This window comes from Pinus tabuliformis, chromosome 6 (genome assembly GCF_031772625.1).
Source record: "Pinus tabuliformis cultivar Carrire ecotype Pingquan chromosome 6, CPIR1, whole genome shotgun sequence".
Taxonomy (NCBI): domain Eukaryota; kingdom Viridiplantae; phylum Streptophyta; class Pinopsida; order Pinales; family Pinaceae; genus Pinus; species Pinus tabuliformis.
Window position 1 is genome coordinate 1,232,608,551 of NC_142292.1, and position 72,089 is coordinate 1,232,680,639.

The following is a 72,089-nucleotide window of genomic DNA, read 5'->3' on the forward strand; positions in this document are numbered from 1 at the left end:
AAATTTTTTGCATTTTTGAAAAACAATTCTCAAATGATGTAAATGATCTTCATCAGACTTGGAAAAAAATGAGATCATCTAAATATATAACCAAAAATACATCCTTTTCATTAGCGAAAGCTATGTCCATAGCCCGCTGAAAAGTCGCTCCTGCATTCTTTAATCCAAATGGCATCTTGGCGTACATGAATGTACCCCATGGTGTTGTGAAGGTTGTTTTCAGCTGATCATCTTTATGCACCAAAATCTTATTGTACCCAGAATATCCATCTAGCAATGACATCCTGGAAGACCCAACTACCCTCTGAAGTATATGATCCATCTTTGGCAGGGGATAATTATCTTTCAGGGACACTTTGTTTAAATTTATGAAATCAATGCAAAGACGAATCTCCCCGGTCTTCTTTCTTACTGGCACTAGATTAGACATCCATTCAGAAAATCGAATAGGAACTATGATACCAGACTTATAAAGCCTATTTACCTCTTTTTCAATTGATGGTAGTAGCTTAGGATTAATCCTTCTCAGTTTCTAGTGAAATGGATTTTGATCAGGCTTGACCAGAATAGTGTGATGAATGATATTCTTGTCATAAACCTCCAGATCTGAATAGTCCCAATAAAATACATGAGAAAATTCTGTCATTAAAGCTATGTACTTACTTTTCCTTTCACAAGATAAAGACTTTGACAGTTTGACCATCTTAGGCTTGTCAGTTGCACCAATGTTTACATATTCAACACCTTTCTCTATGGGGACCATGGTGGGATTTTTGGCAACATCGTCACAATCAAACAACTCTTCCAAAGGTACAAGACCTCTTGGAATGTTGTTTTCCTTTAGCTGTAATATTTCAATCTCATCTGATTGAATCTGTGGATCATTCATATTGGATGTATCATCAATGCGGGAATTTTGGAATTCACCTTCCATTTGCATAAAATTGTTGATTTGTTTGTCATCCCAAAACACCTTCCAAAATCTCATATTATCAGGAATAGTTGGGCAATGTTTAACATGGATAGAATACTTCTAATTGGAGTGAATGGGAATCTTCACCATACTAGCTGCAGTAGCAAGAGAGTCAGCTATAACATTCTGAGTTCTAGGAATAAGAGACAAAGTATATTCTGCAAAAGTTTTGAGGATGTCAAGTACAACATTGCAATAAGTTCTCACTCTTGGATTCTTGCCCTGGTATTCCCCTTTTACTTGTTTGATTACCAACTCAGAGTCGCCATAAACAGAAATTTTCTTTGCTCCCAACTTCTTCAAAATCCTGAGGTCAACAATCAATGCCTCATACTCTGCCTCGTTCTTTGAGCAGTCAAAAGCTAACTTGTAAGAACTCATTCTTACATTGCATGGAATTTTACATGAATCATGTAATGGACCATGAATCCAAACACCAACCCCAACTCCTTCTTTTCCCAATGAACCATCAAACTCCATGGTCTAAAGACCATTTTCTTCATCCAAAAAAAACAATTTCTAAAGGCTCAACTGTTTGATCTTTTGGAAGATGGCTGGTTGTCTCAAGAAACTTTGTTTTCTACACTATCTCATCAATCTTTTCAAGAGGATTTATTGGCTACAAACACTCTTCATTCATCTCTTTTCCTTCAGCAATCATAACTTTCTGCACACTGGTTATAACATCTAAAACTTCTAAAATTTCTACAAGTTGACTTTCATCATCGACTGAATTCATATCACTATACAAAATGAAAGAATCAAGATCAGTATGTACAGCATGTATAGGGTGATTTATTGGTTTTTCCTTGCTACTGATCATGAATTTCATCTTCTTTTCCTGATAGAGTTTTCTGAGTTTCCCAAATACTGGGATAGTAGCATATGAAAAGTCAAGCTGTAAAGTGCCTTTTAATTTTTCTCCCCAAGACCTTGAAAGCAACATACCAAATCGAGGAGGAATATCAGTGACCACTACATCCATCAGCACATTCTTGGCCAGAATTTGGTCCAAGGACACTACTAAATATTTAATGAGGCCAAGACATTTCACTCTACCCGAATCAAAAGAGTAGAGGTCATGATAAGGTCGAGTGATACTCAGTCCTAGTTTGTCCATGATGACTTTGGGCATAAGATTATGTGAGGCACCGAAGTCTAGCATGGCATTATGGAGGATAAAGTCATGAAGTTTGAGACTAAGATAAAAAGGTGGGATTTCACTATCTTCAGGACTTCCTTCTAAGGCTAGACCAAAAAGAATTGTTGGCTCATCATCGGCCACATTTACTGTATCTGACATTTGGTCAACCTTAAGCATTTTTTCAATCTAAAACTTATACTTATCATTCTTCACTAATTCAGTGAGAGGAATTGAAACTTTCAACTTAGAAATTTCATTTTCCAAACTAAAAAAATTAGATTTCTTTTCTACCTCTTTTGCAGTGATGTCCTTCTTTTCAATCTGCCCTTTAGCTTGAGATTCCTTCTTATGAATTTCACTTTGAAACTCCTTATCTTTTCTCACATTGCTGGTAGAGGCCTCATTGGTTTTATCCCGACTCAATATGACAATCTCTTTTTCTTTATTCTAATTTTTTGGAGCTGCTTCTTTGCTTTGTGTGTCTTTCTGTGCATTTTTCCTCTTCTGGTTCAATGTGATAGGTACATTTATGTTCCTTAAGTTGTATTGTTTTTGCAAATGACTAAGAACATTCTAATATCCTCTTCGGTATTCTTCAGTTTGCACATCCCATAGATCATCACTTGTAAGTACAAGCTGTTGATCACTTGGTATAAAAGATTCTTCAGAAAACTGATCTTATTCTATTAAAAGGTAGGTAGCTCATATTCTTCAAAGAAATGATTAGCTTCTACAATATCTTCTTCATCTTCTTCCTGCCCTTCGGTATAATTTTGCTGAAATGGAGCTCTTACTTGTCCTTGAGGATCTTGATTTCGCTGCTCTTTTTGTCTATTTCTGAATTGTTGTTGTTGTTGGCCACGAAAGTTCGGATTCCTTACTGAAGGCTCCACTTGTCGATCTATTATGGACATTTTGTCCATCATTATTTCCATGGTTTTGATCAGAGTGTCAAGCTTTACATCTGAAGATGATGAGGGATCTTCTTTAAAAACAACTTTCTTCTCAGACCTCTCAGGTTTTGATTTAGATTTCTTGATGAGCAGATTAGCTTTGACACTTACTGCATTTCACTGCATTTCTTCAAGAGTTGCAGGGTCCCTCTCCCTAAGCTGATATGCCATGTCTGGGTCAAAAGCATTAGGATAGTGGAGAAGTGCCAAACCAAGAGGAGGTTTCATATCATCAGGGATGGAATTATACACCATATTGAACCTTGTTGTGAACTCTTGGACTGTCTCATTTTGATTCCTTTTCATAGAATTGTACTCAGCCAAAATCTGTAGTGGATTTTTCTTTTCTTAAAAACGTGTTAAGAACAATTCTATGAGTCTCTGAGAATTATTGATAGAATTAGCAACCAAATTGCGAAACCATTTCTTCACATCTTTGAAAAAACTCTGACATATTATTCTCATCTTAGCATCATCTTCATCAATTTCTTCTAGATCGATAAAATCTATCAATTTATCAACATGATGTTGGGTTGTGATTTTTGAGCTTCCATCAAATAGAGGGAGTCTTTGACCATAGTTCTGAGGTAGAGAAGCAGGTTGAGCAGGTAGCATAAGAGGCGCAAATTGTGCCATGATTGTTGGAGGTGGTGGAGGTACTACAATGGGCTATGTAGGTAAAGATGATGACACTAATGGAGGTGGTGGAAGAATGGATGAGGTAGCTGAGGTATTTGGAGATGTAGTAGATGTATTTGGAGGTGTAGTAGAGGATGAAACAACAGTTAAGTATTCAAGCTGATATTGGATATAGGATTTTTCAGTAGTGATTTGGAGCTGGTCAGCAAGACTTTGAAGTTTGTCAAAATTCAACCACAACTCATGATCAACTCTAGCAGATAGAGATTCTGAAGAATGGGAATGAGATTTAAATTGAAGAGGTTCATATATCACTTCAAAAATGCAAGACTCAGATTTTGACCTTGAAAGAGACAATTCTAACTGAATATCAAAAGGAAGTTGCTCAAAAGCAAATAGATTTTTAGGCAAAGAATTTGTCCTTTTTATTTTTCGAACTGCACTTTTAGAGATGGGTAACTTGAGTTTTCTAAGCAGTTTTTCTAGGTCTTCAACAATAAAAGGTGGATTTGGGTCAGGATTTGACCTAGTAAGTCTTTTAGGAACCAGAATTGTTTTTTCCCACCTTAAACTTGATGAAATTTGTAAAATTAGCCTATCTTTAGATACTAGAAATTGTCACCTACAGAACCAGTTTTCTTGAAAGCTCTAAAACAACTCGCAGGAATGATTTATCAGCCATTTTTCCATGAGCTCTTTGATTTTAGAATCCTTCTCTTTGATAATATGTTGCATGTTTGAAGGTCCATTTGCTGCTTCCAAATCCACCAATTCAAAATCATGCTCATTAGGTTCTCTTAAACTCACAAATCTATACTACATTGACAAACACTCTAAGTGCACTGTAACACATTGATATATAGATCCTTTTTATACTTGTCACTACATACTTTAAGCCTAGACCTAATTAGCTGCTCTAAACCCTAGTCCAGCAAACAAAAAACCCTAAATTCACAAATACTCAAAACAAAACTTGCATATCTAGCCTAAAACCTTTTTCTTTACAATTATTCATTGAAAAATCCTTAGAGAGATCCCTCTCTGGTTCAGTAAGGCTAGCTATTGAGATGAAAGTGGTTCGAGGTTACCTCTTTCGATCTCCTCCTTATTCTAGGAAATTATAGAGGATAATACCTCCAATAGTCCAAGAGCGTCCAATACAAAATTCCTCTCCTATGACCTCTCATCCTCTAGCATCCAACCATTAACAAGAGTTCATATGCAACTCACTATTGTTGTCCCCTTGCCTTGGGATCTGTGCATCCTGAGCACTCATTAGGGCACACCAATAGACCTAAACCTTGCTCAAACTCTATGGCTATCATTTTCAAATCTGCTACCTCCTTTTTTTTGTCTCCAACCATCACTAACAGTTGTTATATGCCTTGGGCACCTCCACAAGGCTCTTTATAATTGATGATTTCTACAGCAAGGGAAAATTTCCATCCAATAAGGGTATACACCATCTATTCCACTTCACTACTCATTATACAACTGCATCTTACCTCAGAAAGACTGCGGCTAGAGAAGAGGGCTCTCACACTGGGCCTTTTGACCCTCAATCAATCCTCAAAAGTTCTTATTTTAAATTTCTACAGCAAGTGACTATGGCCCTTAAATAGAGGTAAACAACATACAAAATAGTACATAAAACCCTTCCTTTCCTCATCTCAGATCTGCAATTGTGATCTACCTGAAATCCGCACCCAAACAGAGATTATCCTCTTCAAAAGCACATTCCCTAACTCCTTGCATCCTGCCTTAGTCTCATTGTCCAAATCATAGGTCTTTCCTTGATGGATAATACACTTGGATGTGTAGAAATGCCTCTCACAATTGTTGGCTAGTTGAATTGTCTATTGATTAAACATTCAAGTACCACATTAATTGTCAACCTGGGAAAGTCTTTTTATTCCAAAGGCTACCGCGTACTGTATGTACTTACTCCTAAAAGCATTAAAAAGTTGTAGTATACGTAATCCTTACGTTAAGTTGTCACTGTACTGATAAAATGAAAGTAATTAATTAAGATTACAAATCTGAAAAGCGAAATGATGGATGCTCTGTTGGCAGAGGATCAGGACCCTATCCTCCAGGTGAGGACGTTCAACACCTGCCTCTGTAACCAGATTGCTAACACACACTGCACTCTAATTCACCGGTGAAATATCCTTGCACAACTTCAAGCAATGAATGAAACAGAGTACTAGCAAAGCAGAAATACCAGAGGTAATGCTACAGAATCCAAACAGAGTACCAGCGGAAAGAAACTATCACACACTTACACACTTTAACAGAAAAGTAAATGGGTGAATCTTGTGAGGAAGGTGGGCCCAGTCCCTCTCACAAGATTCCCCGGAACACAAAGACTTGATTAAGTGCTCAGAACAATTTTCTATTCATCTGCCAAAAGATTCAAGTACAATAAAGTTCAGACTTGCTGATGTCTCTCAAAATCTCACTTACAGATTACACATTCCAACCCCCCTTCTAATGTAGATGTCTCCTCTTTATAGAGGAGACATCTATTACAATAGATGTTTACAGTTCATTCAGTTAACCCATTCTATCAAAAATAAGAATTACAGACCGTTGTTACAACAGTATAACAACATATTCTTTCTTAGGTTCTGGCTGTTACACAGCTGGTAGCTGTCTTTGACCGTCTTCTCGGGATCTTCGCATTCCTTTGCCATTTCCCCATGCTGTTCCTGATTTAAGCAATGGTAACTGTGTTCTACCCGCTTTAGATAGCTGCAGATCGTGCCGCGTCAGCGTTCTTCAGATAGTTGCCGGTTGTTATTTCCAGCTGTTGCAAAATAGCCTGCTTTAGATGATTTGCTGTTGCTGACTGTAGCAACTGCGTAGTTGCTGCTTCTGGTGTTGCAGCAACTGCGTAGTTGCTGTTTCTGGTGTTGCAGCAACTATAAATTATAATTCCTGCAGGCTTAAGACAATTACTTGGCAACTTAGTCAGCTTTTCAAAGATAAATATAAAGATACTCACGAATATGCAATGAACAATTAAACATATAGATATGCGGAAAGTTACTTCGTACCTTGGGGTGATTAAGTCTTTATACAATCAAAACCTTTCAACCTATGACTGAAAAGGATAATATTATGGCAAAAATATAAGGTCAAAATAGGTCAATTTTGAGTCCTAACATCCCCCCCAACTGAAGATATTGCATGTCCCCATGCAATGCCTACTCTGAGTCTGAGTCGGAGTACTGGGATGAACAATGTAGATTACTGAGACAATAGTTATAGGAAGTGGCATCAAATTTGTTTCTGAATCCACAGGCAGTCTGTATTTGCCTCCATGCTGCTGCTTCTTCCCTGCTGGACAATCCAAACTGTCCTTTATATTGTTCACCAGACAGCCATAAAAGTGGAAATCTAAATCTGTAACCCATCCAATTTTCAGCACAGTGCTGCATGCAATTAACATAATGAGGTACCCTTGAGAGTGCCACCTGCAAATTAGGTGGATTATAAGGGTGATATTCCTGTCTCTCTTTGGGGCAGTTTTCCCAAAACAGTTTGTTTGCCTTGACAGCCAAGGATGCCTTAGTCTTTACATAATGCTGACAGTCTTTCAGGACCATTGCTTGCAGTTGCTTAACATGGTCCTTCATTTCAGGATCACTTACCATTCTCAGGTGTTGTGCAATAAAGGTGGCTGCGTTCTGCGGTTCAGCTCTAATCCACAGAAGACAATTCTGTTCATTATGCTGAGCTGAAGCAAAGGCGTTCTGCCATGTAAGTTGATTAGCTAAAAAGGAGATAAAGGCTCTCAGCTGTATGTCGCCGACTACAGGTATCATATTCATATTTCTTTCTTCGGACATGGCTTCATTATGGAGATAGAGCTCGCATAACAAATGCTGATCATTTTTAGGTGCCTCTGCAAAGGTTTGCATAAACTGCTCTGACGTAACTACCTGATGAGGTCTACCTTCTTTGACAGCCTTTATCTGCAAAAATGTGAGTCTTTCCCTCAGAAATGTTGCATAATTAAAAGAAGGTTGCCTTGTGGCAAGTAGTCTTTGGAACAATTCAAACATCTGGGTCAATCTGGCTTTTAGTTCTTTGATCTCCTTGTACTGGGCTCTGCACTGTTCCAGTGCTTCCCAGTTCTTGTATGCGTGACTAAACCAGATCCCTTTTTGCTGCTGGAATGCCTTGCCTTGCGACTGCTCATATTCCCTCCACCACTGTCCCTTTAATGCTTCAAAACTATCTGTTTCTGTGCATACATCAGTAACGGAGGGAAGCTCTGTCTGTGTAAAGGCATCCACAAGGATAACCTGCTCTGTAGGAATAGTCTGGGATGATCCAACATCTTTTTCTTCATTTCTGGCTAGTGTCTCTTCTTCCTGTTGTACTGATTCATTTTGTTCCATGGTGATTTGGGTGGGCCGGGGTGAGTCTGTGCCTTTTTCCTCATTTCCTTCTTCTTCTTCTTTTTCCTGATTTTCTTCTTCTTTTTCTTTTTCCTGATTTTCCTCTTCTTCTTCTTTTTCCTGATTTTCTTCTTCTTTTTCTTTCTCCTGATTTTGTTCTTCTTTTTCTGCTTCCTTGGCAATTTGAATAGAGTTGGGTGAATCCAATTTTTCTTCATTTTCTCCTGAAACTATTTCTTTTTCCTCCATAACAGTTTGGGTAGGCCGGGGTGAGTCTATACCTTTTTCCTGATTTTCTTCTATTTCTTCCTCTCGTTCCATGACACTTTGAGTGGGCCGCGATGAGTCTGTGTTTTCTTCTGCATTTCCTGATTCTTGTGCAACTACTTCTTCCATAGTAATTTGGGTAGGCCGGGGTGAATCTGTATTCTCCTCTTTCTCATTCCTTGTTTCTTCCTGCATAGTTTCTGGGGAACTCGCTGGTTCTTGTGTGTCAGCAAGCTCTTCTGCTTGTTCTTGCGCAATCTCTGGAGAACTTACTGGTTCTTGTGTATCAGTAAGTTCTTCTGTTCGGACTTGTCCAGTTTCTGGGGAACTTACTGGTTCTTGTGTGTCAGTAAGATCTTCAGTTTGGTCTTGTACAGTTTCTGGGGAACTTACTGGTTCTTGTGTGTCAGTAAGCTCTTCAGTTTGGTCCTGCATCTTCTCTGGAGAGCCTGTTGGTTCTTGTGTGACAACAGGTTCTTCTGTCTGCACTTTTTCTGGAGAGCCTGTTGGTTCTTGTGTGACAACAGGTTCTTTTATTTCAGCAGGCTCTTTTGTTTCATCTACAACATCAGATGCTTCCTTCATTGGCTCTGCCACTACCTTATATCCTGCCTGAGTATATATTTCACCACAATTGGTACACACATATTCATTATCTTTACTCTTCTCTGCTGCAGACGCTACCCGTGCTAAAACATGCAGGCTCAATTCATTCTGATATGCTTCCTTAACCCTTATTATTTCCTCCTGATAGTCCTGAATCTGAGATTTCAGGAATTCAACTTCTTCCTGTAGGGCAGGTATGGTAGGCTGGTCCTGAGGAGAAGTAGATTCCAATGGGGGCAGAGGTTGTGTTTCATCATTTTGATCAGTATTCCCCACAGGTGGTTCTTATGTGTCACCTGGGGTAGTGGCTGTTTCTTGTGTTACAGCCACTTGGTCACTATTACCTTGGGTGTCGGTAGCTGGTTCTTGTGTGTCAACTGCCTTAAAGTATGATGTCACGAAGCTATGAACGCTCTGCATCTCAGCTTCCGAGGGTGAGGGAGAGGAGTTTTGAGGACTGGTGGGAGTGCGGATCCTTATAGTGATGGGCGGTGAACTGGGGGAATCGGGAAATTTAGCTGCTACTAATGACCGAGTTCTTCGCTTTGGTAGAGAAGCAGGGAATTCAGGTGTTTTCCTCTTTAGGCTAGCTTTCTTTAAGATGGGGACAGTAGCCGGAGTAGCAGGTGCCTTAGCTGAAACCCTAGTTCTTCTTCTTTTCGATGGGGCTTTCTTTTCCTGCTGCCTTTTTCATTTAAGCAAGGTATTAGGGATATTGTCATCGGAGTCATCAGTAGAAATACCAAGTATGGGAATGGAAGGATTGGTTCCTTTTGGAGATGGGGTTGTTTTTGTGGCATTCTCAGCAACTTGCGGGGGTGTTTGCTGGATCTTTTCAGGAATGTGCTCTGCTTGCTGAGGGTTTTCTAGAGGGATTTGTTTAGGCATGTCCTCTGTTTGCTGAGGAAGTTCTTCATCTTGCTGAGGTGTGTCCTCAGCTTAGTGAAGGATTTCCTCTTCTTGATGAGGAATTTCATGCTCCGGCTGTGGAATTTCTGCCTCCTAATGGGGATTAATGGGGGGTGGAGGGTTATTTAGAGCGAGGGCTCTGTTATTCAGCAATTGGGCTAAGCGGTGGTGTTTTAAGGAAACTAGTGGATGCTTCGCTTTCACAGCATAACGTGACATATTTTGGAGACAACCCAATAGATAATATGGCATGTTTATTAACTGACCATTTCTCAAATGATTTAACAGGACGAAATCGTGCTGGTAAATTACCTGGTAGCAGCCTTCGCACGTCAGATATTGCTTGACAAATTCAGCGACTTTCGGCCACGGTTGAGGTAACGACCGAAGTGCTACGCCTCTGCCTTTGGGCTCTACCTGCTCGCCTGGTCGGAGAAAATCCTGTTGCGCATTAAGAATCAGGTGCTTTCTGCTGAACCACCGTGTGCCATTAGCTGGTAGCCCGGTAACTTCAGCTATGATTTCCTCCGTGACTGGAACTTGAATTCCCTGGACGACAGAGAATCCTTCTGTTAAATTGCATGCGAATTCGAGGACTTGCTGCTCGTCAAAGTCCGGAAGTCTCCTGAAGTACTCTATCCATCCCGCTTGCAAGAAAATTTGATAAATCTCCAGAAAGAGTTCAAGGACTGCTGTCGAGCCAGGCTCATGTGTAATGAGGGGTCCTCCCATAGCTGTTGTTTCAGTAACTTTCAGAGTTCAGAGCCGAGCTTCCAATTTCAGTTCAGAGTAGAACGTCGCAAATGGTAACATGTTGTGATAGGGTGGCTTTTACATATTACCAGGAGAGTTAAGGGTGACGGTAGTTGGCGTGGTATGTCATTATGAGAGTTGCTTTGGTAATCCCCCCCCCTACGTGTCAATGATATGATTGGAAGTACAATGATTTGATAGTCCTATCAACTTCTCCGCATTATCTATTATTTAATGTCCATACATAATCATGCGTACCTTCGTATTTTACCTTTTTGATTGCTGCGTCAAAAAGTCTTGTCTTGTCTTGTGCTGGATCATAATGATTACCGCGGATCTCCAAGCATGGGAATACCGGTGATTTGTAATGATAATGACGGGAAGTGATAGTAGGATGCTGTAATCATCACAAGAAGTGGTATATTTTATCAAAATTTGTTCTTTTGGGCTGAAGTGGTAAGACTGGCGTTTTCGTACATGAAGGAATCTGCTGGGAAAGATATTCCGTGATCACGAAGTGATGTTGTAGTGCTGGGATTAGTGTTGCAGCCACGGAAAATTGCTGATGTGGCAACAAGGAATGATGTGAGATGTTTGTAAAAACGGGAATTGTGTTAGGGGCAATAGGAGTGGTTTTGCAGCAACAGAGAATGGTGTTGCAGCAACGGGAGTGGTGTTGCAGCAACAGGGGATGGTGTTGCAGCAACGGAAGTGGTGTTGTAGCAACAGGGAAATGGTGTTGCGGCAACAGGGAAATGGTGTTGCAGCAACAGGAGTTCCGAGTCCGCAAAGTATTTCCTTTGAAACTTTTGTTCTCAGCTACTTCCCAGGCTAAAATCTGCAAAATACTGAAATGTAATATCGCAATCCTTGGCAGGATTTATTAGTTTCTTAAGAAAAAAAAAGAATATCTAACCTAAAAAAAAAATTACATAAATAATAGAAACTCAAGTGCTTTGAGGGACAGCAAGTTCCCCTGGAAAAGAATATTGTTTTATTGCCATGCAAGTGGCTTTAAAATCCTCCTTGGAAACCGGCCGCTGATATAACCGAAGTCGGTAGCCATTCACTAACAGTGGTGTTCTGCTTCCATCAATTGTTAAAAGTCTGACTGTTCCATTTGGAAAAACAGCATCCACTTCATACGGCCCTAACCATCTTGTTCTTAGCTTCCCTTGAAAATTCTCGAAACGGGAATCATAAAGTAAAGCCCAGTTACCTTTCTGGAACTGCTTTTGCTTGATGGTTCTGTCATGCCATATGCTTCTTTGTTGTTGTATCATAGTTGTTTGATGGATGGCATCCAGTCTTTTCTCATCCAATTCCTGAAGCTACTGCAACCTGGCTGTCTGTGCATCAGTTAAATCAAGGTTAACAGCTAAGGCAGTTCTTAAGGTTTTAATCTCAAACTCTACAGGGAAAATGGCATTCTTTCCAAAAACTAATTCGTAGGGTGAAAAGCCTGTTGTATTTCTCCAAGTGGTTCTATAGGCCCATGGAGGCTCAGGCAACCTCTGAAACCAGTCCCTTCTATTCTCCTTTATCGTTTTTGTTAAGATGGCTTCTATGACCTTGTTGGTACTTTCCACCTGCCCATTTGCTTGGGGGTGGTATGGTGTGGTCATTTTATGCTTGATATGATATTTTTGGAGCGTATCTTTGAAGCCATGAGAATTGAAAGGAGGTCCTCCATCAGTGACTAATTCTCTGGGTAGTCCAAATCTAACAAATATTTCTTCAAATAAGAATGTTAGTACCGCTTCTTCATTAGCTTTAATGAGTGCTTTGGCCTCTACCCATTTAGTCATGTAATCCATGCATACTAAAATATAGACTCTTTGATTAGATGGAGGATTAATGGGACCTAGGAAATCTAATGCCCATTTCTCAAAAGGTTCAAGAGTTACCTGGGGATTAAGTGGCATTTCATCCCTATGGTTAGGCTGGCCCATTCTTTGACAGCTGTCACAAGCCTTCACATATTTTCTAGCATCTTTAAAAAGTGATGGCCAATAATAACCCATTCTAAGTACCTTGTGTGCTGTTCTTTTGTCTGCAAAATGTCCTCCACAAGGGCCATCATGACAAGCTTTCAGTATATCATAAATCTCATCTTCCCCAATGCATCTCCGGAATTCTTGATCTATTCCTGTGTGGAACAGACACCCGCTTATCCAGCTGTACCTAGCACTTTGCTGGATGATCTTTCTTCTTTCCCTGTGTGATAGGTGTGATGGTAATTTTCCTGCAACTAGATAATTGGCAATGTCTGCATACCAAGGTGAGTGAGCAGATACTGCAAATAAATACTCATCAGGAAAAGAATCATCTACTGGAGCATTTTCATCAGTTTTTAAACGAGAAAGGAAATCAGCAACTACATTTTCTTTACCTGACCTATCTACAATTGTGATGTCAAATTCCTGCAACAGTAATAACCATCTGGTGACTTGGGCATTTGTAACTGATTTATTCATTAAATACTTAATGGCCGAGTGATCAGTATGCACAAAGGTAGTGTAGCCAGTAATATAATGTCTAAATTTGTTGATAGCATAAATAACTGCTAGAAATTCCTTCTCAGTAACTGTGTAATTTAGCTCAGCTGGTGTCATGTTCTTGCTGATAAAATAGATGGCATAGGGGAGACTGTTTTCTTCCTGACCCAGGACAGCTCCAATTGCCGTGTCTGAGGTATCAGAGGAGATATGAAAGGGTAATGCCCAATCAGGTCCTCTCAAAATGGGAGCTGCGGACAACTGATGTTTAAGTTTATTGAATGCATTTTCACAATCATCAGTCCACTTAAATTCAACATTTTTCATTAACAACACAAATAGAGGAGAAGCTATTTTGGAAAAATCCTTAATGAATCTTCTATAATATCCGGCATGTCCCAGAAAGCTTCTTACATCAGTTTGTGTTTTGGGGATAGGGAGGTTCTGAATTACCTGTATTTTAGCTGGATCGACTTGAATTCCTAAAAATGAAACAAAGTGACCCAATACAATACCTTGATTCATCATCATATGGCACTTTTCAGTGCTTAAAGCAAGGTGTGCTTCTATACACCGCTTAAGTACTTTTTCAAGATTTTGCAGTGCATCCTCGAAGGTCACTCCATAGGGAGTAAAGTCATCCATAAATATTTCCAATGAATCATTTAACATATCAGAAAAGATCCCTATTACCGCTCTTTGAAATGTTGCTGGAGCGTTACACAGCCCAAATGGAAGTACTCTGTAAGCAAAGGTCCCCCATGGGCTAGTAAATGTGGTTTTGTCCTGGTCCTGGGGTGCAATCTTAATCTGATTATATCCACTAAACCCATCCAAGAATGAAAAGAATTTCTTACCTGCTAAATTATCCAATACCTGATCAATAAATGGTAAAGGGAAATGGTCTTTTTGGGTGGCTTTATTCAATGCTCTGTAATCCACACATACTCTCCATTTCCCATTTTTCTTGGGTACAATTACAAGTGGGGAAACCCACTCACTATCAGATATGGGGTATATAAATCCTGCATTCAAGAGTTTTTGAAGTTCCTCCTTCACAATTTCTCTAAGGTTGGGGTTCATTCTTCGCTGGGGTTGGCAGACTGGCCGGGATCCCTCCTTAATATAAATACGGTGAGTGCATAGTTCAGGGGAGATCCCTTTCATGTCTGTGTAGTCCCATGCAAATGCCTCTTTATTTTCTTGGAGTAACTTTATTAATTTCTGTTTTTCATTATCAGTCAAATCAGGATTTATATTTAATGTTTTGCCAGGTTCAATTTCAATTGTTGTACTTTTGGAAGTGCTGCCTACTGCTGTCTGAAATAAGTTTTCATCTTTCATGTTCTGCTGGGATTCAGATTCTAAGATTGCAGTGAAGTGATTATATGTTTCAGGGCTGACCGAAGAGGGTTCAGAAATAAAGCTGCTGATTAATTCATCTTCGGTGGAGTCCTTAAAAGTCAAAGCTTGTCCAATAGTTAATATAGGTTGGGTCTCTTCATCCTCATAGTCTACCCATACAGAATTGTCATTATTAATCATGGGTGTAGCATGAGGATAAAGGGTAAGCTGTTTAGTTTCCTGCCCATTAGAGATGGTCATTGATCCTGATCTACAACTGATGAAAGCATCTGCTGTAGCCAGCCAAGGTCTCCCTAGAATCAACGGATGACCCCCCAACTTTGTTTTAGTTTGTAACACCACAAAGTCAACCGGGTAATTCCAGGATTCTACAGAGATTATAAGATCTTCAATGACCCCCTCAGGTTTAATCGTAGAACGGTCAGCCAACTCTAAGATAGTTGGAGTTTCCCTGATAAAGTTTTTTAACTGGAGCAATTGTGTTGTTTCGAGTGTCATAATATTTATTGCAGCTCCTAAATCTACTAGGACTTTAGAGATAAAGGTTTTTCCAACCTGGACTGTTACTGTAGGGTGACCAGGGTCACCATACTTCACAGGATAATCTTTTTCGGTCATTAAAGCAGTTAATTCTCCCATCACATGAACTGTGAGGGGATCCTTAGCCTTCCTTCCAGGCTTTTTTATACAAATGTCTCTAATAGTTCTAGCATAAATAGGAACATCCCTTAATGCTTGCAATAATGGGATTTTAACATACAAGTTTTGTAGCTCTCCTAAAAGGTTAAAGGTAGGTTGCTCAGGTGTTTTAGTGAGAGCCAGCCGTTCAGGGAATGGCGGATCTATTGTTTGATCATTATTATTAGGTGCTGATTCTGCTGTTTCAGCATTATTGTTAGCTGGTTTCTCTTTTCTAACTTCTTCTTTGTCAGAGTCAGTAATATCATCTATAATGGGTTCAACAATTCTCCCTGAGCGAAGATGAATATCATTACATTGCAGGGGAGAGACAGGCTGATTTTGAATGTCAATGACTTGCAGGGCTTTATTGTTATTTGGATTGGGGTTAGGTTGCACAGGCAGCTGTGGTCTCATTGCCTGGTTATTTGGAGGAGTATTGGATGGTAAGGAAAGAGACTGTTGTTGTTGAGGAAATGGTATCTGTTGGGCTGCCCAGTTTGGATTCCATTGATTAAAATACGGTTGCTGGGGAGCCCAAGGATTCCATATAGTAGGATCAGGAAAAGGAAGATTTGGTTGCTGTATAAGTGGAAAATTCATTGTATTAAAGGGTGGGTACTGCATTTGGTTCATGGGTGGGTAGTTTGTTTGAAAAGGAGAGTTATTATTCCAACGATTGAATGCTGTGTTAGAGCTCATACCTTGTCTTTGTGGCCATTGCCTCCTCTGTGTCATCAGGTACACTGCTTCAGCCTCTTCTTCGGTTGACTGCAGTGCTGCTTTGATTCCAGGCAGAGAGGGGCATTGTTGTGTTTCATGGTCCTTCTCGCAGATTGTGCAGATAGGTATCTTATCCAGTGGGCATTCTCTGAGTGGGTGTTTTTCTCTGCATTTGGAACAGAAAATAGCTAGAGCAGCTTCTGCTTCCGCCTGTTTCTTCTTAACCTGCAGAGCATCAATTTGTGAAGCAAAAGAACTTAGCATCTCAGTTTTAAATTCTTCCAATAAGTTACCTATTTCAGCTCTTGTTTCTCCTCCACTGGCTGACTTCTGAACTCTTGAATACACATTATATCTGCTTTTTGATCTGCCTGTTGCTCCCCTTGAACATCTCATGCAGAGATTAATAATTTCATCAAAGGGTTCTTTGGAAATGTCCCCTTTTCCAAGCATGTTCAACATGTCCAGGCAGTCATCTCTTACCCCTTTCAGCAATATGGTTTTCAAAATATCTTTACTCATATTAGGATGATCAGACCGCTGCAGATTATACTGTAATCTTTCCACAAAATCTTCCAAATTCTCGTCCTCTTTCTGAACCATTTTAAACAATTCTTCCTTCCTTTCTCTTGTCCGGCAGTAGTCTTGATATTTGGCCAGAAATCCCTCTTTCATCTGGTCCCAGGTGGTGATTTCCTGAGCTCCTAAGCTCATAAACCACCTCAACGCATTCCCTTTTAGTGTTGCTGGAAACAGTTTTAGCTTCTGATTAAGACTTATATAATCATAACTTCTACATAGTATGTCGAATTCAAAGAGGAATTCATCTGGGTCTTCAGAGGATAACCCATGAAAGTTGGGTAATGCCGAGAGTGGAATATTTTTCATGGGGGTTGTTCCTCTCGGGAGCTCCCCAATAGGGAATTCCAGGGTAGAGAGCGAATTTTCCCCTCTTCCTTTTGTTCTGTTATCCTCCATTGGTCTTTTTCCTGAATCACTTGCTTTATCTTCTGTGTCTTCTGTTTCTTCAGGTTCTTCTACCGGTTCCTCAGTGTATTCTGGTACTTCCAGCTTCCTTTCAGGTCCTATTACTTCCTCCGTCTGTCGGTCTGTTTGTGAGGAGTATTGGATCTGAGGTCTCCGGGAACTCGTCCTCTGTGATGTTTCGGCCTTTGAGATGATTTCGTCGATATAAGTCTTTCTTCCTCCCTTGCCGCCTGTGAAATTAGGTTTCTTGCGTCCTCTCATGCACCTGTTATTTTCACAAAGAAATCATTAATGCTTTCAGAAATCTTTAGTTGCCTTCCCCGGCAACGACGCCAAAATGTTGGCTAGTTGAATTGTTTATTGATTAAACATTCAAGTACCACATTAATTGTCAACCTGGGAAAGTCTTTTTATTCCAAAGGCTACCGCGTACTGTATGTACTTACTCCTAAAAGCATTAAAAAGCTATAGTATACGTAATCCTTACGTTAAGTTATCACTGTACTGATAAAATGAAAGTAATTAATTAAGATTACAAATCTGAAAAGCGAAATGATGGATGCTCTGTTGGCAGAGGATCAGGACCCTATCCTCCAGGTGAGGACGTTCAGCACCTGCCTCTGTAACCAGATTGCTAACACACACTGCACTCTAATTCACCGGTGAAATATCCTTGCACAACTTCAAGCAATGAATGAAACAGAGTACTAGCAAAGCGGAAATACCAGAGGTAATGCTACAGAATCCAAACAGAGTACCAGCGGAAAGAAACTATCACACACTTACACACTTTAACAGAAAAGTAAATGGGTGAATCTTGTGAGGAAGGTGGGCCCAGTCCCTCTCACAAGATTCCCCGAAACACAAAGACTTGATTAAATGCTCAGAACAATTTTCTATTCATCTGCCAAAAGATTCAAGTACAATAAAGTTCAGACTTGCTGATGTCTCTCAAAATCTCACTTACAGATTACACATTCCAACCCCCCTTCTAATGTAGATGTCTCCTCTTTATAGAGGAGACATCTATTACAATAGATGTTTACAGTTCATTCAGTTAACCCATTCTATCAAAAATAAGAATTACAGACCGCTGTTACAACAGTATAACAACATATTCTTTCTTAGGTTCTGGCTGTTACACAGCTGGTAACTGTCTTCGACCGTCTTCTCGGGATCTTCGCATTCCTTTGCCGTTTCCCCATGCTGTTCCTAATTTAAGCAATGGTAACTGTGTTCTACCCGCTTTAGATAGCTGCAGATCGTGCCGCGTCAGCGTTCTTCAGATAGTTGCCGGTTGTTATTTCCAGCTGTTGCAAAATAGCCTGCTTTAGATGATTTGCTGTTGCTGACTGTAGCAACTGCGTAGTTGCTGCTTCTGGTGTTGCAGCAACTGCGTAGTTGCTGTTTCTGGTGTTGCAGCAACTATAAATTATAATTCCTGCAGGCTTAAGACAATTACTTGGCAACTTAGTCAGCTTTTCAAAGATAAATATAAAGATACTCACAAATATGCAATGAACAATTAAACATATAGATATGCGGAAAGTTACTTCGTACCTTGGGGTGATTAAGTCTTTATACAATCAAAAGCTTTCAACCTATGACTGAAAAGGATAATATTATGGCAAAAATATAAGGTCAAAATAGGTCAATTCTGAGTCCTAACAACAATACTCTAATTTATATCTAACCATGTCGTGTCACCAAACATTAATTTTGGAAACCATAATACTCAAGTTGACCTACTCTAGCTACCAAATTAACCTACAGCCACATAGAAAAATTCATATCTCATCATAGACACCTCATATTTTAGTGATTTTTGCTGCCCTTTCTCGTCTAGCACCTCCATGTGTCAAATCACTCAAATGATTCATGTATTCATACCCACCAACTTGTATGCAAATCCCACATGCTTGGGTTCCAAGCCCACAAATCCATTTGTAGCACTTCAACCTCCAATCCCCAAACCCTAGGGATTGAAGTACCTCCCAAGATACCAAATCTCAACACTCCCTCTTATCAAGGGAGGCAACTCACACACTAGGTGATGAGCCTTAGTATCTCAACAAGAATTTTGAAACTCCCAAGGCTACTAGATTCAATTATCAACCTGAGTTTCATACAAACTTAGAGGTGATGGTGTTATAGTCACATTACATCAAGTTATACTCATGCTACCTTGAAGCAATGGATCATATCAAGGCATATAGAGACCACTCCTTAATCTATCTTAGAGAAATAAATTGCATGAAAATAGAGATTTCTACTCTATTTATTCATCCAATTGTAAATACTGACTCTAAATGCAAGAATGTAAAGACTATGCTAATTGCGTAAATGAAAAGTATTATTGTACTTGCAAAATGTAATTCAATACTGTACTTGCAAAGTGTGAAAATTTGCTTTGAAAAAGGAAATTTGATCTTTTCAACAACAATGCATGTGACTAATATCCTAAGAAAGCATAAACTCAAGAATCAAGTCTAATATACTTTGCAATGGTGGATCGCCCTTTTTATCATTGTGTTCAATGAAACTTATCTCTTCGTACCAGAATCCATGTACATTTCATAAGAGAACATTCATTGCTATTCAAATGTGGAAATATGTCTTCTAATTATAATGGCATATTTGTAATTGTAGTGAAGGAAAGGTGGGTCTAGAGTGGTCTTTGTTCCTCCCCAATCATAGATTCAAATCCTAGGGGTTGTTATTTAATCTAAATAGGTGAAAATCAAACTCCTAGAGAACATCTGATCAAATTTAGACAGTGTTACAAGATTGCCCTGTTTTGCTTCAGGATTGGATCCGTGAGCATCCTGAGGGTAAAAAATGTGTTTTATAGGTTGAGAAAGTCTATTTGATGCCTTTTCCAAGCTTAACACCCCTATAGGCCCATATTGCACAAAAGGAAGTGCTCACGATGTCCTTCGCTGACCCAGAAATGGGGTCTCGATGGAAGAGTTTTCAGGGAAATGTGGGTGGTCAAGGAAGAGGTTGATGGTGACAAAAGAGATGTAAGAATATTGTGCCAAACCTACAAGCCATCAGTATTACCTGAAGACCAAAAATTGATCCCTTATTTTTCTTGAAAATAATGGCAAACCAGTGATCAAAATGCAGCAGAACAAACAAAGCAAGAAAGGATAAGTCAAATTTTATGAAATCAAACAAAGAAGCACTTTTTTCATTAAGAACTAATTTACCTTCCAATATACATCTAACCTAAATATATGAAAGCTTGAGAAAGATGATTTTAACTCCTAGATTGCAGAAACAAAGGATGCAAGAGAACAATGAGCTAAAGCATATAAATCTGCAAAGGAAGGAAACCATATATTTTTGGCTTGTTGTTGTAGACTCCTCAACCACACTTCCCAAAAGAGAGGTGGTAATAAAGTCTACAACCACAATTTTTTTGGCAAGTAAACTCCTACTCAAACAAGGAAGGAAATGTTTCTACTAAAATAATGCATAAATAAGATACACAAAGAGAGACTAGAGCCACTTGGTTGGGCCCTAACCCAAGGGGACTCAGCCCTCTAAAATAAACTCAAATGCGAAACAATAGTAGACCTTTCATTAACATAAAATGGAGTTCAAATACATTATGAAAATAAAAATGAGAATGACAGTCTTGAGAACTTGGCTCTTAGTAGGTCTCCTTGCTCCCAAAACAAATGAATCCTACTGAGCCCTTGGGCTTGTTGATTTATACAACGATGACTAAGGGGAAGCCTCCTTGGAAAGAGGATCGCTTCCCTCAAAAATCTCGAGAAAAGTGGATCTATCTCCCCTAGACCCTTGCAATTTCTTGAGCTCATTAGTTGTCAATAGACCTCGAGTTGTTGATGAGTGATTCTAGGGATCAAGTCGAGTTGAAGGAGGGTAAATGGTAGGTACAAACCTCCTATATATCTTCCATATGCCTCCAACATTCCTCTGTATAGTAAATGCACTCAAAATTGCTCATTTTCATGTACATTAAGCACATTATTCCATGATGTATGAAAAACACCCCTTACACTTCGTATTAGGTACATTATAGCCAAAGAGATGTCAATTAATGTGATAAAAGAAGAATTTATAGGTTGGAGGATGGAAAAATGGCCTTATAGTATACGTATTGATGGGACCTATCATCAGCCCCTGCTAAAAGTGTTTCTCACCTTTGAGCAACTTACTCAATGATATGTAGCTCATGCATGGCCCTAGTGGCCTCTCTGACATCCCAAGGCATATCATATGGTGTGCCTTCTTGTGAATAGAATCATGCATTTTCCTCTATGGTTTCCCACTCTTTTTGCTCCTTTGCTTTATTTATTCTCTCTTGTAGGCCCAATAGCAAGGGAGGACTAATTTTTATCCCTATCTAATTTATTTTCATCCTTTGAATAATTATTTTGTATAATGGGGTCCTCTCTAGGGAATTCCTCAACTTTTAGGGGATTAATATTCCCTGATTTGTAGATTGTGGGGAAGATCATGCCATCTTCTTTGGAAATCCTGCAAACTCACATTCCCCAATAGCCTAAAGGTATCTTTGAAATGGAAGATGGCTTGTTATTGTGCTGTTAGGTAGCGAGGGGCTAATTTGGGGTATATAGAGATAATGTTATGGTTACTTATGATAGGCTTGTGGCTTATTAACTTTGCTCTGATGTATGGTGGCTCACTTACTTCTTTGGCCATAACCTTCTTAACTTCCCCATCCCGTGTTTCTTCATAGGCCATCCAAGAGGCTAGTACCATCAATTGTGCATCCCCGAACCTTGAATTGGGGTCCCAAAATTTCATGCCTATGAGGACCATGTTTTTCATATAAAATTCATCCAATTTGGCCCTATCCTCAATGCTTACCTACTGGCAGAAGTCAATGAACCTCCTATAATCCTAAAATGGTATAGAGCCATATTATGCCAATGTCTTGATTTGGAATTGTAGCCATTTCTATTTGAGGAAAATGGCATATGATTTGGATGGCTATCTGCATTGGATGGGCTCCATGGGCAAGCTTTCATTGGTGGTAAGTTGTGCCTCCTTTTCATGTAGTTTCTCTCTCAACCTCTTGTTTTCCAACCACAATTACTCCTTCATGATTGATTTCTTTAGCCTCAAGTCAGCCATTTCCTTATCCATTCGTTTCATCTTTCCTCCATGAAGCCCACATCTTATACTTTCTTTTATTTTTCAATCTGCATCCACCATTAAGTTCTGCTCCTCTCTTTTTCTAGCTTAAATAGGAGGGGAATTGCAATTTTTTCAAGTATAATTCTTCTGCTTCAACAAAATTATAATAGGACCCAAGATTAGGTTGTGGATCAAGCTCTTAGAGTCCTTGTGGACCTTTTCCCTCCTCTTGAAGTGCTGCTATTATTTCTTGTATCACTTTTTCCTTATCCTTTAGCAATTATGTTCCTTCTTGTAGCAGTTATGTTTTTTCCTATAGCAAGGCAGTTTGTGCTTTGAGGTTCTTGGTTGTGACTACCCTATTGGTTGGTATTCTCATGGGTGTCAAAGTTTTCCTGCCCTTGGCTTTGAGGGAGGTGGCCTCATCAATTTTCCCTTCACCTTGTCCTAATTCTTCTTCTCGGTGGCTAACTGATCCACCAATTGTGATTGGGATTGTTGAAGGAGGTTGAGTCTTCCCTTGTTTAATCCTAGTGCTCTTTATTCTTTTAAAGTATAAGGGGACTTGACAAGGTTTCCTCATCTTGAGTTTGATAGGTATGCTAAGGGCTTCCAAAGGAGCAACCACCTCTTGCTATGTATTCCCCTTTGAGAGGAATATATGTTGCTTTTGTTTTCCCTTCTTTTGAGGTCTAGAGGGCTCTCCAAAGGTATCTTTTTTTCCTTTTGTTTCCCCCTTTCTTATTCCCTCTCCTATATACCTTCTCCTTCAACCTCTTATTCCTTCCCTTTGGCCTATTCCTCTAGTTCTTCTTCTTTCTCTTCAGCTTCTTCTCCTTGTTCTTCAATATGTCCTTCTTCTTGCTTACCTCCAACACTAGATTTTGTGGTCTCTTCATGTTATGTCAAGGCTTGGGATTATGTTTCAATGAAGGCCTCCCCATCCATGCCCACAAAATTAATCCATAATATAGGGATACACAAGTGGCTTAATGCATTCATAACAATGATCCTTATGAGGCCATGATGGGAAATGTATTGGTGCTTCCCTTATCTCACCCTCTAGCTCATTTCAATCATGGACTGAAGGAGGAAATGTGGAACACTGAGCCTACTTGGAATGGGAAATTTTGTCTGGAAAATTAATTCTTATACTATCCTAAATTTATATGAATATACCACACTCAACCTCCCTTCACAAGATATTTTCTTGAGGATATATAGGCCACTTCATCCCAAGGGTAAGGGAGGCTCTCCCATCTTACTCCATTTTTGTCCTCAACAAGCTTCTCTTCGCAGAGGAAGAAAACGTTCTTGGTTGTGATGGATTTATTTCTATCTTCCTTGCCCCATCTAATTCCTAAGGGTATGGTGGTTACTTTTCTAATGATCTTTGCATTCACCTAGATGGGAAGTCCCCTAAAAATAATGGTGGCATCGTCTTCCCCTTGTGAGTGAAGGGCCATGGAAAATTCATGGGTTATCGCATCATCATACCCCTTCAATTTTCAAAGAACCCCATCCATTGATGGCTCATGAAGATATCTTTGACAGTATGATGTTGATGATTTTTTTTAGTGTCTGTGGGATCCCTTCTACTGAAACCCCCTCCCATGTTTTCTACAGATGTTTCTTCAAATTTCTCAAAGAATTTTCTATGGAGGTTGTGTTATGAGTAGCCTAGGGTTTCAAGACAGGGGTGAGAGAGTTGGAACTTTGCTTCTGGTTAGAGGAAGGATAATTATAGGCCAAACTTCAAGTAGAAAATCTTTTCTTCCACCTTGCCTCCCACATATAAAAGGATTTGTTTTTTTTTAAGGGAAACTTGCCTCTACAGGGATTTTTTATAGGATGTATACATAGGTAGAATTATAACTAAATACTCTTCATTCTTGATTATGAAAGGTGGCAAGAAAAGGGTAATTGGAGGAATAATTTTATTGATTTGGACCCTCTTTCCTTTCTCGACCCAATATTGTAGCACTTGTTCTGCAATCTTCTATCACTTGCTCTAGACCCTATAGCACTTACTATCTAACCTCGTAGATTCTTTGTAGCACCCTAGGGACCCCTTAATCATAGCTAGCTTGCCTCTTGATTCCTTAGGGCGAATCTCCAACCCTTTTGGGAATTAGATCCTTGGTACAACTGAAGTCAAGCCTATCCTTTTTATTTCCTCTTGTGGTAGTGGGCTCAGCATGCTTTATGAGTTGGCCCCTACCTTTCATACATGTATTCCGTTATTTTGGGTCATTGGTCCCCACTTCTCATAATCATCACCCCCCTTTGTTTGAATTTTCCACATTGCATGAATGGTGATTGAACTGCACTTTAACTACCTGAGGGTGGCCAAGTTTAGTGGCCACCTCCACCCTATAATATTTGTCCATCATCCATTACAAACATTTTTGAACCATTATGCGGTTAAAGGAATAGGCAAGGAGTGTCGTACCTAAGCCTACATAGTGATGTAGATTTGGTGTTAATTCCTACATGTTTCATCGATGATCAATCTGTTGGCCTATGGAGGTGTTATCTCTCACACTAGCCCTTTTCTGCATTAAATTTTTATAGATATTCTCTTATGTGTGTCTCACTTATTGAAGTCTTCTTATACAGGTTCATCAAGGATCAATCTGTTGTTGTTGAAGGTGATCAATGACCCCAATAGTTGCTCCTCAAGAGTGTTGTGGTTTTCTAGGATCTCAAGGATGGTCTCTCAATGCTTCTAGGTGGCCCAATTTTCATTCTGGGACTCTCAGGTGTTTTTGGTTGTGGTTCTATAGGGTTTATGCAGGATGCTACAGGATTGGATTTTTCTTGTAGCAGTCACACCGACATTTCCAAAATCACTATCTACTTTGTGAAATAATATCATAGGCTTGGATAATTCGTATTGAGCCTATTAACAAGGACTGGAAACTCTAATGGTGGTGAGAAATCATGAATAAGTGGAAGAAATAGACTTTTTCATTAACAAGAGTGAAGTTTTGGATGGAAAAAATGGCTAAATGATGTGGATGGAAGTTGATGGAGGTGTGGTGAACCTATCCCTTCATTCTCCCAAGAAAAACATTAGATATTTCCATTTTCCTATGTTGTTATCAATATTGTAGCAATTATGGTCAACCCTGTAGCAGTTCAGGACAATCCTGTGGTAATTGCATGATTGAGGTAGAATTGAGTAATATGGGGTGTAAAATGATGGATGAATGTAGGGAGATGGATGGAATGATGAAGGACATGCAGGAGGATATCTTGAGAAGTGGAAAAGTGGAATGTGGACCCCACTTCCCTTTGTTATTATTCTTTGACCGTGGCTAGAATCCTGTAAAAATTTGTTAGCGAAAGTAGTGTAAGGGATCCTTTACCTTTATGTTACTTTCTCATTCTCTTTCTCTTTTCCTTTGTCTCCTCTTATTCCTCTTTTTTTAGAACTGTAGGCTTCTTATAAAGAGGCTTTCAATCTGAAGGCTTGCCCTAGGTGCCTCAACAAAGGTTTTCACCTGGGGATCTTTTTATTTTTCTCTCTTTATTTTTCCTCATTTTTTTTTTGCTCTTGGACTGCCTCTGGGAGGCTTTCAACCCTATATTTGGCCTTAGGTTCCTCATGGAGGTATTCACCTAGGTCTTATATAGTTTCTTCTTTTTTCTCTCTTTTTTTGTTTTTTTTCTTTGCCTTCTTTTTCTGATCAGAGGCTAAGTGAACTAAGGGTTGTGAGGCCTCCAATTACATTCATCTCCTTACTTATTAAACTTGTAAACTCCTATTTTGACAAAGGTTTCTTGTTCAAATTCAAATGGTAACCATTAACAAGCAATGGAATACCTTCCTCATGTGTTGTTCTGATTTGGAAATACCCATTCTCATAACATTTTTCCACTAAATAGGGGCCCAACCACCTCCTTGTCATCAATTTCCCTTTGAAATCATTGAACCTTGAACCATATAGAAGGGCCCAGACACACTATTGTAAGGCTCTCTCCCTAATGTTTTTTTCATGCCAAACCTTCCTTTGTAGTTGGACTACTTCACTGTGCATGAGATCCTACAATCTAAACGCATCCAAACTGTTGAGTTGGAGCAGCCTTTCTTGTTTTGTTGCAGTGAGGTCTAAATCCAATTTTACTTCCATCCTCAAGGTATTGTATTCAAACTCAATGGAAAACAAGGATTTCTTTCCATAAACCAATTCAAATGGTGTAAATCTAGTGATGGTCTTCCATGTGGTATTGTAGGTCCAAGTGGCCTCTACAAGTCAATATTCCTATCCATTTTGTTGTTGCTAACAACCTTGATCAAAATGTTCTCCAATGTTCTATTTGTGACCTCCACTTTCCCATTTTCCTGAGGTTGACAGGTAGTGGATTTATTGTGCTTGATGTGGTGCTGCTCCATGAAGTCTTCAATCATATTCTAGGTCAAATGTGTCCCTTTATCAGTGATCAACTCCCTTGGAAAACCAGCCTTGTAAAATATGTTCCCCCTTAGGAATTCATCCACTTTCTTCTTGGTTTCTACCTTTATTACATTTTCTTCATCCCACTTGGTCATGTAATCAATGCACACAATGATATACCTCTTCTACCTAGATGGTAGATCAATGGGCCCAATGAAATCCATGCCCCACTTCTCAAATGGCTCTAGGGTCACTTGAGGTTGCAGGGGCATCTCATCCTTTGGTGTAGGCTTTACCATCCTTTGGAACTTATCACACCTTGTAGTGTACCTCCTTTCATCTTGATGTAGAGTAGGCCAATAGTATCTAGCTTGTAGAACTTTGAATGTTGTCATTTTAGCAGCAAAATGGCCCCCACAAGGCCCATCATGGCATGTTGAGAGGATGTCAAATACCTCCTCCTCTCTCAGACATCTTCTTAGGACCTAATCTAACCCCAACTTGAACATATCTCCCCTAATCCATGTGAAAGGTGAACTCTTCCTAACAATCTTGCTCTTCTCCCTAGAGGATAGATTAGGAGGGAACCTCCCATCAACCAAGTAATTTGCTATACCATAAAACCAAGGAGATAGCACTAAGATGGTAAAGAGGTGTTCATCTAGAAGTTGATCATCTACCATCTCCTCATTTCTTGTTGGAAAGGTTAGCCTTGACATAAAATATGCAACCTCATTCTCTTTTTCTAGTTCGTCAACAATAGTTAGATCACTTTTTTGTAATAATAGCAACCATCTAATGGTTATAGAATTGTCATCGGGTGTATTCAATAAGTATTTAATGGCTGCATGATCAGTATGAGAAAAAACTTGATATCCAGTGATATAGTGCCTAAACTTATTCAAACAATGCACCACAGTTAAGAGCTCATTTTCAGTGATTGTATAGTTGAGTTCATATTTAGAAAGGTTCTTACTGATGAAGCATATTTCATAAGGAAATTTTCCTTCCACTTGTCCTAGGGATGCCCCAACAACTTTATCTGATGCATCTGTGTGGATGTGGAAATGGGGCTCTAAGGATGGTTGTAGTGTCCAATTTTTCTTTCATATTTTCAAATGCCTCTTGGCACTTGTCTATCCAAAAAAAAATTGAATCTTTAGCCAACAATCCGAACAAGGGTGATGCTGACTTAATGAAGTCCTTGATGAATCTTCCGTAATATCCATCCAACCCAAGGAAGCTTCTGACATCCATTTGTTTTTTAGGAGTAGGGACCTTTCTAATGATGGAAACTTTAGTGGGGTCAACCTAGATTGTTCCTTGGATATGAAATGGCCTACGATATTCCCTGCATTCATAAAAAATTCACACTTCTCAGGGCTCAATGAAAGGTTCATCTCAATAGATTTTCTCAATACTTTACATATTAGAAATGGATTCCAGAAAATCATTCCCATAAGGGGTGAAATCATCCATGTATCTCTCAATAGATTCATGCACAAGGTGATCAAAGATACTCAATACTACCCTCTAGAAAGTAGCAGGAGCATTACACAAACCAAATGGAAGGACCCTATAGGAAAAGGTCCCCCATGGGCATGTGAATGTGGTCTTATATTGGTCCTGTTAGCACTCCAGGAAACTCTCCTAGGTTGCAACTCAGAGATGCCTGGTAACATATAATCTTCAGTATTGTTCTCTGAACTACTGGAATGGATGATGGTTTGGATCAAGTAAAATAACCATTTCAGCTCTATTCTCACTCAAGACATGCATGAACACCCCCACCAACACAAGGCTTTAGACCACTGATGCTCAATAGTTTGTAGATTTAATGGATAGATGGAGAATACTAACTATACCAGCAGATTGCATACATGAACATATGTGAATGGCTAGCTACAGGCAACAAATGAGCTTACTGACTATGCTGGAAAATGCATATATAATAACACATATAAATGGCTAGCTACAGGCAGCAAAGAAGCTTGCGAATCAAATATATCAAAGCAGAGATAAGATGACAATTATATGGCCTTAAACACAAAGAAAACCTGAACAAATTGTTCGAGTGCAAGCATAGAACAGAAGAGAAATGGACAATGAACATATAACAGCAAAAGAAGCTTGTATTACTAAAAAATGTAGATGAGAAGCTTGAAAAAATAGAGGAGGAATGATCTCCAAAAGTTGAACCCTTGTTACATCTAGCTTTCTACCTTTTATAGGCCTTTTACAATGCTCCTAATCTCTCTAGAAGGCTCGGAGTTTTAACCTTGTTTGATTCCCTCAATAGGCAGGCATGGCTTGGTGGTATTCCTCTTCTGACAGAGGAATAACCATATTCAGATATTTTGGGCAGCCTATTGTGATGCCTAGGAGCTCTCTCATGCTAGAGATGCCCCATCATGTTTGTTATGACGGCTACTACACTGGCAAGATTTTCGATGCTCCATGATCTCGTTTGATTTGGGTTGCAGCGTGCTGTGGCCCCTCTCTTTCCCTTTTCGGGATCTATCCGCCAGCCGCTATATCCTGGCTGAATCCCTCTTCTGGCATGTAAACATTTCTGCACAACGCTTCTAAGGATGGTTGGCCACCTGATATTGTAAATGGAGTGGCTATCGAGCCTATGAAATCCCTGCAACAGTCCCTTTCAAATGATAACCATGAATGTTTTCTATTTCATACATAAAACGCTGCAACTGTGTAAATCCTGCCCTTCTCTGTTCTTTTCGGACCTCAAAATTCCTTAAACATGGCCTATTCTCTCATTGGTTCCACCCCTTGGGTCGCAGTCGTCTATCACAACTAGCCTAGTCCCTTTCTTCCCCTTGTATTTTCAAAAACTTAAAACACGGGAAGTACATGAAAATTGGCCTCCCTTCAGACTTCAAATCTTATGGATCTCATTCTCGAATCCTTTCGGGTCCGGGACTCATCGCAATTGGCATTACCACCTGCATAGAGGCCCTGCTCCTTTGCAATATTCCGATGCGATCTTGCGATACGATCTGATCGCAATCACATATCACTCCGGCCAATGGTCTTCATATAATCATAGCGTATGTTCCTGCCGAATTCAAACCTGCGATGCGATGTGGGCCCCTCAACTCTTGGTAATGTTCCACTGCGATGTAACGATGCGATCTGATCGCAATCGCTGATTTCTCAATGTCGGGGCTTTATAGATTATGCTTTCTACCACCGCGATTGCCGATGTGACTCGTCAATTAACTATCCCTTCAGCTTGGTCGATTGCGATTGAGCCGGTTAGATCTGGGCCATTGATCAGCCAGATCTAACAGCAATTGTGTGTTGCTCTGTTCGCGCCTGCAATACTCTGTTTTCCACTATTTTGGAGTATTTTAGCCTCCCGATAGCGTATTTCCACCTCTCCAAGGGCTTTTGGCATATGATTGCTTCAATCTTGGGAGGAACTTAATCAACTCTTGAAGACTTCAGGAGTGTTTTGGATCCATTTTTTGGGCCAAATTCCAACAAGGTTAACACTGGCTCCTTTTAGGGATGAAATCCTCCCTGTGAGGTTTCAAGAATCACATAGCAATGCCTTTCCTGTAAAACAAAATTGAATCTTCCCCCTACTGTTCCATTGGGCATGGAGTCTTTTTAGCATAAACATAAAAAATGAAAGAAAAACATGTGTACACTAATAAGGTTTTAAGGCCTCAAATGAAATAGAGTTTCAGGAACTGCCCATTTACTAGGCTACCAAAAGTGTCTCCTCCTGCCAGATTGTGCAGGATGAATGTATTGTTGTGCTGAACTTGAGCAATGACAAAAGGACCTATCCATAAGGAGTCAAACTTGCCATGATTACCTTCCTTTTCCTTCAATGCATCCCATTTGAGCACCCAATCACCAACTTGGAAATTGTCCACTTTTTCCTTCCTATCAAAGGTTTCTTTGATTTTCTTCTGATGGACTTGTGACTTCTCAACCAGCTGCTCTCTAATCTGCTGTAATTCAACTAGGCTATTCATTCTTCTTACCATGTCATTTTCTTCATCTTGTTCTTATTGCAAGAACTTAGCCACAGGGAGGATCAGCTGGATAGGGAAAACAATATCAACACCATAAACCAGTTTAAATGGAGAATTTCCTATGGAATTTTTTATGGAAACTCTATCAGCCCATAATGCAAACTTCAACATGGAATCCCAGCTCTTTTTGTTGTCTTCTAACATTTTTTTTATTATCCTTACCAAACTCTTGTTAGATGATTCTTCCAGGCCATTGCCTTGAGGATAATATGAGGTAGAATGCACCACTTGAATGCCCATGGATTCATCCATGTCCATTAATTCTTTTGCCTTAAAAGCTGCTACATTATCAATGACTAGTTTGGTTGGGCAACCAAATCTAGTGAAAATATTCTCATTCAAGAACTTTATGACAACTTGATGATTGGCATTCTGAGTGGGTATAGCCTCAATCCACTTTGTTAAATAATCAGTGGATACTAATATCCATTTGCGTTGGCCACTGGAATCTGGGTTAATCTCACCTATAAAGTCCAAGCCCCATTGTTGGAAGGGACCACTGACCTGTATTGGCTTCAAAGGCAGAGATTTTAGCTGTTGTGTTCCTGCAAACCTTTGGCACTTGTCATAAGCTTTTACAAAAGAAAACACATTAGAGAATAGCGTAGGCCAATAATACCTAGCCCTCAAGATTTTGTGAGCTATGGTTTTCCAATAATGATGCCCACCACATATGCTAGAATGGAACTGGTGTATGACCTCTACAGATTGTTCTTTATCTAGACACCTCAAGAGGATTCCTGATGGGTCTTTCCAGTAAAGCAGATTTTTGTCAATGTAGAATTTGGCTGATCTGAGTCTAGTGGTACGAGCTTGACTTGAACTAAGCCCTAGAGGAACTTCCAACTTCTGCAAGAAATGAACTATGCTGGCATACCATTCGCATGTGGCTAGATTTTCAGCCAAGGACTGATTTTGCTTTTGCTCTTCTGATGCTCCCCTTGTTTGCTCATCATCTGAATTTAGACCCATGAAATTTATGTCTAACAAGCTACAATTTTCTTCGGCCATGAGCTTAGCCAAGCCCTGGCCTTTGACAAGCTTAGTGGGCTTCACCTCTATGTCGAATTCTATGAATTTTGCAATCCATTTTTCCCTCTTTCCATCAATATCTGGCTGAGTTAAGACATCTTTCACTGAGGCTGAGGGCACATATGCAATTACTTTGGAATGCAGAATATAAATCCTGAATGCTTTCAAAGATTTTATGAGAGCATAAGCTTGCTTCTCAATAAGGTCATACCTTAGTTCAGCGTCCCTTAGAGTTTTGATGAAAAAGGCCATGGGGTGCTCTATGCCTTCATCATTTTTCTGCAACAAAACTGTTGCTAGTGTATCATAAGAGGCAAAAGAGAAGATACAAAACTCCTTAGTGTAATCTGGGCTGATTAGAGTGGGAGCTTCCATGATAGCCCTCTTGATGGCTTCAAAAGAGCTTCTTGAAGCGGTTGTCCATTTTATCTTCGATCCTTTCTTTAGCATGGAAGTGATGTGCTTTAATAACTCTACAAAGTTTGAAATGAACCTCCTTACAAGTTGATCTTACCCAGGAAGGATTAGATGCCCCTTTTCGACCTTGGGATGGACAGTGTCTAAATGGCTTGAACCCTTGCTGGATCAATCTTCACACCTTCAGCGGAAACAATATGTCCCAGAAGTTTTCCTTCTTCTAGAGCAAATTGTGACTTCTTTGGGTTTACTGAGATTCCGAACTATCTGCACTTTAGGAATACATTCTTCAAATGATGTAAATGGTCTTTGTGGCTTTTGGAGAAGACTGTTATGTCATCAAGATAAATAAGGACAAACTTGTCCTTCTCTCCCATGAAGCTTATGTCCATGGCCCTCTGAAATGTGGCCCTAGCATTCATTAGTCCGAAAGGCATCTTGGAGTACATAAAATTACCCCAAGGAGTAGTGAAGGCAGTCTTTTCCTGATCGTCAAGATGTACAAGAATCTGATTGTAACCTGAAAATCCATCTAAGAAAGACATGACTCTAGCCCCTGAAACCTTTTGCTGCAAGTGTTCCATCTTGGGCAGGGGATAGTTATCTTTTTTAGAGCACTTGTTCAGATTTTTGAAATCGACGCAAAGCCTGATTTCTCCATTTTTTTTCCTTACCACCACAAGGTTGGCCATCCATTTTGAATACCTTAGAGGAATTATGATTTTGGCATCCAACAACTTCTTGATTTCATTCTCGATCAAAGGTAGTAAGAGAGGGCTGACAGGTCTCAATTTCTGCTTAAGAGGGGTCATGTTCTTTTCTAGTGGGATCCTATGCTGAATAATGTCTGGGCCATAGGTTTTAAGATCACTGTATTCCCAAGAAAAAATATCAGTGAATTGCTTCATGAGGGTGCAATACTCAGAATTCTGGGCAAAAGACAAATGAGTAGACAGATTAATGAATTTCAAATGGGTTGGGCTCCCTATATTATGTTTACGAACATCAGACTCATTCTCTGTTTTGGCTGGCTTGTAGGGCACGTCATTATGATCGAAAATCTTCTCTAGAGGCACCAATCCCTTTGGTATGTGATTATTGGGTAGCTGGACAATGCTTTCTCGGCCAATTTCACTTTTTAGCTTGGACTGGCCAAATTCTTCCACGTTTTCATTTTCTTGATCGATGTGTGTTTTAGCAAATTCCTCAATGACTTGTAAAAACCTGTTAATTTCCTCATCGTCTTCAAAAAGTCTCCAATACTTGACATTTTCTGGCAGGGACGGTCTGTATTTTACCTGAACTTCATATGTCAATTTAGGAGGCAAAGGAGGAACAAACGTGCTAGCAGAGACAACAAGGGAGTTGGCAAGTTGGTTCTTCATTCTTGGAATATAAGAAATACTGAAATCTTTGAAAGAATCTTTGAGCCTCCATACCTCATCCTTGTATGCTTTTAGCCTTGGATGCTTTGCTTGGAACGTTTTATTTACTTGCTGAATGATGAGGTCTACATCTCCAAACACTTGCAGGCCTTTGATACCCATTTCTTTAGCAGCGCTTAAGCCTAGAATCAAAGCTTCATACTCTGCTATGTTGTTTGTGACCTGAAAGGTTAATTTGAAAGACAAATGAATGTATTCCTGTGTTGGGGACACAAGGACTACACCTGCCCCTGCAGCTTCTTTGGAGCAAACCCCATCAAAGAACATACCCCAAATCTGTGGGTTTCCATCCTACGCGATCTGGAAAACTAGCTTTTTAAGTTGCATGGAGGCTAACTGAGACTCTTCAATATGAAGAATACATGCTCCAAAATCAGTATCAACAGCATAGATGGGATGATTAGTGGGATTCTTCTCATTGCTGATGATGTAATCCAACTACGCCTCTCTATATAATCTCTTGCTCTCACCTCCCAAAACTGGGACAATAGCATAGGACAGATCATTTTGTAATGATCCACCTAGTCTCTTGATCCAACCTTTGGAAAGTAACATGCCAAATTTGGGAGGTACATCTGCTACCACAATATCCATCATCATGTTTTTCATAGGCATCTGAGACAAAGTGATGGCTAGGTCCTTGATTAATCCTAGACATTTCACTTTTCTAGAGTCAAAAGAAAACAAATCATGATAAGCCTTAGTGATGTCGAGACCCAACTCGTCAATGACAGCCTTGGGCATTAAGTTATGGCTAGCTCTAGTGTCCAAAAGGCAGTTGTGGAGGATTTTATCATGAATGTTCATAAATACATAGAATGATGGGGAGTCTTCCTCACCATTTTCAATCATTGGGCTAAGGATAACAGCTGGCTTGTCATATTGTAGATTTACACAGTCGATGGAGGCCTGGATGGCTTTAGGCTCAAGGGCTTCAAGGATGGATCATTTGAAGGAATCACTTTTCACTAGTTCAATCAGAGGCATAGGTATTCTTAGCTTTTGAATTTCTGATTGAAAACTGAAAGGAGAAGGGACTTGTCAAGGCCTCTTACCTCATGAGCTAGAGCTTTGAGGATGATAGGGTCAACTGCCAGTTGTTTTTGCTTATTAGCTTGTTGCACTACAGGGTCAGCAATTCTTTGAACAAGAGTTTATTTGGCATTATTCATCTTCAACCGCAGATTATATCTACATTGATCTTTAGCTTGCATAACAGCTTCACCACCCCATTCTTAGTTAGTCTGGTCATTGCATAATGACTTTTCATAGGCAGTTGCGATCAAAAAGGAAGCATTGCCTTTGTCTTCAAGGCAATGGATCTCATCATCTTCTTCAAATTGCTCTTCCTCCATGACTACATTCTGGAAAGGGGTATTCAACCTTTGGTCTTCATTGGCATATTTACTTCTTTGCAATATCTGCAACTGCTCGTTAGCTCTTCTATATGGATTTGGATTTCTAGGAGCAAAGGTATTGGGAAGTCTCCCTTTCGCAGGGTGTTGTTCAACCTTTAATTTGGAAATTTCAGAGGCTAATGACTCGATCATTTTGGTCATTTTATCTATCTTAGGATCATAGGGTGATGACGACTCACCCCTCTGTCTTCTTCTATCAACATTTCCCTTGAGCTTCTCTGTTGCCGTGATGTTTGATTCTACTTCCAAGGCTGCATCCTGCATGTCAGCCAAAGTAGCACATCGCCTCTCTCTCAACAGTAGGCAGAAGTCAGAATCAAAAGCATTAGCATAAGTGAGTTTAGCAGAGGTATTAGTGGGCTTTACTTCAGTTGGTATCTTGTTGTACATGCGGTTAAATCTCTTATTAGAATTGGACAGCAGTTCACCATTTTCTCTCTTTAAGTTCCCAAACTCAGTGTGGTAGTAGGGGAGATCCTTCTTATCCCCCCAATGTTTTAGGAATGCATCATCTAAAGCTTCGATATCTGCTATAGATCTTGGGGATTGTTCTCTGAACCATTTTCTAGCCTCCCCATCTAGGCTTTGGACAAAGACTCTCATCCACACATCATCTTCACTAATGTCCAGATTATCAACATAGCTATAAAATGACTCAAGGTGTTCTTCAGCAGTAACACCTTCAGTCCCAGTGAACTTAGGCATATACTTCTGATATTCTCCAGTGGGCATAGCATTCAAAGGAGTGGGTAGTATTAGAGGTCCATACCTAGTAGCTATGATTCTTTCCATTTTGGTGGGTGCTTGTGGACCTGCCATAGCTGTGGTGACTAAAAGAGTACTAGAAGTCTGAATGACAGAAGGCTGAGGAGTGACTGATGAGACCAAAGGAGTATGATGGATAGGAGGTGAGGTTCCCTTTGGGCTGACAACAAAAGGAGAAACTAAAGAATAAGGAGCTTTATGAATTTCGGAGAGTTTTTCTTCACTGCTAGTATTAGAATCTATACTCTCAACATGTATTTGTTCTATTGCAGGATCTTCTTGAAGAGATATAGAATATTGTTTAGGTTTACCTGAACCTGATGCTCCTTTCTGCAAAAATTTCTTCTCTTTGATGGTCTTTTCAGGGTCAGGTACTGGTTCAGCTTGTGATTTTTGAGGATTTCTCTGAATATGCCTCCCAAACTGAGCCAGAATTATGAAGTGGAGTCACCAAGAGGTTCCGCCTCCAGTAGAGTCGCCATATAGGTGATTACAACCAAAAATGTGCCCAGACTTTGTCTATCATCAAAGCTAGATCTGTGTCGTTTTCAAGGGAAGCTGAGCTTCAGTTTCCTCTCCCCGGAAACAGTGCCAATTATGTTAGCACTCCAAGAAACTCTCCTAGGTTGCAGCTTGGAGATGCCTGGTAACATATAATCTTCAGTATTGTTCTCTGGACTACTGGAATGGATGATGGCTTGGATCAAGTCAGATAACCATTTCAGCTCTATTCTCACTCAAGACATGTATGAACACCCCCAACAACACAAGGCTTTAGACCATTGATGCTCAATAGTTTGTAGATTTAACGGATAGATGGAGAATATTAACTATACCTGCAGATTGCACACATGAACATATGTGAATGGCTAGCTACAGGCAACAAATGAGCTTACTGACTATACTAGCAGATGCATATCTAATAACACATATAAATGGCTAGCTACAAGTAGCAAAGAAGCTTGCAAATCTAATATATCAAAGTAGAGATAAGATGATAGTTATCTGGCCTTAAACACAAAGAAAACTTGAAAAAATTGTTCGAATGCAAGCATAGAACAGAAGAGAAATGGACATTGAACACATAACAACAAAAGAAGCTTGCATTACTAAAAAATGCAGATGAGAAGCTTGAAGGAACAGAGGAGGAATGATCTGCAAAAGTTGAACCCTTTTTACATCTAGTTTTCTACCTTTTATAGGCCCTTTACAATTCTCCTAAGCTATCTAGAAGGCTCGGAGTTTTAACCTTGTCTGATCTGTCCCTTAACCGTTTGATTCCCTCAATAAGCAGGCATGGCTTGGTGGTTTTCGTCTTCTGATAGAGGAATAACCATATTCAGATATTTTGGGCAGCCTGTTGTGATCCCTGGGAGCTCTCTCGTGCCATATATGCCCCATCATGTTTGTCATGATGGATGCTACGCTGGCAGGACCGTTGATGCTCCATGATCTCGATTGATTCGGGTTGCAGCATGTTGTGACCTTTCTATTTCCCTTTCGGGGATCTATCCGTTGGCCACGGTATCCCGGCCGAATCCCTCTTCTGGCATGTAAACATTTCTGCACAACACTTCTAAGGATGGTTAGCCACCTGATCTTGCAAATGGAGTGGCTATTGGGCCTATGAAATCCCTGTAACAGTCCCTTTCAAATGATAGCCATGAATGTTTTCTATTTCATACATAAAATGCTGCAACTGTGTAAATCCCGCCCTTCTCTATTCTTTTTGGACCTCAAAATTCCTTAAACATGGCCTATTATCTCATTGGTTCCACCCCTTGGGTCGCTGTCATCTATCGCAGTCGGCCTGGTCCCTTTGTTCCCATTGTATTTTGAAATACTTAAAACACATGAAGTACATGAAAATTGGCCTCCCTCCGGGCAATCGGCGTTACCACTTGCATAGAGGCCCTGCTCTTTCGTAATATTCTGATGTGATCTTGCGATGCGATATGATCGCAATCGCATATCTCTCTAGCCAACAGTCTTCATATAATCATGGCGTATGTTCCTACCGATTTCGAACCTGCGATGCAATGTGGGCCCCTCAACTCTTGGTAATGTTCCGCTGCGATGTAACAATGTGATCCGATCACAATCGTTGATTTCTCAATGCCAGGGCTTTATAGATTATGCTTTCCACTGCCGCAACTACCAATGTGACTCGCCGATTAACAGTCCCTTCAACTTGTCCAATTGAGATTGAGCCGTTAGATCTGGGTCGTTGATCAGCCAGATCTAACAACAGTTCTGAGTTCTCTGTCTGCACCTGCAATACTCTGTTTTTCCACTGTTTTGGAGTATTTTAGCCTCCCGATAGCGTATTTCCACCTCTCCAAGGGCTTTTGGCATATGATTGCTTCGATTTTTTGGAGGATCTTAATCAACTCTTGAAGACTTCAGGAGTGTTTTGGATCCATTTTTTGGGCCAAATGCCAACAAGGTTAACAGGTCCTTATGGCTGATTTGAATCTAGTTATACCCACTAAATCCATCTAAAATGGAAAATAATTTCTTCCTTGCAAGGCCATCTAGTACTTGATCAATGAAAGGTAGTGGGAAATGGTCCTTCTTTGTAGCCTTGTTAAGTTCTTAATAATCAACACAAATTATCCACTTCTCATTTTTCTTGGTTACTATGACGAGATGGGACACCCATTCACTATCTGAAATGGGGTATATGAACCCTACATCCAGTATCTTTTGCATTTCTTCCTTTATAATATCCTTAAGGGAAATATCCATCCTCCTCTAGGTTTGGCACATAGGCTTGCATCCTCCTTCATGTAGATATGATGAGCACAAACTAAGGGATGCACCCCTTTCATTTCCTTGCAGTCCCATGCAAAGGCATTAAGATGGTTCCTCAACATTATACATAATTGTTCTTCTTACTTTATTGAGATGGAAGGGATGATTTTTAGATTCCTAGATGGGATGGTTTCCACAACCTTGGCATTGTTGTAGAATAGACAAAGCACATATCAGTCCATGTATTTTTTTCAGGTTGCTCTAAGGATTCCTCCTCCAATTCATTATTTGGCATGGAAGTAGGAGGTTGATTATGTAAGAAGTGGTCAATAAGGTCATTTTCATATACCTACCTACTTCCTACAGTAGTGTCTATTGTACAAACTAGGTAGAGGGATGGCTGATAAAGGTCTTATTCTTCTTCTTCCTCTATCCAAAAGGGTAAGTCATGATCACAAAATGGTTGAGCAGTGGGGTATAATGAAAGCTACTTTGAGAGATGCCCATTGTTGATGGTCATGTTCCCAGCCCTACACCTAATGTAAGCATCAGCAGTGGCCAACCAAGGTCTCCCTAGGATGAGAGGATAACCATTAAAATTGGTCATGGGATGGAGGACAATGAAATTTGTGGGTGTTATAGACATTTTTGTGCCTTACAGCATTGAGCATGAAATGTCCATAATCTAAGGGATCCAAAGTCCCTAAACATGTTGTTCCTACCCCTAGAGGAACAAGGCTAACAAACCACAGCAATTCACAGAAGTTCTCCACCAAAAACTGCTCAAAAACAAGTCAATTCGGGATCATTTCAGTGGCTACACTAGCTGTTTGCGCTGAATGTCAAAGCCAACACTGGCTACCTGCGTTGAATGTCAAATGGAACACTGGCTACCTACGCTGAACGAGAATGGACATGTGGCAAACTCATTTCTCAAGGTGTCAAAACCCGGGAAGCTTCCAAAATGACACTTGCCTCAGGGAATTCGACTAGTGATGAGTAAGAGGTTCCAAATCTCCAAGTGGAAGCAAGAACCTCCAAGTGGACTCAAGAACTGACAGAGGGAGAGGACACTAGTCAGATCTCAAGCTGACTCATCCTCTCTCCAAACATCTATATATGGATCTCTCCTCCATGAGATCTAGGGGCTAGAATTTTGTTATTGCAAAGAATTGCTGTTGGTTTGAGATTGGAATCATTGGGTGCTTAATGCTTTGAAGGGGGTGAAGATAGGAATTCCATTTGCTGGGAAGGAGATGCTGGATTGGAGCCCTTTGGGTTGTATCTCTTCCTAAACCTTGTTATTCATCAATAAAGCTATCTTGGTTTCTCTTATATGCTGATGTATTCTTGATGTATGATTGCATTAGTATATTTAGTTTATTTCTAATCCTGAACTAGTTATGAATATGAATCCATGTCTTGTGTAGTGTTCTCTTCTTGTGATCTTGCAGAAACCTCTTGAAGCTGGGCGAGCGAGAAGGCAAGTAGCTGGGAACTCTCCAAGAGAAGAGAAGCCGGATCGAGGGACAAACGGAAGACACCGGTTAGTCCATCCATCTCTCTCTTCATTCTTAATTCATAAAGGAAAGAATACTAGAATAGCTGTCTCTGTTTGTTGCTAAGGCACTGTCACACCTTAGGTGGATAGGATCGTCCTGCATAGGCATTTCTCCCCACAACAAATTGGCGACTCCGCTGGGGATTCTTGTTTAGTCATTTTATTTGTGTTTCTATCATTGTTTGTTTCATAGACTTGACAGCAACAATCGAACTGCATCTGTTTTTCCCGGATGCAAAGTAGACAGTTGCTGCTTTGATCCAATCACTGGACTTGTCTATGATCTGAACTATGGACTCACAAATGATTTGATGATCCTTTGTGATAGATCTTAGTACTCCCTCAAAGCATCCCTTTGGTTGTACCTTGCTTGTTGCTTTTATTTGGCCTGAAACAGTGAATTAAATAGCAATCTGTGACCCAGAACCAGTGAGAAACGAGAGTTTCTCCTTCAGCGCAGACCCAGTGAAGGGATTCTGCATTTCAACGCAGGTCCCGTGAAGGCTACCTGCGCTGAATGTCAAAACCCCTGTGTTGAGGTTGCGCTGAACCAGTTTGTCCTAGTGCAGCTGGGGTTCTCTGCTCTGTTTTGCCCTGTTTTGATCTCTGATTTTTGCAGCCTGTAACCAGCATAGGTACCAGTCTGATAACTCCTTTTCTCTGCTTAAATTCCACCTCCTTTTGTACAAAAAGACTATGAGTGTTTTTATGTGTTTGTGGCATCATTCGCAGTTTTCCTTTGCATGAGTGAAATAATCATCCTGTAGCCCTTGAGTCAGATCTGTTGATTGTGATCTTAGGAGAGAGTTCATTGGCTGTTTACAGTTGATTATACATTTTCTTTTGCTTATTGGTTTGAGTTTGTCTCTTTTAAAGTGTCGAAACAAAAGTTTATTTCGAAAATCGTTAAGTGTTGTAATCTCTTCTACCCTTTCTGATTTCGAAAAAGTAAACTTGTTTGTATTTGTCATTTAAAAGAAAATTCAAAGTTGTGCAAAAAGCTTTCTTTGTAGGTATCAATACTAAGAAAGCGGAAAACAAACACCTGCATTATGCATTTTCATCTTGATAGTTTGCATGCTTGATTTAGGAAAAGTGCATTAGAGTGTGCTGATTGCTCTTTGAGAAAGGATGGTGTCTTTCTTTTCCCTTAGTAGCTAGGATTTTCAAAGTTGAAAAGATAAAAAGCTTTCTTATCATCTTTAGACTGCATTTAGGAATTTGTATCATACATCTCGTGGTGAACCTTGAAAGGCAAACTTTAAAAAGATCAACCTAAAATAAATTGAATGAACTTAACAACGCTTTGCAACATAACGCACAACATAGAGGTCTAGGCTAGAGACGTGTTCCGGCGTCGTAAAGCCTGGTGACTGTCGATCTCGTGGAAGGTGGGTGATTCCTCCTGAGGGACGATAGCGCCAGTACGGATTGTGCTCCCACGTACCGTCGCGTATAGGAATATAACCTTTATCCTTAGGAAGCCGTGTCGGCCACCCTACTGATCGCAATGCACTGAACACAGCATTCAGGAAGATCGACCGCCCATACCCTAAAAAGTATTCTGCGGTTTTGCGAAAAGTTTGGCACACCCTCTGCCTAGAACTCCAGAGCAGTTCCTTTTGGCCTTTTTCAGACTCTATAACAGAAAAAGTCTAGCCGAGCATTTGTCACTTCGGGCTCGTTAAAACATCGAAGGAGACTAGAGTCATCTTTAGCTTTTTCTCGACTCTTTAAAAGTGAAAAAGCAAGTTGTGTCTAAAGCGTCGTTAAAATTTATTTTAAACGGAACAATCACCCCTTATTCCTGCGTTGATCTTTAGGTTGAAAAAATGGAGCACACCAACCAAGGAATTCCCCTTGGTGGAAATCCTAGTCCCTTCTCCTCTTGGGGAGATGTTGGTGCGCCCCATATGGCCACATTGTCGCTTCCAGGATTGACAATTGGCCTGCCGGTCTGGCTCTTTTCAACCAATGTCGTTCAAACCACCACTATTCCTGAACAGTCGAGTCAACAGTTAGACCAGACCAGAGTTGCCAACCAGCCTTCTACTTCATCTAACTCTTCCTCTCCTCCTTCCTCTTCGCTTGACGGAACTGGTAAAACAAAAAACCAAGTTCCTAAGGAGAAGAAGGAAAAGAAGAAGAAAGAGAAGAAGAAGAAGGAGCCAAAAGCGACTGGGGGCAAACAAGTGTCGTCTGACAAAAATCCACACACATCACTGACAAGGCCTAAATCGCCATGTGTCATATGCAAGGGAGACCACTTCCACAGAGATTTTCCCTGCATCCCTTGGATACTAAGGGAGTGGTCTCCCCGTTTGCACAATTCGGTAGCATCAACCTCTGATAGCCATGTCGACTGCTCACCGTCAACTAGTGAAAGTGAAGCCACAGGACAGAGAGGGAAAGCTAGATTTCCCTGCAAACTGTGTGAAGGCGACCATGCCATCCACCGTTGTCCCTTCTTAGACGAGGCTAAAAGAGTTTTGGAAGATCGCCCGGTTTTACTAGTGCAACCTCCTCCTGGATATCAAAAACTCCTGCCAAGTCCTTCACTAGTTGAGAACCCGGCTGGCCCGCCCAGGTGGTCAGCCGAAGCACCTATCATTGAAGATGAACTGTCTGGATCCATGCCTGATGAAAGTCAAAAGGTTGAGGCGGCAGTTCACCCGGTTTTGCCTTCAGAGGCTCTATCTTCGAATGATACCATCACAGAGGAGAATAAAGACGACACTGTCCAAATTCTCTTCATCAACACAGACTCCGACGAACAAGGGGGCAATTTGCCCATTCCTTTATCGCAGGAAGGAACTTCGTCAGAGTCATATCCGGCCGTCTATTTGGTCCCACCACCAAGCAACCTAGTTGTCTCGTTCGATTGGAACCAACTAGGCAGACCCCGGTTGCCAGCCAGCATACCATTCAGGATTATCGTTCAAATATACAGAATGGTAATGGCTGGCACTATCATTGATGAGGGGGCATCTGTGAGTATCCTTTCCTCTATTGCTTGGAAAGCGCTTGGTTCGCCAGCGCTTTTGCCTGAAATGAGAAATCTATCAGGTTTTGATAAAGGAACCAGTCGACCTTTAGGGATCCTCCCCAATGTGCCCATAACATTGAAAGGGAAGACCGTTCAAATGAACGTGATGGTCGTTCAAGGACCCTTGGATTATAACCTACTCCTTGGACGAGACTATATATATTGCATGGGAGCCGTCGTCTCCTCACTCTTTAGAGTAATGTGTTTTCCGCACGAAGGAAGAGTGGTCAAGCTCGTGGACCAACTTTCATTTCCCGGATCACGCATCACAAATAGTCATGTACCATCCCTAGATGGTCTATTCACGCAAGAAGTGTCTCAACCCACGGTCCGTCCTCTTGATGAGCGCGAGTAATCCGGGAGGATATGACTGGAACCCAGGGGGCATGCGTCCTGGTCTGCTTCGGCAGGAAAACTTTGGGTATAGGGTAGGTTTCCACGGAAGAATATGACTAGTCCGTACCCCGTCCGTGAGTGGAAGAGGGGTTGTTCTAGAATAGGATTCTTTTGTCAAAGTTATGTGAGTTGGCGGGCATCGTCGCTCACCGTTGTCTATTTCGGTAGACATTTCCGAGGAAGTGTTTTTTTAAACTATTAACGAGACAATCTTTGGGTAACCTGAAAGAGGTAAGCCTCTCTCGTTAAAACAATTGTTTTGACGGAAAAGAAGTAGAGGTAACCTTGAAACTCTGTTTTATGCCTGAGGGCATGCAAACCTTTCGGAGTACAAGCAAGGGGCGGCTATTTATTTTTTAAATTTTTAGGTCCTCCCTTTAAACCTGTAGGTCTAACCCTTTAAACTCGTAGGATTAGTCGTTTCCGAACTTGCATAACGAAAGGATCCGGAGCAAAGCTTACGTAAGATCTAAGCTCCCTAAAAAATAGCATCTTCAATGAGACACTCTTATCATATGACTAGTATAATCGAGCAGTTTTAGCACACAGTTCATGCTCATTAAAAAATAAACGCAAAGATTCGAGCAGTTTTAGCACACAGTTCATGCTCGTTAAAAAATAAACGCAAAGATCTGAGCAGTTTTAGCACATAGTTCATGCTCGTTAAAAAATAAACATAAGATCGAGCAAATGTTTCCACCCGCGTTTAAGCTCGTTAAAAAATGAACTATCCTGGTAAATAACCACTGTGAATGTAATATCATCAGCCATTAAAGCCTTGGTCGTGTTTGCACCGTCACCTCCACTTTTCCATTGGCCGATCGTTCACCTCCATATGTTTGTTTACCCATTTTGAGGAACAGCTGCGAAGAGTGATTTCACTAGCCATCCTTGTGACACTGTCGTGATTGGAAAATTCCAACCTGTACCTGGAATCAGCTGCTAACCCTGTTTATCACTCGTTCCTCAAAAGACGAGTCTTCTTTAAGCTCTTTTCATCTGACTCGTAAAATATGAAAAGATTGCCGAGTCCTTGGCCTTCCAGCTCGTTAAAGGGACAGGAAGTGCTATCCCTCCTCTAGATTTTAATCTTTTTGGACCTGAGGGATTATTGCACAAAAAGATCGAGCGCTTGTTTTATTCGGCTCGTTAAAACTATCGAAAACTCATCCCTTCTGTATTGTTTTATACTTTTTCGGACTTAAGGGATTAGATGACGAAAAAGGACTTTTGGAGTTAACTTTATGTACCTTTTCAGACTCTCTAAAAATGAAAAGGACTGAGTTATCCTTGTCGTTAGACTCGTTAAAATCACTAAATAGCGACAAACTTGTCTTTAGACGAGAACGAGTTTCACTATCGCTAGGCTCGTTAAAACATAGCGATGGGCTTGCCCGAAGGGCAGGTTATAGAACAAGCATATGTTATCCTCCTCAAGCTTGACAAAAATAAAGAGGTACTGGTCAGCAATGACTGGGGAAAAATTGGGAGAAACTAAAGAAAACTTTGATGGTAGCAAGTCGCTCTTGAACATGACACGTTTCCTCCGTACCACAATCGGGTTGGGTTGTTTCATTCACCGGTCACATCCATGGTCTCGCCATACCATCCATATTTGGGGTAATGCTACCGATCCATCGCATTAGTGTCGCCACATGTTCAAGAGAAGTCATTCAGAAAAGTCAACCGTGTCCCATCCACTGCCATACATTATCCTTCATCCTTTCATGGCCGCCACCCTGAATCATATGTCACAGATCGTTTTCACCTCCATTAAAATCATTAGCTCCGTTCCGTGTCACTGATGTGGGATTCATTAAGGCCCTCCTTTGACGGATTGCTTCTTGTCGACATCAGCTCATTATCCAAGAAGTTGATCTAGGAACAACCCCTTCAGTACTTTGAAGCTTGCATGCCTCAATGGCAAGTTTCTCACTTCCGGCGACAGGTATACATCAATGACCTTCGACCGAAAGATTTTGCGTGGTGTTCGACGCCAAGTCCTTTATTCACACCACGTGAATTGTACTGCAGTACCTTGAGGGTCATTTTCATTATCGGTGATTCCTCTCGCGCTTGTTAACAGTTTACATCATTGACCGGTAATCAAGCAATGTCTTTCCATGTTCGACTTCAGAACATTTCTCACATGGATCGACTTGTACTTAGAGTGAAGATCGAACGAGTTTGAAGACCCCGGATCTAGTTTCATCCATCTGGGCTACGATATATATTCAGGAAAGATAAAGACATCGACATGTACATCATTGCAGCAGATAATCATCCTACTCAAAGGATGATAATTTCATCAAAATTATCAGTCTACCATCAGACGATTGTCTGTTCTATGTACAGAAAAATGAATTTATAAAGCTGAGCATGGGAATGCCCGCCTCGGCTAGATCATGAAAGCAGTATGAAAAATAATGTATTGTATTGTATCTTATTACAAGTCTCCTCCCAGCATTGGATGAACTTCGGATCCCCCTGATAAAGCATTTCACCCGATAAACAGCCTCATACTTTAGGGGGCAACTGTTATAGACATTTTTGTGCCTTACAGCATTGAGCATGAAATGTCCATAATCTAAGGGATCCAAAGTCCCTAAACATGTTGTTCCTACCCCTAGAGGAACAAGGCTAACAAACCACAGCAATTCACAGAAGTTCTCCACCAAAAACTGCGCAAAAACAAGTCAATTTGGGATCATTTCAGTGGCTACACTAGCTGTTTGCGCTGAATGTCAAAGCCAACACTGGCTACCTGCGTTGAATGTCAAATGGAACACTGGCTACCTGCGCTGAATGAGAATGGACATGTGGAAAACTCATTTCTCAAGGTGTCAAAACCCAGGAAGCTTCCAAAATGACACTTGCCTCAGGGAATTCGACTGGTGATGAGTAAGAGGTTCCAAATCTCCAAGTGGAAGCAAGAACCTCCAAGTGGACTCAAGAACTGACAGAGGGAGAGGACACTAGTCAGATCTCAAGCTGACTCATCCTCTCTCCAAACATCTATATATGGATCTCTCCTCCATGAGATCTAGGGGCTGGAATTTTGTTATTGCAAAGAATTGCTGTTGGTTTGAGATTGGAATCATTGGGTGCTTAATGCTTTGAAGGGGGTGAAGATAGGAATTAAATTTGCTGGGAAGGAGATGCTGGATTGGAGCCCTTTGCGTTGTATCTCTTCCTGAACCTTGTTATTCATCAATAAAGCTATCTTGGTTTCTCCTATATGCTGATGTATTCTTGATGTATGATTGCATTAGTATATTTAGTTTATTTCTAATCCTGAACTAGTTATGAATATGAATCCATGTCTTGTGTAGTGTTCTCTTCTTGTGATCTTGCAGAAACCTCTTGAAGCTGGGCGAGTGAGAAGGCAAGTAGCTGGGAACTCTCCAAGAGAAGAGAAGCCGGATCGAGGGACAAACGGAAGACGCCGGTTAGTCCATCCATCTCTCTCTTCATTCTTAATTCATAAAGGAAAGAATACTAGAATAGCTGTCTCTGTTTTTTGCTAAGGCACTGTCACACCTTAGGTGGATAGGATCGTCCTGCATAGGCATTTTTCCCCACAACAGTGGGATACTCCCAAGAGTTGATAAATACCATCACATCCTCAATAAATCCTTCAAGGGATGTTTTGGACCTATCTGCAAGCTGTAGTACTGTGGTGGTATTCCTCAAGGCTCCTTCGAGTTTGAGCTTTAGAATATTTTCATTGGTCATAACATTTATTGTAGCCCCAAGGTCATTCAAGGTCTTAGGGACCACAATGCTATTAATTTTCACATTCATACTTGGCTACCAGGATCCAAGTACTTTGGGGAAATCACCCTCCCAAGAATTAGATCAAATATATTCCCAACAACATTGATAGTGGGGGCATCTCTTCTTATTTTCCCATGCATCTTGAAGCATTCTTCCTTGATAATATTGTTGTAGATGGGGACATCTTTGATGGCCTAGAGAATGGGTATTTTAACACACAAATTACTCAATTCTCCTAGAAGTCCAGCCTCTTTTGGTGTGTGTTGTTTAGGTTGTACCAACCTTTTAGTATAGGGAGTTGCATTGGCTGGAGGGGTACCATCTTCCTTCTCTTCTTCAAGATCTTCTGGTGGATAAGGCAGGTGAGCATCTGGAAGTACCCTCCCAGACCGAAGGTTGATCTGTTTTATTTCCACAACATAAGTAGGATAGGATTTTTCCCCACTGTAATCTGGTTGTGCATGCTTATTGTTTAGGTTCAGATTGGGGTGCGCAACCATTTGAGGTTACTTAGGTGGGTTGTTGTGAGGTAGTTTTGGTTGAGGTTGAGGAGGAGGAATTAAGGTAGGAGGTTGGGTTTTTTGAGGCCTCCATTCTTGTGAATGGTTGCCCCATTGAGGAGGTTGAGGTTGATATGGATGGAAAGGTGGGTTGACAAGATGAAAGGGAAACTAAGGAGCATAGGACCAGGGAGAGGGCATGGACCATGATGAATGAATTGGAAGGTACCAAGGCTAGAAGGGTACATTCTAATTTGAATTGTAAGGAGGATATTATGCACCTTGCATGCCCTATTGATATGGTCGAGGGCCTTGGGGCCTTCTCTAGTTAATGAAGCAGAGTTATTCCAAGCCATTCTCTTCTTCTTGGTATATAATCTTTAGGCATAGAAGAGAGGGACAATTATCTGTTGCATGGTTTTCCTAACATATAGGGTAGACCTCTATGGTGTTCAGTGGGCACTTATTTCTTGGATGCCTCTTAGTGCATCTAGGGAAAAAGATAGTGAGTTCCCTTTCTTCTTCCTATTGCTTCCTTTTAATTTTCATAGTGTCCATATGCAAGGAAAAGGTATGCAACATTTCACTCTTGAAATATTCCAACATACTCCCTATCTCATGTTTGATGGTTGAGGTGGAGGGAGAAGAGTTAACCATGCCTTGACTAGACCTTCCCCTCTTCCTAGTAGCCCTCAAACGGTTCTTGATTATTATCTTGATGTCATCGCAGGTCGGCTGGTAAATATCTCCTCTAGACAACATATTGAGGGTCTCCATTACATCCTCCCGAATCCCTCAGAGAAGTATAATCTTGAGTGATTTAGGATCAAGAGTACAATTATCCCTCCTATAATTGAGTTGGAGCCTCTCCTCATAATCTTATAAGGACTCATCTGGCCATAGGGATATCCTAATATTTCTTATTTTGTCTCCTTAGACCTACAATAATCCATGTACTTCTCATTAAAGTCTTGTTGCATCTGTGCTCGGGTAGTGATGTTTTCTCCAAGTATACTTATAAACCAGTGCAAGGCTACATCTTTAAGGGTGGAAGGAAATAAATTCAAGTTCAGTTCATCAAAGGTATAGTTATAGATCCTACAAACTATAGCAAACTCAAACATAAATGTAGCAGGGTTATAAGGTCAATTTACTAAGTAAATTAACACGTGTTTTACTTGTCAATCTTGGTTTGTAGACTTGGAAGCATGTACAAAATATATGGATTTCAGGTGAAATCAAAGTAGGAAGGCAAGACTATAAAGTTAAAGGAAGTGCATATTACAAATATAATCTGAGTTTTAAAATACTAACAAGTTTCTTGTTCAAGATGTGGCAAGCAAGAGAATAGGCTCCTAACTTAGGAGATACTAGTTTTCCTTCCTCAAAGTACGGTACCCAAGAGGAGAAACTAAAGAGAAATGGTATGTAATGTGTATCAAGCAAGAGATGAGGCTACTAACTTAGGATATCCTGGTTTTCCTTCCTCGCATATCTACTCCAATATCATTACCATTGCATCAAAAACTGAAATTCAAGAAATAATACAACAAATGCAAAAAGGATTATTTTAGCTATGATTCATAAATTCTTGTTTTTCCTTTCATATGAAAAAATTATTTTAAACTATCATCATCCCAAAATCACACAAGAAACATCACACATCTAAATAACTGAAGCATAAATCTGAAACAAGAAATACTGAAATAAAAATTATGCTAATGTAATCAAAGTGTACTTAGCTTGGTATGGGGGGCCTCCAACCTTGCCTTGTACACCTAAGGAACTCTCAACTACAGCTAACTTATGAAAATATCCACAACATGAACAACAACTTAGAACAGTAGAAAGTATTCTTCAAATTATCAAAAGGTCTCCAATAGTCTGAATACAAATTACATACATGAATGGTTCATAAACTCAGTTTAAATAAGAAAATTATCAACAAAATTAGCTACAATAGCTCTAATAGTATTCATCTATCCTAATCCATCCATCCAGGTCGAACTCATTAATTCTGGTTCACAAAATTAGGCAAAATCCCAAAAAATAATATTCTGCCCCTTTTTAATAGGGATTTCTGAATGACAGGTCAAGTTTGACCAACATTGACCGGGCCTGTGTTTGCTCAGTTTGACCGAACCAATAGGTTTTCATCCATATGTGGTTCCCAAGATTTCCAAATATGCACTCATCTCTCACCCAGGTTTCCTACACATATGACTTTAACGGAGCTATTATAGGAATTTTTAATGCAGTCCAAATTTACTCTTACAACCTAATTTTTACATAAATCTATAAAAATTTAAAAACTTAATTTAGTTACCTGAATATGCAAAATAAGAGTGAAATGAAGCATATGTAAGTGAAATATGATGGAATATGGTGGTAAATGGATGGGTTTAGGATAGGAAAAAATGACCAAAATTGAGGGCCAACATCTCCCCCTTGTTGATACTCAAGCATGTCCTCATGCTTGCTTCCTCCGTTTGGACCTTCTGAGTGATGTTGCCCCTATTGTACCTAAACCTATAGCCTCTTCCTATGTAGCTCTAAGTAAAATATCAATGCCCTCATGTTCCTCTGCTTTGTAGATGGCAGCTTTTACTTTTTGTTTTTCATATTTATATTGCCATAACTTCTTCTCTTTTAGCCATCTATAGGCTTGTTTAGAAATGAGCATGTTCTGTGTTTCAAGCTTTTTGATTTTCTTTTTTAGTTTCTTGTTTTCTTTGACTATGTTGTTATTGTTTTCCTTGTAAAAATTTTTCTCTTTCTTCAAGTGTCTTTCCATGATTTTACTGACCTCTAGATCACTAGTCAACTCTATTATTTTCTTCAAATATTCCTCATTATACAATTCTTTGGATTCTTCCCTTGCCTCCTTATCATATGAATAATATGAGGTAGCTCCAACCCAAGCATCCTCAAAATAATAGCCTTTTTCCATGGGTTGTTCCTGAGCTTCCTCCTCCAATCTCTGAATGATCTCATCAATTTTTTTTTTTGTTTTTGGAGGTTTGGTTTCAACAATCTCAATTTTTGGGTCTTTCCCTTGGTTGTTTGGCTCTTATTGTGACTTTCTTCTTGATCTCCTAGGAATGGACAAAAATGATTTTTATTTTTCAATCATAACACCATCTTGCTTCTTTTTCAATCTTGTCCCTGGATATAAAGGAGAATTCATGATGCTTTTTGTGACATGTAATTGTTCAAGCCTTTCCTCATTCCCTGTTAATTGGTCTTCAAAGTGATTTTTGGCCAAAAATTCATTCCAAAGTATCCCTTTGTTTCTTGCCTGATACTCCACAAGGATCTTAATCAACCCACAATGATAGACATTAGCCTCTTTAGCTTCAGTTTTGTTTTTAACAATTTCTATCATTTTAGTCAAGCTCTTTGAAAAGAAGTAAGGAATATTGATTTTACAGTCTCCTTTGATATGTTGCAGAAATTTTATATGGTAAAGGTAGACTATATTGTGCCTATTGTCACAAGTAAAATATTTTGGATGATCACAACTAATTCTGACCAAGGCTCTCTGAACCATTCCCTTAAAATTCCTTTTATCCTATCAAAGGTCCCTTTCCTTTGTTTTTCTAGGAAAAATGTTGATCCTTTCTCCTTAAAATGTAAACCTTTATGATATTATTCTCCTATTATAGGAAGTTCTAATGCTTGAGATATGAAATTTGGATTCACTGGTATAGGAATTTCACCCACTTTAGTTTGCCCATTTTCAAATTTTCTATGAATTCTTGTGTAATTTTGTCATTGTGGCCATTAAACTTCCTAAGGAACTCCAGTAGTCCTACTTGAAACAATTTTTCCACTGCTTCCTTACTCCAATTTTCTACTTTGATTTCTTTGGGTTGCCATTTGCATATGCTCTGTGTACCAATTTATATAACCTTTCCCAGTAAATAATCTCATTATGAAGATAATAAACAAAATGTTTGTTTTTTATTCATGCAATAATAATCTTGGTAAATGCACTTACCAGATCTCCTTAGCTTTTGAAAACAAATGAGATTACTTCCTTTGCTTATAAATCTTCAATTTTCTTGACTGTTGCTGCAAATAGTATCAACACAAGGTTCTCTGTTTATAAATCTTGATTGAAGAAAGATTATGACTGTGTAAAAAGACCCAAAGAAAAATCTCCACTGTAAGAAAATCTCTCACTATTTTTGCAAATCATATTTCCTCATAAAATTTATGAAAAAGCCTCCTCTGTTTTAGAAATTGCGTACTGTGTTTTTGAAATAACATTCACTGTGTAATGTTTTTGACAAAAATATGCATGAGGAAATTGTGGTTTTGATACCTGAACTGCAAGAAAATTTTGTAGAAAAACTTGTAGAAACCTCTTGTTAATGATTTGTTTTCCCTTTTTAAACATGTAGTTTCAATTAAACTAATTTCTAATATCTTGAGAAATCATGGATTCTACAGGTGGCAGAGGATTTTGAAAATGAAAAATCATTAAAAATATGGAACTGAAGTCGTATTTTTCTCCCATTGTGACATATCTTAAACAAATCTTGAGTTTAACTTCTTCAAAATCATTCTAGTTGTTTAAGGAGTCTTTGGCGCTTACCTTATCACTGAGTTACTGCATTGATTGAGGAGTTCTCTGCATATTTTGTGGATTTTGTTGGAGCTCAATGTAGAGAGAATCCCAATCGTTTTCTTCTTCCTCAAACGACCAAGTTCCTTTAAATTCTCTTACGCAGCACAGGGTTTTCCTTTCCTTATTTCTCCATGATGTTCAGGGATCTTCTTCTCCTTATTTCACCATGTTGCTCTTCAATTTTGCACACTGCTCTTTCACACAATCTCTCCACGACACATGGTTTACTCTCTACGCATTTATATTTACTCTCTGAATTTTTTTCTTTGATTAGAGCTTCATTACACTGTGGAGGAATGCGTAATACTTCTCTCGACCTCTGAGATGAGGTTGGCTATGAAGATGAAGGAGAATAGGCAAAGTCTCTATCTATGTCCCTTTGAAATTTTTTTGACTGTTTCATTATTTTAGGTGTCTTTTCCATTATATATTTGGGCTACCACTTGTGTCAACACATCATGATTCATCACGGTTCATTTACTTATGACCGTGCTACCTTTTGTACACCCTCTGACACTTGTTTTATATCACTAAGGTTGCATCATAGTTTGCATGTTTAGAGTTTTGAATACTCATATCCATTAGAACCTTAGTTTATAATTTCATTTTGTATGCAACCTTAGCTTATGATTTCATATTGCATGCAACCTTAGCTCACAATTGTTTACTTATCCACATACATGTTGCATATTCATGTTTTTATCATTGTAACTTTTGTCCTTTTTCATCACATATTTGATTTTGAAAGGACCATAGTTTTAGGTCATTTCAAATCAAATTTTCTTCATATTTTTACAATGATACTAACTTCTTGTTCTTGTTTTATAGATGCATAAACTAATTCTTCAGGTTGTATAGAAAATTTCTCCATGATGCACAAAAATTTTTCACAAGGAGATGTGACCAACAATATTAGTCAAAAATTGCAAATGATATGATTGAGTAATGAGATATGAATGTACGGTTTGGTGATGGAATGAAATGTGGATGTATGGTTAAGTGATGAATGAATATATAGGGTGATATAGGATAATATATAATGTACATGGCTAGAAGTATTGCATATTCAAATTTTAAACTAAGTTATCAATCTTTAGAAAAAAAATTCAAAATCAAAGGCTTTAAGAATGCTTTTAAACTTACAGTACTTTTCCCTTTTACTTGATAGTTCCTTGTCAATGCTTGATTCTTTTGTCAACACTTGACCTTTTCAAAATGAATTCTTGTCAATATTGGACTGTAAATAGATGCTTGTAGCTACTTCTCAAGTCCCTTTGATGTTGATTTGAAATAGGTCCCTTCTGTATATGATATTAATCTTATTTGAAACAGGTCCCTTACTGATAAATGTTGATTTTGTTTGAAACAAGTCCCTGCTATAGTACAGTTGCTTGATATTAAACCATTGCATGGTTTGTTGATTTATTATGAATCTTCCCCCTTGCTGATCTTAAGACTTGTCCTCAAGTCTTTAAGTTTTTGGAGGATGATCCTACAAAAATAAAAATGAAAAACATAAAAGAGAGAATTCATATTGGCCAAACATGTTGGTTTTCCAATATGAATTCGAGTTTGTATTGTGCTAGTATCCTAGATTTTCACAACCAAACTCCTTTATTATTTTTTAACTTTTTTTTATTATTCTTCTAGAAATAGGGAAGGCATATTACTATGCTTTTCCAATACTTCCATATTGTCTTTTGTTGAGACTTTGTTTAGAAAGTCTTCTTTATTGATAGGTTTGTTGTAAACTTTGAGTCTATGACCATTAACTAGAAATGAAATTGCTGCTTCATCGATTGCTTTTATCTTGACTTCTCCATTGTCAAATATTTCTTCTATTTCATATGGCCCAAGCCAATGAGTAGTGAACTTAGCTTTGAAATCTTTGTACTTGGAGTCAAAAAGAAGTATTCAGTCTCCCTTATGAAAAAAAAAAAAAAAATGGTAAATTTGTCATGCCATTTGATTCTCTATTGATGTACTAGTGAGGTATTTTCCACTGTCTATTGTGTGATCTAATCTAGTTCATTCATTTGCATAAGTCTCTCTTGTTGAGCTTCTGACAGATCCAATCCTAATTTTGCTACAAGTTTGAACGTATGAATTTGAAATTCGATTGGTAACAAGACTTCTTTACCATATACCAGTTGATATGAGCTAAATCCAATACTGTTTTCCATGTAATTCTATATGCCCATAATGCATCTTTCAATTTGTCTAACCAATATTTTATGTTCATTTGTACTATCTTTGTCGTGATGTTTTCCATAACCTTATTAGTAGATTCTACTTTTATGTTTGCTTGTGGATAATACGGAGTAGACTTTCTACGCTTGATTTTGTATTTTTCTGTAAGATCTCGGACAAGTTTAGAAGTGAACTGTATTCCCTAGTCTATAACACTCTGTCTTGGAACTCCAAATCTTACAAATATTTATTCAAAGAGGAAAGAAACCATTATTTCTTTTGTTTCTCTTGCCACTGCTTTTTCTTCAACCCATTTTGTAACATAGTCTGTACATACTAGGATGTACTTCTTTCCATTTGAAGGTAGATTAATTGGTCCCACAAATTATAGAACCAATTGTTCAAATGGTTCTAAAAGTACTTGTGGTTTCAATGGCATCTCATCTGATACTACAAGTCTTCCAGTTCTTTGACAACTATCACATATTTTGCAATAGGTCTTTGAGTCTTTGAAAATTGTTGGCCAGTAGTAGCCAAGTTTGAACACCTTGTATGTTGTTCGTTTATCTGCAAAATGGTCACCACATGGTTCATCATGACATGCTTTTAAAATATCAATAATTTCATATTCTCTTACACATTTTCTTATCAAAATATCAGGACTAGTATAAAAGAGGTCACCATTGACCCAAGTATATCTAACACTTCGTTTAATTATTTTCCTTTTCTGCTTGCTAGTGAAATGGGATGGTAATATTCCAGATGACAAATAATTTGTTATATCTGCAAACCATGGGGTTTTAGCTGTTACAAAAAATAGATGATCATCAGGAAAGTTTTCTGAAATAGGGATAAGATCATCAGGAGAATTAAGTCTTGACAAAAAATCTGCCACTTGATTATCTTTTCCTGGTCAATCTAAAACAGTGATATTGAATTCTTGCATTAGTAACAACCATCTAGTAATTTTTTCATTATCTATTATTTTGTAAATTAGATATTTAATGGTTTAATGATTTGTATGAATAAATACTTTATAGCCAGTTACGTAATGCCTAAATTTATTCACTGCATGCACAATAGCTAGCATTTCTTTTTCAGTTACTGTATAGTTTAATTCTGTCGAAGTTAAATTTTTTCTTATGAAATAGATGGCATAATTAAAATAGTTTTCTTTTTGTCCTAGAGATGCCCCTATAGTTGTATCTGATGCATCGGTGGATATGTGGAATGGCAATGACCAGTTTGGTTCTCTGAGAAAGGGTGCTACAGACAATTTTTCTTTTAGTTTTTCAAATGCATTTTGATAATTGGTATTCCATTGAAACTCAATATCTTTTGCAAGTATTTTGGACAAGGGTAAAGCTATTTCTCTAAAGTTTTCAATGAATCTTCTAGAGTAGCTTGCATATCCCAAGAAAATTCTTTCTTCTTTCTATGTTTTTGGTGGCATTAATTTTACAATGACTTGTATCTTTGTTGGGTCTACCTTAATTCCAGAAGAAGAAATGTGGTGTCCTGACACTATCCCTTCTGTTAACATCATAAAACACTTTTCATTGTTGAGGGATAATTTTGTCTCTATGCATCTTTTTAGAAATTTTTCAAGATTATTTAAACAATCATAAAATGTACTTCCATAAATAGTAAAATCATCCATGTAGACTTCAACACATTCATGTATAAGATCACAAAGACAGCTAACTCTGCTCTTTGAAATATAGCAGGTGCATTACATAGTCCAAAAGGTAAAACAATATAAGCATATGTTCCCCATGGACAAGTAAATGCAGTTTTATATAATCTTCTAATGCTATCTTGATCTGATTGTATCCACTAAATCCATCAAGAAAGCAAAAGAATTGTTTCCCTGTAATGAGTCTAGTACATGATCAATGAATGGTAGTGGGAAATGATCTTTCAGTTCCTTATAGTCTACACATATTCTCCATTATCCATTTTTCTTTGGTACCACAACTAGAAGAGAAACCCATTGACTATCAGAGATAGGGTAGATAAATACTACCTGTAATAGTTTCTGCAACTCTTCTTTTACCTTCCAACATACATCTAACATACATACGTGAAATCTTGAGAAATATGATTTTAACTCCTAGATTGCAGAAATAAAGGATGCAAGAGAACAATGAGCTACAACATATAAATTTGCAAAGGAAGGAAACCACATATTTTTGGCTTCTTGTTGTAGACTCCTCAACCACACTTCTCAAAAGAGAGGTGGTAATCAGGTCTACAACCACAATTTTTCTGGCAAGTAAACTCCTAATCAAACAAGGAAGGAAATGTTTCTACTAAAATAGTGCATAAATAAGATACACAAAGAGATACTAGAGCCACTGGGTTGGGCCCTAACCCAAGGGGACACAACCCTCTGAAACGAACTCAAATTTGAAACAATAGTAGACCTTTCATTAACATAAAATGGAGTTCAAATACATCATGCAAAGAAAAATGAGAATGACAATCTTGAGAAATTGGCTCTTAATAGCTCTCTTTGCTCCCAAAACAAATGAATCCTAGTGAGCTCTTGGGATTTTTTATTTATACAAACATGACTAAGGGGCAGCCTCCTTGGAAATAGGACTGCCTCCCTCCAAAATCTCAAGAAAAGTGGATCTATCTCCCCTAGACCCTTGCAATTGCTTGAGTTCATTGCTTGTCAATAGACCTTGAGTTGTTTATGAGTGATTCTATGGATCAAGTCGAGTTGAAGGAGAGTAAATTGTGGGGACAAGCCTCCTATATATCTTCCATATTCCTCCAACGTCCCTCTACAGAGTAAAAGCACTAAAAATTGCTCATTTTCCTATACATTAAGCATATTATTCCACAAAGTATGACAAACACCCTTTAGTCTTTGTACTAGGCACATTATAGCCAAAGAGATGTTAATTAATGTGAGAAAAGAAGAATTTATAGGTTGGAGGATGGAAAAATGGCCTTATAATATACATATTGATGGGACCCATCATCACCCCCCTGCTAAAAGTGTTTCTCACCTTTGAAAAACTTACTCACTGATGTGTAGCTCATGCATAGCCCTAGTGGCCTCTCTAACATCCCAAGGCATATCATATGGTGTTCCTTCTTGTGAATAGAATCATGCATTTCGCTCTATGGTTACCCACTCTCTTTGCTCCTTTTCTTTATCTCTTCTTTTTTGTAAGCCCAATAGCAAGGGAGGACTCATTTTTATCCCTATCTAATTGATTTTTATCCTTTGAATAATTATTCTGTATAATGGGGTCCTCTCTAGGGAATGCCTCAACTTTTAGGGGATTAATATTCCCTCATTTGTAGATTGTTGGGAAGAGCATGCCATCTTCTTTGAAAATCCTACAAACTCACATTCCCCAATAGCTTAAAGGTATCTTTGAAATGGAAGATGGCTTGTTCTTGTGTTGTCAGGTAATGAGTGGCTAATTTGGGGTCTATAGAGATTATGGTATGGTTACTTATGATAGGCTTGTGGCCTATTAACTCTGCTCTAATGTATGGTGGCTCACTTGCTTCTTTGGCCATAACCTTCTTAACTTCCTCATCCGTTGTTTGTTCATAGGACAGCCACAAGGCTAGTACCATCAGTTGTGCATCCTCAAACCTTGAATTTGGGTCCCAAAATTTCATGTCTATGAGGACCACGTTTTTCATATAAAATTCAGCCAATTTGACCATATCCTTAATGCCTACCTACTGGCAGAAGTCAATGAACCTCCTATAACACTGAAATGGTTGAGAGCCATATTGTGCCAATGTCTTGATTTGGAATTGTAGACATTTCTCTTTGAGGAAAATGGAATATGATTTGGATGGCTACCTGCATTAGATGGTCTCCATGGACAAACTTTCCATGGTGGTAAGTTGTGCCTCCTTTTCATGTAGTTTCTCTCTCAGCCTCTTATTTTCCAACTACAGTAACTCCTTCATGACCAATTTATTTAGCCTCAAGTCAGGAATTTCCTTATCCATTTGTTTCATATTTTCCTCCATGAAGCCCACATCCTATAATTTCTTGGATTTTTCAATCTACATCCACCATTAAGTTTTTCTCCTCTCTTTTTCTAGCTCGAATAGGAGGGGAATTGTAAATTTTTCAAGTATAATTCTTCTACTTCAACAAAATTATAGTAGGACCCAATATTGGGTTGTTGATCAGGCTTTTGGAGTCCTTGTGGACCTTTTCCCTCCTATTGAGGTTCTTCTATTATTTCTTATAGTACTTTTTCCTTATCCTTTTGCAATTATGTTCCTTCTTGTAGCAGTTATGCTTTTCCCTATAGTAGGGTAGTTTGTGCTTTGAGTTGCTTGGTTGTGACTACCCTACTCATTGGTATTCTCATCGGTGTCAAATTTTTCCCTCCCCTAGCTTTGAGGGAGGTGGCCTCATCAATTATCCCTTCACATCGTCCTAATTCTTATTCTCGGTGGCTAACTGATTCACCAATTGTGATTGGGATTGTTGAAGGAGGTTGAGGCTTACCTTGTTTAATCCTGGTGCTCATTATTATTTTAAAGTATAAGGGGCCTTGTCAGGGTTTCCTCATCTTGAGTTTATAGGTATTCCGAGGGCTTCCAAAGTAGCAACCACCTCTTGTTCTGTATTCCCCTTTGAGAGGATTATCTATTTCTTTTTTTTCCCTTCTTCTGAGGTCTAGAGGACTCTCCAAAGGTCTCTTTTTTTCCTTTTGTTTTCCCCTTTCTTCTTTCCTCTCTTATCTATCTTCTCCTTCAACCTCTTCATCCTTCCCTTTGGCCTCTTCCGCTTGTTCTTCTTCTTTCTCTTCAACTTCTTCTCCTTGTTCTTCAATATGTCCTTCTTCTTCTTGCTTACCTCCAACACTAGATTTTGTGGTATCTTCATGTTATATCAAGGCTTGGGATTGTGTTTCAATGAAGGCCTCCCTATCCATGTACATAATAATAATCCACAACACATTGATGCTCAGGTGGCTTAATGCATTCATAACAATGATCCTTATGAAGCCATGATGGGCAATGTATTGGTGCTTCCATTCTCTCACCCTCTAGCTCATTTCAATCATGGACAGAAGGAGGAAATGTGGAACACTGAGCCTGCTTGGAATGGGAAATTATATTTGGAAACTTAGCTCTTAGACTATCCTAAATTTATAGGAATATACCACACTCAACCTCCCTTCACAAGATATTTACTTGAGGATTATATAGGCCACTTCATCCCAAGGGTAAGGGAGACTCTCCCTTCTTACTCCATTTTTGTCCTCAATGGGCTTCTCTTCACAGAGGAAGAAAATTTTCTTGATTGTGATGGACTTTTTTCTATCTTTCATTCCCCATATAATCCCTAAGGGTATGGTTGTTACTTTTCTAATGATATTTTCATTCACCTAGATGGGAAGTCCCCTAGAAACAATGGTGGCACTGTCTTCCCCTTGAGAGTGAAGGGCCGTGGAAAATTCATGGGTTATCTCATCATCATACCCCTTCAATTTTTTAAATAACCCCATCCATTGATGGCTCATGAAGATATCTTTGAAAGGATGACGTTGTTGAATTTTCTTAGTGTCTGTGGGGTCCCTTCTACTGAAACCCCCTCCTATGTTTTCTACATATGTTTCTTCAAAATTCTCAAAGAATTTTTTATGGAGGTTTTGTTATGAGCATCCTATGGTTTCAAGACAGGAGTGAGAGAGTTGTAACTTTGCTTCTGGTCAAAGGAAGGATAATTATAGGCAAAACTTCAAGTACACAATCTCTGCTTCCACCTTGCCTCCCACATATAAAAGGATTTGTTTTCTTAAGGGAAATTCGAATCTACAGGGATTTGCTATAGGATGTCTACATAGGTAGAATTATAATTAAAAACTTTTCATTCTTGATCATGAAAGTTTGCGATAAATGGGTAATTGGAGGAATAATTTTGTTGATTTGGACCCTCTTTCCTTTCTCGACCCAATATTGTAGCACATGTTCTACAATCTTGTAGCACTTCTTTTTCAATCTTGTAGCACTTGTTCTACAATCTTGTATCACTTTCTCTCTACCTTGTAGAATATACTATCTAACCTCGTAGATTCTCTATATCACCCTAAGGACCCCTTGATTGTAGCTATCTTTCCTCTTGATTCCTTAGGGGGAGTATCCAACCCTTTTGGGAATGAGATCCTTAGTACAACTAAAGTCAGGCCTATCATTTTTATTTCCTCTTGTGGTAGTGGGCTCAGCGTGCTTTATGAGTTGGCCCCTACCTTCCATACATGTATTCCCTTTTTTGGGTCGTTTGTCCCCACTTCTCATAATCATCACACCCCTTTGTTTGAATATTCCACATTGCATGAATGGTGAGTGAACTACACTTTAACTACCCGAGGGTGGCCAAGTTTAGTGGCCACCTCCACCCTATAATATTTGTTCATCATCTATTACAAATAGTTTTGAAACATTATTTGGTTAAATGAGTAGGCAAGGAGTGTAATATCTTAGCCTACCTAGTGATGTTGAGTTGGTGTTGATTCCTTCATGTTTCTTCAGTGATCAATATGTTGGCTTATGGAGGTGTTATCTCTCACACTAGTCCTTTTCTGCATAAAATGTTTATAGATATTCTCTTATGTTTGTCTCACTGATTGAAATCTTATTATACAGGTTCTCCAAGGATCAATATGTTGTTTTTGAAGGTGATCAATACCCCCAATAGTTGCTCCTCAAGAGCATTGTGGCTTCCTAGGATCTCAAGGATGGTCTCTCAATGCTTCTAGGTGGCCAAATTTTCATTCTGGGACTTCCAAGTTGTTATAGACATTTTTAGGCACTGCAACCCCAATCATATATGTCCATAAACCAAGGGCTTCTGAGTCCCTTCTATAGGGTGCAATGTGCGAAAATGGACAAATGGCACAGACAGTTTTCGAGGTGGATGATCATGGAATCTTCCAGAAACTTCTCCTGTGACACTTGCCTCTATGAATTCGCCCAGGGATGAGTAAGAGATCATCAATATCCAAGTGGAATCAAGAACTATCAGAGAGAATACACTAATAAAAATCCCAGAAGTTGACTCACCTCCCTGCAATCATCTATATATGGATCCCTCATCCCAGAGATCCAGAGGCTGGAATTTTGTATCTTGTAAGGAAGTGTTGTTGGTCTCCTAGTGGAATATCATAGTGTTGGGTAATCTAAGCTTTTCATGAGGTGAAGAAGGGCTTTCATGCTGGGAGGATGACACTGGGTCAGATCAATGGGTTGTAATCCTCTCTTCTAATCTTTACATCAATAAAGATATTCAAGTTTTCCTCCACATTCTTGTATGTCTGATAGTATATGCATTTGTGTGGTCAATATATATCTGGTCCTATATTGTTTATGATTGTAGATCTCTGCACTTTGAAGGTATTATGTTTCTTTGACTTTACAGGTACTCTTTGAAGCGGAGTGGTCAAGGGAGAAGCGGCAAAGACCTGTCGGTGAGGAGAAGGAACAAGCAAAGAACCAAGCGAAAGATCGAGGTTGGTATTCTTTGATCCTCTCCTATCTACTTCTCATAAAGGAAAATGAAAGTAACTTTAATCTATTTGTTTCTAAGATAGCTACCCGTCTTAGTGGGACTAGCAGCTCTGCATAGACACTAGATTTCCCGATAACAAAATGGTGACTCTGTTGGGGAGCGAATAGCTTGTTTTCTTGTTTATACTTGTTTGCTTTATAAACTTACAAACGGAGCCTGAAGTTAAGCCAGCTAGCCTTCGAACTGCATTTGCTATGCAAGTGCAAAGTAGATCAATGCTGCTTCAGTCTATCTTCGGGTTTTGTTTATAAACTAAACAATCGATTTGAAAACATCCTAATTACCCTATTGGTGGCTCTAGTAACCTCATTAGATCAGCCCCTGTGATTTCTATTTACTGACTATCATTAGCTCGGCCTAAATCCCTGAACTAAGTTGCAAACTGTGACCAAGAACCAAGTTGAAGTCTCGTCCCTGGACCATCGCACTTTCTCCTCTTGGGAATCTATATGCATCGCACCTCCCGTGTGCAGTAGGTGCATTGCATCGCACTTTCCCTGTGTTGCAGGTGCACTGATCAGATAAGACCTCTTCTGCTTCCAAATTTTGGTTTCTTTTTTCACTCTCTTCAGCTTTATTCAGGAGTTTTGCTGTCTGTGATCAGTATACCACTGTGGAAACTCCCTTCCTTTGCATGATTCTGCCTCCATAGTACAAAGAATTGTGAATGTTTTTATGTATTGTACGCCATTTATAGTTCTCTTTTACAAAAAGTAGTGTAATCAAACTGTCATCTTTTGATTTGGAAGTGTTGCAAGTGTCATTTTCAGTCAAAGAAAAGAATCCTATCATTCTTTATGGTCAATTATACAGTTACTCTTGTATTTGATTTGAATTAGTAGTTTTTCAAGTGTCAAAAGCAGTTTTCAATTCAAAGTCGCAAAGTGTCGTCATTATCTTCCTTTCGTTTTTGAAGAGAAATTTGTTAGTACTGTCGCTTTGAAAAGATAATTCGGATTTGTACTCAGCATTATTTATGTCATTCACACATTAAGAAAGCGGAAAACAAATACATGCACGTGCATTTGCATTTAGACTGCTTGTTGGTTTGATTTAGGACAGTGCATCTAGTGTGTGCTCTCTGCTCTATGTTGAAAGAATATCATCTCGCTTTCTTTAGTAGCTAGGATTTTCATTGCAAAAAGAAGATTAAAAGATTGTTTATCATCTTAGATTGTATTTTAGGAATTATATATCTACATCACGCGGTGAACCTGAAAGGAAAATTTCTTAAGAAAGATCAACTGTAAAATAAATTCAATGAACATAAAAACTCTTTGGAACCTAATGCACAACATTTAGAAGTCTAGGCTAGAGACGTATTCCGGCATCGTAAAGCCTGGTAACTATCGCTTTCATTGTTGGTTGGGTGATTCCTCCTCTTTGAGATGACAAGTGCCAGTACGGACTTGTGCTCCCATGTACCGTCGAGTATATATTGGGAGACCACAATAGGCTATATCCTTTATCCTTAGGAAGCCGTGTCTACCGCCCTATCGATCGCAATGCACTGAACACAGCATTCGGGAAGATTGACTGCCGTACCGTAAAAAGTATTTTGCAGTTTTGCGATTGGTTTGGTAATCCCTCTATCTAGATTTCCAGAGTAGTCTCTTTCATTCCTTTTCAGACTCCTTAAAGGAAAAGGTCCATCTGAGCACTTGTCACTTCAGGCTCATTAAAAATCGATATTTCTACGATGCTGACACTACAAGATACGACTCAATCCACACAAATGTGTGTTTTCTGTTAGTTCTGGTCATTTACTTGGCTTTGTGGTCTCAAAGGATAGGATTCGTCTCGACTCATGTAAGGTTCAGGCAATCATTGATTTGCCTCCACCTTCAAATTTGCTTCAGATTCAGAAACTCCAAGGGAAAGCAAACTTTCTGAGGAGGTTCATTCCAAATTATGCCGAACTTGCTAAAGGTTATACTCGTCTATTGAAAAAAGAAGTAGCCTTCATCTGGGATCAGGTCACGCAAGCTTCCTTTGATGCTTTAAAGGAATCCCTAATAAAAGCATCATTAATGTATGCTCCTGATTATCAAAAAGACTTTAACCTGTATCTGGCTGCAGCAAATACGACCATTGCAATGGTTTTAGTTCAAGAAGACAATGGAATTGAGCATCCTATATATTATTTGAGTAGAAACTTAAATGATACGGAAAGCAAATACTCCTACATTGAAAAGCTAGCTCTCGCAGCTGTTCAAGCAATACAGAGATTTCGACACTATGTCCTCTTTCGAAAAACTACCATTTTGTCAGATTGCAACCCCGTGACTTATATATTGTCGCGACAGTTGCTGGGGGGAAAATATTCAAAATGGATAGCAATTTTACAAGAGTTTGATCTGGAATTCATAAAATCCAAATCGAAGAAAGCCCTGGTTTTCATGGAGTTACTATGCGATCTCCCATCGTCGTCCAACGATGCAACATCAAAAGAAGCAATCGTGGACGAATCCTTGTTTTTGATATCTTCAAGCAATCCGTGGTATGGAGACATAATAATCTATCTCCAAACCCAAAAATATAGGTCTAATACCTCCCACTCGGAACAACGACGCATTCGATACCAAGCAAAAGACTACATGATCGTCAGTGATACACCTTACTGTCGTGGTGTCCATACAGTTCTGCGGAGGTGCCTCACCCACGAGGAGGTCGAAAAAGTCCTAAATGATTGCCATTCAGCCGCGTGTGGGGGGCATCAATCTGGTTACGCTACGGCGCAAAAGATTTTACGAGCAAGATACTTCTGGCCAACAATGTTCAAAGATTGCATAACCGCAGTCAGAAGTTGACATGCCTGTCAAATCTTCGATCGCAAAACCAGAATACCACCCGCACCTCTGCAACCAATAGTTGCTGTTAGGCCATTCGCCAAATGGGGCATAGATTTCATGACATGTAACCCCACCTCATCCGGGGGGCATGGGTATATCATAGTCGCAGTAGACTATTTTACCAAATGGGCGAAGGCAATGCCTACATTAAACAACAGCGGCGAAACGGCTACCCTCTTCTTTTTCAATCATGTAGTCTCCAGATTCAGCATTCCACAGGCCATAGTTACAGATCATGGATCGCATTTTTGCAATTACATGATGATTGAGTTGGCTGCCAAATTAGGATTGTCCCACGACAGCTCTACTCTGTATTATCTGCAAGCTAATGGACAAGTTGAGGCAATCAACAAGGTCCTGAAGCGCATGCTACAAAGGATGATTGGAGTCCATAAATGGATTTGGCACCTAATCCTATACTCGGCCTTGTGGGCATACTGGACGTCGATGAGGAATGAAACCAGGTTTACACCCTTTCAACTGGTGTATGGCCTGGAAGCGATCTTACCAGTTCAGTGCGAAATCTCGTCCCTCAAGCTCGCAGTCGACCTTCTCCCCGGAACTTCAGAAGAGGAGGCTTGTTTCTTGGAACTAATCCGATTGGATGAAACCCGTCATGATGCTACTTTGGCTAACGAAGCCCATAAGAAACAAGTCAAGGTGCAGTTCGACAAGAATGTCAAACCCCGTGTCTTCTCAGAAGGTGACCTGGTCTTACTTTACGACCAGGAGTCCGATAAGTTGGGAGCAGGTAAGTTCAAGTCTTTATGGATGGGCCCCTATATTGTCAAGTGTGTACTAGCAAAAGGAGCCTACGAGTTAGTGGATTATGATGGGATTCCACTGGCACAACCCCACAACGGGTTGTACCTTAAGCGTTACTATGCTTAGCTCAGTATAGTAACCCCTGTGCTTTTGTTACATTTTTGTTTTCGCTAAGGGTATTTGTTTTGGTTAGGTAATCCACTTTTGCATGTGTTGCAGATGTCAAACCTATTGGAATCATTTGTTGGATATGCCGACGGAGCGAGTCGTAGTTCGCGGAACCTATCTTCTGCGGCCTGGGCCATCTTTGATCCAAGCGGCGAGTTAGTAAGTTTCAAAGGGGTATGTATTGGTCGGTCAACGAACAACATCGTTGAATACAGCACATTGATAGAACTCCTCTCTGATGCCATTACGCATGGCATACGCCGACTGGTCGTCAGGCTAGACTCACAACTCGTCATTCTACAACTCACCAGTATCTACTCCGTACGGAATCCAGCTATCTATCGCATGTTCCTAAGGGTCAAGATTTTGGAAAGGCAGTTTGATTCTATTCAATATCAACATATTTCTAGAAACTTAAACACATTAACAAACTCATTGGCAAATTATTTGTTAGATAGACATTTGCAACATTTATAAAAGAAACATTTCATCAATATTTGCATCAAGATCATGTAACTTAACCAAAATAAAGCTCCGAAAATAAAAAAAAAATACATATCTATATATATATATATATATATATATGTTTATGGTTTGTACATAATGTTTTGTGATCAAGACAAAATCGGTCAAATGACCCAAAACTCAAAATGCTAGGGGGCACCCTAGTCTAATGATGCTAGTGATAGTAAGTCACCGCTTGTGCAATCATGCGTAAAAGCCTAGTCCATCGACGTGGCACACCAGTAGTATGTCGGTGTAGCCTCAAAGGCAACTCGTTGGTCCTCACGTCTGGGATACCAAGAGTGAGACCCTCTGTCACACGGGATGAGTCGATCTTGCGGACAAGATAGACCTTCCTAGAATCTAAAGAAGACCTAATGACAAGCAAACCAACTAGACACTATCTTTCTCTAAATATGCTTTGATAAACAATAGCAAACAAGTGTTTTTAGGGCCTACCTTGGGTCCAACGCAAGCTTGTGGATGCCCTCACTCCTTTGATCCAAATGAGCTCCTTTTCGCGAATCTGCAAACACAAACAAGGCAAACAAATTAAATAGCACCTGAAAAGCCAATTGCATAAAACATATTTAACATGAAAGTCAAGGAGTCCATGAAACAAATAACATAAGATACTTGTTGAGAAAAATGAGTTTGATTGTATTAATTCAAAAGAAGAAGAACTTTACAACCTTTGCCTTGACGTTGTACAAGCTCCTCCCAGGGTCCAACAAGAAGTCTCCTCTACTTTGACAAGTTTCACTCACTCCCCAATGAAGCCAAAAAGGTATGTAATCTCTCCTCTTAAGCTCAACTAGGAAGTCTTAATTTCACCAGCATTTACCCTCAAAATGTTCAGCTTCTAACCTCCCTAGTCCTCACCCCAATGCCTGTATTTATAGTGCAATGGAGGGAAGTTACTAGGTCCTCCTTCAAAGGGATAAAGCCCTCCTTCAAAGGGATAGCTCCTTTAGTCAAGGGATTAGCTACTTCTCTTTTGGGATGCATGAACCACCTCAGAGCGAACAATCCACGTAAAAATTCCTTCTAGAAAACTCTAGAATTAACCCAAAGTGAGTTTTTTTAAGATAAAACTTGCGCCTTTTGACTTTCACAGGGGTCCGCACCTACACCGTTAGGGACAGAACGGGTAGGTACGCAGCTTTTGTACACAGAAGGTGCGGGACCGCAGGTGACCATGAGAGAAAGTGCGGAACCAGAGTTACATTGATTTTTAATGTCTTTCTCCCATTTCCAAAGCTTGATTTGAAGAGCTGAGGTCTTAGACTTGCTTAGGAGGACAGTACAAGTGATGATGGACCCATACTGACTGCAAATAATCATGGTGACGATATTTTTGTGTAACACCCTCGACCTGCTCATGTAATGTTGCAAGAGTCTTGGCCACATCCAGGTCACGAAGGATAGCCCTCTCTACAACCTCTCCTACTGGAGCAGCAGCTGGTGCTCTCAGGCGTACTGCTGGTCACACTAGTCCGATATCTGCATGAGCATAAGAGTTTTTTATTAGTCTTGATAGAAGAAAACATAAGAACATTATAAAAACAATAAACAGGGATATGGTCAGAGAATTTACCTATAGCACCCCACTGCTCACTAGCCAGCAGCACCAAATCTGAGTCACCTCGGAAATCCATACCAGCATATGGACAATCGGCATAAACCATCTCCTGACGGTTAAACCACTCGAAGAAGGTATCAGAGAAAGAAACCTGGGACTGACTAGCATGTCGGGCCATGAGGTCAACCCATCTCTGCATCCGTGGCTCAGTCAGTGGAGGTAAACCAAGTGAAATGTACTGCGGCTACATCAGTGGGATCTTTTCCAAGGCGAAAGTGGTCAAAATAGAACCATAGTTGAAATTCTTGGATCTTCCGCCTTTTACCTTGGTCATTTGTTCTTTCATCACAGGGAGTACTGTGTCACACCAGTTGAACACCTTTGGTTTGAGGCATTCCAAGGCGTACTGCATATAGGACCTGTTAGCCACGTGAAGAGCTGCACTACCAGCCAGTCTAGAAAAATTGAACAGAATGGTCCTCAAGGACCGGTTAGTGACATCTCGAATGTTGATCTTGTCATCCCTACTCGGCTGAGATCCCTCTCTACAGTACTGGCGAATGTAATCTCTCACGGATTCGCCCCCACGGGTAGAACCTGATAATGAGAGAGGGGCACCATGCCTCGATAAACCAGTCAAAAAATAGATGTCCATGGCAGTCAAGGGGATGGATTTGCCTCTAATCTGGAACACCTGGTTGGTAGGATCCCATGCATCGAGGAAATATTGCAACAAGTTGATTTGTTGCCTCATGCTAGAGATGCGGAAAAACTTGAGCAGGCCACAATTCTGCAGTGCAGTTACCATACCCGGATCATGTAAAGCAACCATTTCCTCTTCTTCATGCTCACGTTCTCACCATGTAACAACCATTTTGCTCCGATGAATCTCTGCAAAACAAACAAGAGAAGAGTCAGGGTCCTGATTTGGCAAAAAACAGGCAAAAATTCCATGAGAAAACAGTGCAAAAGTTTCCCTTCTTGTGCCCATCGCACCCCAGCAGTGTATTGGGTGAGATGCATACTGACTGGCCAATGGCTAGGCCAGTATGCATCGCACCTTTCGATATAGGAAGGGTGTGATGGAGCCAAGGCAAATTTTTCAAACCCAAGGGGCTCAGAAAATAGGGAAACATGCTTAGAATTCAAAAAGGAAGGAATGCAACTGAAGAGCTCAGGTTTAGCTCTTACCTGATCCAGACGGCACCAAGAATCGTCCACAGAATCTCTAAGAATCAGCTAGTGAAAATCAAGGGGGGAAGGCACCTCCAAAGCTCCAACAAACCAAAGTTCAAATGAAATGGTAAAATGAGGGGTAAAACCCACTTTTAAATTACTTTTCACGTAATTCGAGTAAGGTATTAGTGTTTTAACTCATTTTTTAAGCATGTATTGTTCATTTCTAATCGGTTTGATGAAGTAATTGAATAGGCAGTACTACCATTGAAAGAACAAAGTGTTAACGGTGAAATCAAATAATCGATGATCATTATCGCGAGCAGTTTTTATGCAAAGTTCAAGCTCATTAAAAATTAAACCTAAGCAATGAGCAAATGTTTCCCCCCAGAGTTTAAGCTCATTAAAAAATGAACCAATTTCTGGTAAATAACCATTGTGAATGCATTATCATCAGCTTTTTGAGCCCTGGTCATGTTCTTACCATCACCTCCACTCTGTTTTAGCTAATCATTCGCCTCCATTTGATTGTTTACCCCTTTTGAGGAACACCTGCGAAGAGTGATTCTATTAGACATCCTTGTGACACTGCCATGATTGGAAAATTCCAAACCTTACCTGGAATCAGCTGCTACCTGGAAATATCACTCGTTCCTCAAGAGGCGAGTCTCCCTTAAGCTCTTTTCATCTGACTCGTAAAATATGAAAAGATTGTTGAGCAGTTGGCCTCTCCAACTCGTTAAAGCTACCGGGAGTTCTATCCCTCCTCTATATTTTAATCCTTTTGGACCTGAGGGATTATTACACAAAAAGATCGAGCGCTTGTCTTGTTCGGCTCGTTAAAACTATCGAAAATTCATCCTTTTCCTATTATTTTATACTTTTTCGGACTTAAGGGATTACATGACAAAAAAGGATCACTGGAGTTTCCTTTATGTCCCTTTTCAGACTCTCTAAAATTGGAAAAGGACTGAGTTGTCTTTGTCGTTAAACTCGTTAAAACCAATAGTGACAAAGTTGTCCATGCAGACAAGAACGAGTTTCGCTATCGCTAGGCTCGTTAAAACATAGTGACGGGTTTGCCCGAAGGGAAAATTATAGAACAAGCATATGTTATCCTCCTCAAGCTTGATAAAAATAAAGAGATACTGGTCAGCAATGACCGGGGAAAAATTGGGAAGAAAACTTGAAGAAACTTTATTAGTAGCGAGTCGCTCTTAAACATGACACTTTCACTCCATCACAATGATTGAGTTAGGTTGGGTTATTCCGTTCACCGGTCATATTACCATTGGTCCACCATACCATCCATCTTTGGGGTTAACGCTACCAATCCATTTCAGTGTTGTCGATATGTTTAAGAGAAGTCGATCAGAGAATTCACCAACCCATCTTGTGTCTCATCCGCTGCAATACCTTTACGCTTCATTCTTTCATGACCACCACCCTGAACCCTGTATCATCAGATCGTTTTCACCTCCAAAAGTCATTTGCTCCGTTCCGTGTCATAGATGTGGGATTCATTAAGGCCCTCCTATGATGGGTCACTTCTTGTCGACATCAGCTCATTATCCAAGAATTCGACCTAGGAACAACCCTTTCAGTACTTTGAAGCTTGCATGCCTCAATGGCAAGTTTCTCACTTTCGGCGACAGGTTTACATCAATGGCCTTCGACCGAGAGATTTTTCGTGGTGTTCGACGCCAAGTCCCATTTTCACACCATGCAAATTGTACTGTCATACCTTGAGGGTCATCATCATTATCGGTGATTCCTCTCGCGCCTGTTAACATCTTACATCATTGGCTAGTAATCAGGTGATGTCTTTCCATGTTCAACTCCAGAACATTTTTCACATGTATCGACTTGTACTTCGAGTGAAGATTGGACGAGTTTGAAGACCTTGGATCTAGTTTCATCCATCCGGGGTGCGATATATTCAGGAAAATAAAGACATAAAAGTACATCATTGCTGCATAGATGGTCATCTGAATCAAAGGATGATGGCTCTATCAGAATCATCAGTCTGCCACACAAACGGTTGTCTATCCTATGTACATGAAAATGAATTTATAAAGCTTAGCATGGGAATGCTCGCCTCAACTAGATCATGAAAATGTTATGAAGATAATGTATTGTATTTTATCTTATTACAGGTCACCTTCCAGTTCGAAAAACCTCGGATCCTCATGATAAAGCATTTCACCCGACATCAAAAGATTAACGACCTCATGCTTTAGGGGGCAACTGTTATAGACATTTTTGGGCACTGAAACCCCAATCATATATGTCCATAAACCAAGGGCTTCTGAGTCCCTAAAAGTGTTGTTTCATGCCCTAAAGGAACAAGGTCAGCTAATTACATCATCTCCTAGAAGTTCTCCACAGAAAACTGCTCAAAACTGGTCAAAACTGGACCATACAGGTTGCTCAGTGCTAAGGGTGCGATGCATCTCACCTGCCCAGTGTAAAAGGTGTGATGCATACTGGAAAGCCCTTCTATAGGGTGTGATGGGCGAGAATGGACAAATGGCAGAGACATTTTGCGAGGTGGATGATCATGGAATCTTCCAGAAACTTCTCCTGTGACACTTGCCTCTCTGAATTCACCTAGGGATGAGTAAGAGATCATCAATCTCCAAGTGGAATCAATAACTATCAGAGAGAAGAGACTAATCAAAATCCCAGAAGCTGACTCACCTCCCTGCAATCATATATATATGGATCCCTCATCCCAAAGATCTAGAGGCTGGAATTTTGTATCTTGTAAGGAAGTGTTGTTGGTCTCCTGGTGGAATATCATAGTGTTGGGTGATCTAATATTTTCATGAGGTGAAGAAGGGCTTTCATTCTGGGAGGATGACACTGGGTCAGATCAATGGGTTGTAATCCTCTCTTCTAATCTTTACATCAATAAAGTTATTCAAGTTTTCCTCCACATTCTTATATGTCTGATAGTATATGCATTTGTGTGGTCAATATATATTTGGTCCTATATTGTTTATGATTGTAGATCTCTGCACTTTTAAGGTAT